The sequence below is a fragment of the Marmota flaviventris genome, chromosome 2 (assembly GCF_047511675.1).
Source record: "Marmota flaviventris isolate mMarFla1 chromosome 2, mMarFla1.hap1, whole genome shotgun sequence".
NCBI classification, from domain to species: Eukaryota; Metazoa; Chordata; class Mammalia; order Rodentia; family Sciuridae; genus Marmota; species Marmota flaviventris.
The window spans coordinates 158,211,231-158,283,319 of record NC_092499.1 but is presented as its reverse complement, the minus strand read 5'-3'; positions in this window follow the sequence as shown (position 1 = coordinate 158,283,319).

Here is a 72,089-nt window from a genome sequence, read left to right as displayed (position 1 = left end):
GATAGAGAAACAATGATGATAAACATCTGGTCTGCTTCCTAGTGCATGTCTGAGGCTCAGACAGGAACCAAAGGAAAGACATTTTGTAAATGGCAAAGCATCACAGGAAGAACAGGAAGCAAAACTCTTTATTGACTATCTTAGTTGTTTCTTCTCTCCCATAGTCTGTGATAGCTTTCCATCACTGAGATAAAATGAACTTGAAGAAGAGAAGGTTTATTTTGATTAGAAATTTCAAAGGTTTCGGTCCATGGTTGGGTGGCTGGGCCTGTGTGAGACAGATCATCACGGTAGAAGGGAAGGGCATGGCAGGGCAGAGCTGCTTACCTCATGGAGGTCAATAAGCAGAGAGAGAAGAAGGGGCTGGGGACAAGATATATCCTTGAAGGGCATGCACCCAGTGACCTACTTTCTCCAGCTAGGCCTCACCTCCCCATAGTGTCACCAGCTAGCAAACAAACCTTTAACATATTGTATTGGGGGAAATTTTAAATCCAAGCCATAATAGTGTAAAAAGGAGTCAACATTGCTTGGAATCATCATAAGCCAAGCACCTCACAAATGGCTATCTTATTTAATAGGAATATTAAATTATATTGCATTCTTTTGAAGAATGGATGACTCTTAGATACAGAGCTGAACAACTCCAGAGTCCCTTGATATAGAATAATTATATGACCAATTTAGAAGAAAAGACTAAGAACTAGCATGTGGTAGTTTCTGGGTGACTTAAATGAGTGGAATATTTTCAAAATTTTCAAGTGGTAAATCTCAGTGCTTAGGTTATACACAGATATAAGTTCAAACCCTCCCGTTTATACCACCTCATCCTTATATCCTTGAAAGGAAGAATGCCCCCCTGGGTGGCCATTCTATCTCTTGAGGGTGGCATGGCACAAAGGGTCTCGGACCAGTCAGACCAGAGCCTGTACCTTTCCTAAGGGTGCAAATTGAGTATTTGTAATATTTTATAAATAGTACTTATGAGATTAAAATAAATGTGTAAGATTAGAGAAATTGTTCTTGGGCTGAGAGTGTAGCTCAATGGTGAAGCACATGCCTAACATTCATTTCCAGCACCAAAAAGAAAGAAAGAAAAAAAAAAAAAAGGTTCTTTAATCACATCTGACCTAGTCATTACTAGTCATTTTTTTTAAATTAAGGATTTACTTCTACAGGTTTAGTTACCCATGGTATACTTCAGTCCAAAAATATTAAATGGAAAATTCCAGAAACAAATAAGTCATAAATTTTTAATTGCATACCATTCTGAGTAAAATGATGAAATCTTTCACTGTCATATTCCATTCCACTCAGGATATGAATCATCCTCTTGTGCAGTGTATCCATGCTGTATATGCTATCCTCCTATAAGTGACTTAGTAACCATCTAAATGTTTGAATTCACTGTCTCCATATCAAAGTGTTCAAGTAATCCTTATACTTAACAGTGGCTCCAAAGTGCAAGTGTAGTGATGCTGGAATTCAGATTTGCTAAAAAGAAGCCATAAGTGCTTCTCAAAATGTGAAAGTTCTTAACGTGATTAGGGAAAAAAATTCTGTGCTAAAACTAAATCTGTCCCTGAAATCATCAAGAAAGAAAAAGAACTTCATGCTAGTTTTGCTGTCATATCTCAAACTGTAAGTTATGACCTGAGTGTGTGATGAGTGAGTGCTTAGTTAAGATAGAAAAGTCATTAAATTATAGGGTTCTGTATAATCCAAGGTTTCAGGCATCCACTGGGGGTCTTGGAATACGCCATCCACAGATAAAGGGGAACTAATGTACATTTTTGGAAAAACAATATATTTTCAACAATTCTGCATTTTGTCAGCCTAACATCTTGGGGGGTGGGGAAGCTATTATATACATTTTACAGGTGAAGAGATTGGAGATCAGAAAGATAATCATTCAAGGTCCCATGGTCAGCTCCTTTGTTTAGAACACAATGCTCTGGAGGCTAGCATTGTAGCTCAGCAATAAAGTGCTTGCTTCATATGTGTGAGGCACTGAATTCTATTCTCAGTACCACATATAAATAAGCAAATAAAATAAAGGTCCCAAAGTCCAGGACACACTTGCTCCATCATACTCTCTGACCCTATAAACTGAGGCTCACTGAGATAAAAGATGAAGACACAAGGCTCTCCTATCCATTTGGATCATCATCAAAAGCCCCAGCAGATGTGTTTGGCTCTTATAGTATAGAGCAGTGGTTCTCAACAGAGAATGATTCTACCCACCTCCCAGGGCACATGTAGAAATGTATGGAGATATCTTAGGTTGTCACACCTGGAGAGCAGCATGTTACTGGCATCTAGTAGGGAGGGCCAGGGATGCTGCTGATGCACAGGATCATCCCCCCCAGTGAAGAATTACCTGGCCCCTGAAAGAACGACCGGACAAGGCTCGTTGTCAGAGAAGTGCCCATTTATTGAGGAACAGCTTTGCATATTTATAGAGGGGAGTGGTTAACAGTTGGCACAGGGCACTTTCTGATTGGTGGGTAAGGATCATGAGGGTCAACAGGGCTCACCATTGGGCAGCTCTTCCTGCCGCTGTCTCGGGGGATGAGGAAGTTAGTACCAGAAGAGAAGCGAGGTCAGCACCATCTTTGGAGCCGGGGTCACTCCCAACAACCCCAAATGCCATTAATGTTGGGGTTGAAAAATTCTCATTTACAGAGACACATGGGCCATACAATGATTGCAACACTAAATGTGAAGCTAGCAGGAATAATAACAGTGATTGTTATCATGCATCCAGTGACTGGCATGTGCCAGGAACTAGACTAAGTGCTTGTATCTGTCAGGCTCATGCAGGGCAGCAGAGCCATGAGGGCCCTAAGGAATGAGGGGTTTATGAGGGGATTAGAACTTTTCCAAATGTGGGGGAAGCCAGTGATGTACAGGGCACAAAGGTAATATAGGAGGATCAGAGAAGCACTAACCACTTGGAGCCCTGAGGGCAGGCAGGTCAGGGCCTAGGAGAATCTGTGAACAAGTATGTCCAGCTGCTGGGGCTGGACAGGAGCCAAACCTGGGCCACTCCTTGTCAGCAGGATGGGTGGTCAGGAAGACAGCCTAGAATGCTGAGCAGAGGAGGTTGAGGCCACCCTGAGGTGAGGCCAGACAACTCGCATCTTCCCTTCAGTTACCTCACTGGGGCCTCCTGGATATCAGGCAAGTTCTCCTTTTGGCCAGCTGTAATCCGGAGCCATTCAGGGAAGGGATATGGGTCATGGAATCTCCAGCTTTGCCAAGTTGATATGCACCATCTAGACTACTGCTTTACATCCATGAAGTGGAAACAGGCATGCTAAAGACACAGAGAGCTCATGATGAGGGGCCTTGGCCTGTGGGACCCGATTCAGGATGGAGTTGAGTGGGAGTGTTATATGGGGCAGTGCCCAGTAATAACAGTAAATACTGGTGCTAGGGACAGACAGATGTGAGTGATGGGAACATGAGATTGAGGGAACAATTCTATATACTGGGCCCAATGTGATGACCCCACATGCTTTCTTTTCTAAAAAGCCGCTTACCTACAACCCTGCCTGGCTTACGTCAACAGGATATATTACATTCCTCAGCAAACTATGTGCAGGGTAGATGCAGGTCCAGAATGCTGATAAGAAGACCACCTTATGATAAAGGTGGGTGGGGTGCTTTTGTGGTTCTAATACAGACCAGGTCCCAGAACTCAGGAAAATAAGATAATTCCCCCATCCGTAAAATTTTTAAGAATAGGTTCCAGTTAGAACCAGTCAGCATGAGCCAAACTGACCCAGAGTTGTCATGGCAGTGGGCGATTAAAGTCTGAAGTGATCCTGCTGTCAGTCAAAAGTCAAGAGGTGGACCTGGGTGGGACTTTCTGGAAATTTCCCTGGGAAGCCCCAATAAAAGAGGGGGGCAAGAGAGATGTGCTGTCCCTCTCCTCTCTGAGAGGCCCATTCTTTCCCTTGAGAGTGTCCCTTTCCCCCCTTTTCTATCTCATCTAATAAACTCATGTCTGAAATCTTTCTGGCATGCTTGCAAGATGTGGGGTTTGAAGGGGGAGTGGGCTTCTCACTGCCTCAGTTTCACAGAAGATCCCAGCTCTGCAACACTGGGTTAATAGGAGAGGGTCTGGTGTGTTGTATGTCGGACCAAAAGAAAACAGGGTTGTATGGAAATGGGGACGATGGGAGAGAAGGCCTGGAAGGCAGAGTGCAGGCAGGTATGGAAAACCACTGAAGGGTTTGAGCCAGGCTTGGAAGTTGAAAAGATGCCATGGACCAGCAAAGCTGGAGGGGCCAGCATGGAGTGATGAGTTAGGAGACAGCACTGCTGACTAACGAGGCCACAATGGGGCTTGGACCAGGGACCAGTGTGGTATTGAGGGAGAGGAATGGATAAAATCTGAAATGATCTAAAGTACAAAATTCAACAGAAGTTGATGGCTTGGATCTGGGTATAAGCGGAGAGATATTTCTGAACCAAGGTGATTTCTAGTTCCAGAGTTTTAGCACATAAAGACGACACAAAGAAACCAGGGCGAGGAAGACAACCATGAATTCCATTTTGGTCATTAAAAGTTGGTGAGGCCTTTAAAATATCCCAGGGGGACATCAAATACACAACTGGTTTCATCAGTGTGAAATGCAAAGGAGGGGTGCAATAGAGATGCACATGTTGCATTTGTAGGCCAGGGGATATACCTTAGTAGTAGTGCTTGCCTAGCATGAGGTCCTGGGTTCAACCCTGAGTACTGTGATAAAAAGAGAGAAAGAAAGAAAAAAAAAGGGAGGAAGGAAGGAAGGGGGAAAGAAGAAAGAGAAAAAAGTCCTTTCACATTTGTGTTTGTTACTGGGAAGATGGTTACCTGAGCTGATATTGGGGAAATGTTCCAAGTGTGGTCCCAGGACCAGCCACTACAGCAGCACCTGGAAACACATTTAAGGTGCAGGATTTCTGATCACATTCCAGACCCACTGAATCATAAACTCTATTTTAACATCCCCCCTGGGAGTACCAGTTGCACAGGAAAGCTGAAAATCTTGGCCAATAGGCCTCAAATTTTGCTTTACACTAGAATTACCTAGAGAGCTTTTAAAATCCCAATGCCCATTCCATACCATTGCAGCAGAACTCCAGGCTGGGATATAGGTCAAGGGATCAATTGGTCCTGGTTTGTTTAAGACTAAGACTTTCCCTCTTTTATCACTGAAAGTCTCACAACCCAGGAAATCCTCCATTCCCAGCCTGAACACTCAGGATTTAGCCATCAGAAGCTGTTAAAGCCTGCAGGTTGTTTCCCTGGGCAGTCAGGTTTGTGAACCAGTGTTCATCCTAGTTGAATGTAAGACTCACTCCGGGAACTTTGAAAAAAATTATTGATTTATTCAGATTTCCTTCTCAGAGATTCTACCTAGAGGTGGAGCCCAGATATAAGTAGAGAATAAAAGCCCTGCAATTATGATTGCCCTTGGGCTTAGGACCTATGGAGAAAGTATCAAGTAGGAAAAAAAAAAAAAAAAAAAAAGAGTTCACCAGATTGTGGCAGGGAGAGAAGGAGGAACCTTTGAAATAAGGATGAAGAGGTAGCTGCAAAAGCAAGAGGAAGCCAGGCATGCAGGGCCTCAGTAGCCAAGAACGTGGAGAGTGCTGCATCCTCAGCTGCACTGTGCTGCATGGAATGGGGAATCGAGGGCCAGAGGCAGCTCTTTGTGAAGGCAAAGAGATGAAGGAGGAAGAAGGATGAGGCTGTCCCTAGAACCACCTAGCTTTTTTAATTGCTACCTATTTTTCCTTTTTTAAATTTTTAAAAAATATTTATTTTTTAATTGTAATTGGACTCAATACCTTTATTTATTTATTTTTTATGTGGTGCTTAGGCTCGAACCCAGGGCCTCGCACGTGCTAGGTGATCACTCTACCGCTGAGCCACAATCCCAGCCCTCCTTTTTTTAATTTTAAAAAATATTTTTCATTAATACATATTAATTGTACATATATCATTGGGGTTCAATGTGATATTGCCTTACACACATACAGTGTGCATTGATAAAATTCAACTTCTTCTCTCCTTTCTTTTTTGATGGTCATGCTTTTTTTTTTTTTAAAAAAAACTAGATATTTAAAAGGTGGTGAAGCTACTTTGGCTATTTTAACCCCTCTGTGTAAGAGCAGAGGATGTAATAATAATCCCAACTGCTCAGCACACAGGATTGGTCCAAAGTCAGTCATTACGCGAAAGTCAGAAACCAAGATAGTAGTAAAATCTAGCATCTTAGAGTCTTACCCATCTCCTGCACCCTGCTATCCTAAAAAGAATGAGTTTGGGACCACAGGACGTAGCCACTGCTTTTTCTTCTTGAGATGAGGTCTCAACTGTGTTGCTCACCCTAGTCTTGATCACTTGAGCTCAAGTGATCCTCCTGCCTCAGTCTCCCAAGTAACTGGGACTACAGGTGTGCACCACCATGCCCAGCTTTACTGCTTATTTCTTAAATGAGTGGCAGCCTATTGACCATCTCAGTGTGGATGGGGAAAGTTCCAGGCTCACTTGGCCAGTCTGGGAAGGCTCCAGTTCCATTAGCAATCATGTCATTGGGCACAGAAAGTTATGGGCAGCTTAGAAAGGACCAGCTGACTCTCTTAAGATCTGATTTCTGCAGACACATCATATCCCTAACCCCTTAGCCTATGCACCCACACTTTGTCTTATGCATGTTATTTATTCCTAAGAGAATTCTGGAAGTCCCTTGTTCATTGGAAATATTTCCTGCATTTTTTAATTTTTCTTAGAAAAAACAAATACGGGATTCTCTAAGCTGCCCCATTCTCTAAGCTGTCAAAATATATTACAGAGCAGCTTAAGGATTTTTACCTAAACTGTGCAATGGTTATCTTTGGGACTGTCATGTTTTTCTTCTTTTCCTTTCTCTCCTCTTCCATCTTCTCATTTCCCCTTATTTTCCTTCCCTTTAATTATAAAGGGGTAATGATGGAAGAGTAAAATTAAGGCTAGATGGGGAGGGCATGAGTGATTATACTTTGAAGGACTTTGCAAACTCTTCCTGTGTGTGACAGCTAATGAGCTTCCTTGTTCTGGAAACCTCTGAAATGACTTTTCAAACACATGTTGACAGTTTCCTGCCTACCGGTGTTAACTGATGTCCCTGAAGTAGTCCATGCTAATAATAAATCGCTGCATCTCATGGACCTGTTGTCTGTCATCTGGAGACATTTCCCTGTTAAATATTTATTTGCATATATAAAAACCCCATAACAGCTCATTAATTACCATGGAGCTCCTGAAGAATGACAAGGGGGATGCTGTCGTTGTTAACCCTGTCCACAAACAAATACATACCCATCAGATTTACCTGTTTAACTTAAACTGTAATTACTGGGCAATCAAACAACCGACAAGTGTAGGTGCTAATTATCCAAATGAGACTTGGAATGTTCAGAGTTACCTAGTTATTTTTAGCTTCTTGACTGTTATTTCCACTTCACATCTGCAGTCAATGTGAGTGACTTGTGTTCACATGAATCAGCTCAGCAAGTGTTTTCCTGAACGTTACTATAAGGATTTCGAGCGCAAAGTGAAAGAACATGTCAGATATATGGATTTTAGAATAAAATAGAAACCATCTACTGGAAGAAAATAACAAATGCTTAATTTGGCTCAGGCCAGCAGATGGCAGTGTGGACCAGAAAATAAAATCTCCCCTTCCCACCCATCAGGCTTTTGCGGTTGAGGCTTTGGCTTCACTTTCTACTCTTGAAGAGATTTGGAAGTTAAAGGTCTTTCCATTGTCCATGCAGAAGGGCTCAAGAGAGTCATGTGGCATATAAGGCTCTTCCGTCAGGACACAGCTGCCCAGCAGAGAAGCTCAGCTACCACACATTGCCAAGGGGGACAAAGACCTGAGTCATCCAGGTGGCCTCTTTGAGTTCCTTAAAGTCCTTAGACTTAGATGACTCTTGGGGCTCAACCACATCATCCTGGTTTTCAGTTCTCTTGCTCCCCTCCTGAAAACCTTGCTGTTCTTTGCTTAAACCCAAAGATTTATGGCAACTTTATGCAACCCCATGGAAATTTTTACAGGGCTGCGGGGTGTAGCTCAGTCATAGAGCTCTTGCCTAGCATGGTGCAGACCCTGGATTCCATCCCAGCACCACAAAACAAAGAAACAAAAGTATTTAAAACAAAACAAAACAAAGAGACAAAACAAAATAACCAACAACAACAACAACAACAAAACCCCAAAACACATGTATTTCTAAATCTTGGTTACCAAGATGGCATAAATGAAAATATTTGTTAAAATAGTCATCTCTGACTCCTTGGATTTTACAAAACAGTTGTCTTAGGTGAAAGGAAAAGACTGTTAAGTGCTCTAAGGAAATGCCCTGAAAGGAATCCCATTGAAACAACCTGGAACAATCATCCTGGTATAAATCCATAAACATAAAATAGCAGAAATTAAAATGAAATGATAGTTGGATATATCAACAGCCTTTTTGGGGGAGGGAGGGCTAGGGAGTGAACCCAGGATGCTCTAAATTGCATATTCCAAACCTTTTAATTTTTAATTTTGAGACAGGGTCTCTCTAAATTGCTGAATAAGTCTGGCCTCCAACTTGTGAACCTCCTGCTTCAGCCTCCTGAGTTGCTGGGATTATGGATGTGAGCTACCACACCTGGTTATTAATGTAAAATGCCATCTCAGCGTCAACTTGCTTTACTTAACTGGGACTGATATATGAAAATACTTGCTCTCTTCCTTCTTCCTTGTATGTATTTTCTGTTTCTTTTTGCTATCAACCTACTAAAGAAGTAGGATTTAACTCAGAGCACTGTAGATGTTGCAGTTTTTAGATACTATTGTTAAACTTCTTGTTTAATCCAGAATCTTGAGTACTGAGATGACACTTGCTCTTTTAGGGAATGTTTGCACCACTGGATTAGTTAGTTTGTCAGAGAAACAGAACCAACAGAGTGTGTGTGTGTGTGTGTGTGTGTGTTGTGTGTGTGTGTGTGTGTGTGTGTGTGGAAAGAGAGAGAGAGATGATTTCTTATTATTTTGTTGTTATTATAAGTATAATTAATCATACTTAATCATAACATAGTATGATCAAGACTGATAATACTATGTTGCCCAGGCTGGCCTCAATTTCTGGGCTCAGGCCTCCTGCCTCAGCCTCCCAAGTAGCTGGGACTACAGGCACAAGAAAGAGGTCTATTTTAAGAAGTTGACTTAAAATCTGCAGGTAGATCTGCAGGCTAGAAACCCAGAGAAGAACTGCAGTTCAAGTTTAATGGCTGACTACTGGCAGAATTTCTTCCTGCAGGGGAGAGTCAGTTTTTCTCTTAGGGACATCAACTGATTGGATGAGGCCCACTCACATCATGGGGAACAATCTGCTTTACTGAAATTCTACTGATTTCAATGTAAATTCCATCTAAACCATACCTCTGTGTAAGTATCTAAGGGGGATGTCTGACCAAGTATATGGATAGTGTGGATAGTGTGGCCTAGCCATGCTAACACATAAAATTAACCATCACGACCCCAAATATTTCTCCCTTGAAAGGATCTGCTGAATGCATAGAGTGACTCTCGGATGGGTAGGCACTTTCTGTATTCTCTCATATTCTGCAAAAAAAAAAAAAAAAAAATCTTTTCACATGAGGCAACAGGGCAGAGGGCAGAGCACAGGGCTGGGAGGAAGTACCTGAGTGCTGATCTTGTCTGCTACTGACACTTGTGTGGTTTTAGGGGGTCTGAAGCCCCTGCAGTCTATGGCTTCCTCCCCTAGTAAAGTGAAATCCCCAGAGAGCCAGAAGATTTCCTATTCATTGAATGTCACAGCAAGGGGTCAGGAATATCACAGGAAGGTAATTGGACCAGCAGGTCCCAACCTAGCTTTTAGAGAATTCAGAGATTAGAAGAGACACTTCTAAGGATTGAGGTGGAGCTCTTCATTAAGGGTTGGAAACCAAGACCAGAAATCTGAACCAGAACTTAGGAAGTGTTCTGTCCTATCTTGTGAACAAGGGTAGCTATGGGCTGAGGCCCTTGTACATTGCTTGCAAAAAATGATTGCAAATTATTCACTTCCCTGCATCCAGGCCCTTTTCAGTATGCCTTTGTTGCTCCCACCATCAAATGGTGGAGTCTGTTTCCCCTTGAATTGATCTTGTGACTTGCTTTGATCCATAGAATGTGGTGGAAGTTCGGCTATGTCAGTTCTGAGTCTAGGTCTTAAGAGGTCTTGCATGACTCCTTGATCTTTCTCAATACCTCACTCAAATGAATAAGGCTGGGTAGCCTGCTAGAGAACAAGGGACATGTGGCTCTTGCTCTAGTCACCAGTCAGACAGCTCTCAGATACAGAGCCATCCAGCTGCTAAGCAGCTGAGTATAAACACATGGTATGAGTCCAGCTGAGACTGGAGGAACCACCCAGTAGAGCTGAATTGCCAATTCAGAGACTAGCAAGCTAAACAAATGGTCATTGTTTAAAGCAACTAAGGTGTGATTTATTAAGCAACAGAAGCGTAAAGTGGACGACCTGCAGTTCTGGCAACAGACCACTTCACCTAGAGACTTGTTGATGGGAACAGCCACAATGGGTGGGTATACAGTCTACTATATACCACTAGCTATAGCCCAACTTCAATTTGTTGCAAGTGAGATAAATGAGAACACTTTCCTTATCCTTAATAGCATCTTTTTTTTTTTTAATTCTAGGAACTCTCAGGATCAAAGTTTATGCAATATAAGGCTGCTGTTCAGTGTGTGTGGTCTAGTGATCTTTAAATCATTGCATACTCTCAGAAAATGCACTCTTTTTTTTTTTAATTTTTTATTGTGGGTTGTTCAAAACATTACAAATTTCTTGACATATCATATTCCACACTTTGATTCAAGTGGGTTATGAACTCCCACCTTCACCCCATACACAGATTGCAGAATCACATCAGTTACACATCCATTGATTTACAAATTGCCATACTAGTGTCTGTTGTGCTCCACTGCCTTTCCCATCCTCCCCCCTCCCCCCTCCCCACCTCTCCCCTCCCCTCCCCTCCCCTCTCTCTACCTCCTCCACTGTATAACCCTGAGGGTCTCCTTCCATTACCATGCAATTTTCCTTCTCTCTCCCTTTCCCTCCCACCTCTCATCCCTGTTAAATGTTAATCTTCTTCTCCTGTTCTTCGTCCCTACACTGTTCTTAGTTACTCTCCTTATATCAAAGAAGACATTTGGCATTTGTTTTTTAGGGATTGGCTAGCTTCACTTAGCATAATCTGCTCTAATGCCATCCATTTCCCTGTAAATTCTATGATTTTGTCATTTTTTAATGCAGAGTAATACTCCATTGTGTATAAATGCCACATTTTTTTTATCCATTCGTCTATTGAAGGGCATCTAGGTTGGTTCCACAGTCTTGCTATTGTGAACTGTGCTGCTATGAACATCGATGTAGCAGTGTCCCTGTAGCATGCTCTTTTTAGGTCTTTAGGGAATAGACCAAGAAGGGGAATAGCTGGGTCAAATGGTGGCTCCATTCCCAGCTTTCCAAGAAATCTCCATACTGCTTTCCAAATTGGCTGCACCAATCTGCAGTCCCACCAGCAATGTACAAGTGTACCCTTTTCCCCACATCCTCGCCAGCACTTGTTGTTGTTTGACTTCCTAATGGCTGCCAATCTTACTGGAGTGAGATGGTATCTTAGGGTGGTTTTGATTTGCATTTCTCTGACAGCTAGAGATGTTGAGCATTTTTTCATGTACTTGTTGATTGACTGTATGTCCTCCTCTGAGAAGTGTCTGTTCAGGTCCTTGGCCCATTTGTTGATTGGGTTGTTTGTTTTCTTATTGTCTAATTTTTTGAGTTCTTTGTATACTCTGGATATTAGGGCTCTATCTGAAGTGTGAGGAGTAAAGATTTGTTCCCAGGGTGTAGGCTCCCTATTTACCTCTCTTATTGTTTCTTTTGCTGAGAAAAAACTTTTTAGTTTGAGTAAGTCCCATTTGTTGATTCTAGTTATTAACTTTTGTGCTATGGGTGTCCTATTGAGGAATTTGGAGCCCGACCCCACCGACTGTAGATCGTAGCCAACTTTTTCTTCTATCAGATGGCGCGTCTCTGATTTGATATCAAGCTCCTTGATCCATTTTGAATTCACTTTTGTGCATGGCGAGAGAAAGGGATTCAGTTTCATTTTGTTGCATATGGATTTCCAGTTTTCCCAGCACCATTTGTTGAAGATGCTATCCTTCCGCCATTGCATGCTTTTAGCCCCTTTATCAAATATAAGATAGTTGTAGTTTTGTGGATTGGTTTCTGTGTCCTCTATTCTGTACCATTGGTCCACCCGCCTGTTTTGGTACCAGTACCATGCTGTTTTTGTTACTATTGCTCTGTAGTATAGTTTGAAGTCTGGTATCGCTATACCGCCTGATTCACACTTCCTGCTTAGCATTGTTTTTGCTATTCTGGGTCTTTTATTTTTCCATATGAATTTCATGATTGTTTTCTCTATTTCTACAAGAAATGCCGTTGGGATTTTGATTGGCATTGCATTAAACCTATAGAGAACTTTTGGTAATATCGCCATTTTGATGATGTTAGTTCTGCCTATCCATGAACAGGGTATATTTTTCCATCTTCTAAGATCTTCTTCTATTTCTCTCTTTAGGGTTCTGTAGTTTTCATTGTATAAGTCTTTCACCTCTTTTGTTAGGTTGATTCCCAAGTATTTTATTTTTTTTGAAGATATTGTGAATGGAGTGGTTGTCCTCATTTCCATTTCAGAGGATTTGTCGCTGATATACAGGAATGCCTTTGATTTATGCGTGTTGATTTTATATCCTGCCACTTTGCTGAATTCATTTATTAGCTCTAATAGTTTCTTTGTAGAGCCTTTTGGGTCTGCTAGGTATAGAATCATATCATCTGCAAATAGTGATAATTTAAGTTCTTCTTTTCTTATTTTTATGCCTTTAATTTCTTTCGTCTGTCTAATTGCTCTGGCCAGTGTTTCGAGAACTATGTTGAACAGAAGTGGAGAGAGAGGGCATCCCTGTCTAGTTCCAGATTTTAGAGGGAATGCCTTCAGTTTTTCTCCATTCAGAATGATGCTAGCCTGAGGCTTAGCATAGATTGCTTTTACAATATTGAGGTATGTTCCTGTTATCCCTAGTTAGAAAATGCACTCTTGATTGCAAATTTGTAGTGAGCCATTTGTGTTAACATCCTTTGTCAGCAGACATGTCTCGAGCTTCTTAAATGCCTTATTTCTCAACCACCCCCAGTCCAAAGCATTCAGCTCTGCCTAGGGTCCTAGACTAAACACTGTAGGAGGTAGTTATAATCAACTGCCTCAGTTCTGGGGCTGGGGATGTAGCTCAATGGTCAAGTGTTCACCTAGCATGTGCAAGGTCCTGGTTTCAATCCCCAGCATCACAAACAAAAACAACAAAAATTAACCTGAGTTCTCTCTTAACCCCTTCTCCCTTCCAGACACTGACCTCAAAGCTTCTACAATTGTAGTTAAACTCAGGAACATGAGTTTCTAAGTGATGCATTCAGGGGATTTGTACTGTCCCCATCACAGGTCTCTTTCTTAATCCCACCATTAGACTAGGCCTACATGGCAGCTTTATATCCAAGTCCTTTCAGTGTCATACTCTGCCTAACTTCCTAACTGCCTAGATTCCTGACAATGAACTTCACCCTCCAGGTGGCACCCTGTTCTCTTCTCCCTGATTGTCCAGTGATTAATGTTCAAGTTATTACATCACTTGGCTACACCGGGGGTCTACTTCATGTATCAGGTAGAGAACAGCTCATTCAATTCTTTCTATGCATCTCTAAAAGCTCAAGGAACTTTATTTGTTCTTAGTAAAATTAAAAATCGGATGGCAATTTGGGTACGAACCCTTGAATGAACTATGCCAACAAAATAGCATGTTGTTTTTCAATATTTCCATAGAAAGATCACTTTTCACATGGATGTATATGAGTTTGGGGCAGTCCTGTGAGGTACATATAACAATTGTCAGTATTCCCATCTTGCAAGTGGAGAAATTCAGACTTGAGATCCCAAAACTTGTAAGATGGTAGATCTGCAAACTGAATTCAGCTCCTGATTCTAAACCCCATCTTCCTTAAGAGTGAGACAGAACCCTTGCCTGGCAGACAGTGTGCATTCCCAAACACTTCCTCCCACTCGACCCTGGAAACCCATCTGCTGGAATGGTATGGCAGGAGAGCTGTTGGATAAGAGAGCTGTTGTCTTTAAATCAAGCAAATCTTAAAGGAACATAGTACCATCAAGGAAAGTGTATTAAAATAGGTGAAAAACAATGTCTGATCCTGCTGATATAAGACAAGACAAAAGATGCCAGGTGTGGTGTATGCTTATAATCCCAGCAGTTTGACTCAGGAGTCTGAGGCAGGAGAATTGCGAATTCAAAGCCAGCCTTCGCAAAAGCAAGGTGCTAAGCAACTCAGAGAGACCCTGTCTCTAAATAAAATACAAAATAGGGCAGGGGATGTGGCTCAGTGGCCGAGTGCCCCTGAGTTCAATCCCTGGTACCCAAGGGGGGAAAAAGACAAAAGAAATCCTTCATATTCTTACACGTTGGAAATAACCAGGTAATTAGCAAGGAAACACACTGAAGGTCTATGTTTCCACAGTGGAGGGTGGTACCATATGTTAGCGGAGAGATGGGTAAGGGAGGATTTGTCATGGATATTATTTCCTGGTGGAATTGGGGCTACAGAAGACATGTGTGTTACAACTTAGATTTCATGTAAAATTTTGTGCATTAAAGAAATGATTTAAGCTGGGCATGGTAGCATGTACCTGTAGTTGCTCAGGAGACTGAGGCAGGAGAATCTCTTAAGGATAACCTGGACAAGATTCAGAAAAACAGCCAATTATCATTTCTATTTTATGACAGCAAAGCATCACTCTCCCCTGCCATTGTTTGTTCAGGTGCTTTAACTTAATTAGACAGTTGGTTTGTATTTAAATTCATATTTAGACATACTATTTCTTTTAACTTTCCCTCACTCCCCCCACCTAAACCACAAAACAAAAACAAAACGTATCCTTTATAAGTATTTGTGTCATTTTATTAAAATTTTCAGACCATCTGGGAATTAAGAACAAAGTCTGGAACATGAGAAATCTTCAGTTCTGATGATTGTGGATGGAAAACTTCCAGCACATTCCCCAGTGAGGATGGCTGGATGGGGCAGCCCTGTCCTGGCACCCCTAGAGCAGATCCGGGTGTTGTCCTCCAGCTGGCCATAACACTTTAGTTCTGACTTGATCCTTAGCCATCATTTTATTGTCATAGTCACAGACCTCAAAAGATTCAACAGTAAGGAATTAAAATGATACTCTATCAGTATTAATTCTGAAATTCAGCATGAATTTAGCCTGCTTGTAGACATTTCTCCAAGATAGAGTTGAACTGGGAATAATTTGCTTGTTTAAACTACAAAAATGTTTTGTGCCTTCTGGTCTTGAAATGGTGTGTGCAAAGGGCCTCTTGAATGAACTCCACTAAGCTTTGCACTGACCAGTTTGGAAATGCTTGGATCTTCTCCCTTCACTTGAACTTGGCTGTTTCTTTGAAGAGGTCAAAAGGCAGGTGGTGGTTGGACAGAACCCTGGTTCAGTCCTTGGCTACCATCAGCTCAGACTTTCCTTTCTACATTTACCCCCTTCCCACAGCAGGCCTGCCCTGTAGTGGACACTTGCTAAGCAGTAGGTGTTATGTCAGTCATTAATACCATTCCCTGACAAGTCCTGGGAACCTCCTGTGGTCCCCATCTCCTGCAGCCAGGAGCCTCACCCAGGATGCTTCTTTCTTCCCCAGACTCCATATCCAATGCTCCATGAGTGAAAATCAAAGAGGGAAAGAGGGAGCAGAGAGTCATAACTGCTGTGTATTTTATGGAAAGGTTTTAAGAACTCTCACTCCTCAAAGAGCTTCCCTTGAAAAACATTGCTGTGCACTAATGTTAGATGATTTTCAAGTTGAGTTTATAACATTATTTGTTTCTGTGCTTAACTTTTGTTGCTGCTAGAGTTGTTAAGTTGTTGTATTGGAAGGAATGACTCCTCTGCCCAAAAGATATCAGTGAAATGATTGTATAATGTGGCAGCCGGCTGCGCTGTGGACCCTGGAGATACTAACGCTTCACAGGAGGGTCTGAGAGCTTTCCTCTCTGAAACTTCTTCTTGCCCCAGGTGGCCACATAGAATCACATTTGTATTTCCCCTCTCCATTCAAGCACTGTATTTACTACAATCAGCAAGGGCTGGCATTGCAGATGATACAGCGTTATGTGCCTCCAAGGAGCCTTCTTTAGACCAGGCCAACAGAGGCATGGTGTTTCCCAAGAGAATGACAAAGAGCAGGAGTTCTTCACCTCCAGCCCTATAGGATTTGAGGCTGAGTGTCTTGGACATATCTGATGTAGATTTTCCAGGCACAATCTATGGGAGAAGATTTGTGACAAAAAAAAAATTAGGAACCACTGTGAAAAATAGGAGGAGGATTAAAGTGGGGGAGGAGAGAAGAAAGGGGAGGTGAGAAGGAGAAAAAGGAGAGATGAGGAAGAGAAGAGGAAAAGGAAGAAAGAGGAGAAAGAGGGAGAGAGAGTAGTATGCCTGGCATGGTGGTGCATTCCTGCAATCCCAGTGACTCAGGAAGCTGAGGCAGAAGGATTGCAAGTTCAAGGCCAGCCTCAGCAACTTAGTGAGACGCTGTCTCAAACAAAACAAACAACAACAGCAATTGAAAAAAAAAAAGAAGAGTTTTGGGGATGTGGCTCTGTGGTTAAGTGTCCTGGGTTCAATCCCTGGTACCCCAAATACATACATACATACATACATATCCTCAAATTTCAGAGCTTGCCTCTACCACCTAGATATATGGTCTAACCATCTAATATTTCAAGTCAAATGTATTTGTATAATTTATTTTAAATGCAAAATATCTTGACAGAGGAGGTCTTGCTCCCTCAGGAGTGATATTCTTTGACATGTGCAGCCGACAGATACACACAGTGACCTCTCCAACATTGGAAGGAAGGAAGGAGTTGGGTTGGAAAAGTGCCCAACCTCATTCACTGGAGGGTCCCTTCCCACCTCTCTCTGCTCCCTCCGTCCTGCAGTCTTTTCCTCTCTCCTCCACTTCCCCGCTATCTAGACCTGTTGACCGTTACCTGGCTTCCTTCCTTCTTGCCACATAAACCACTTTCTTTCTGATGCAGGTGTCCTAATCATCTGCACACCTTGCTAGAGACCTGAACCTGTCATTTTCACAGTAAAGGTCCAAGTGTGGATTCAAAAGGCTTATATAGAAACTGTCATATAATCAGCTCCAGAAAATGGCTCAGATTATAGAAACAGATCAACAAACCAAAAACCTTCTAACAGAAGCTACTGTTGGCTTTGTGATTTTTATTTTGCACACTTTATATATAGACTTTTCTTCAATGAATAGTTTATTTTTAGTAGCTAGTTTTTATTTTGTGCTGAGACATAATTTTATTATCGAATATAACTTTTTTGAACATTATTAGATTAATTTTAAATTTTTCTGAACTTGCCTAATCAAGAATTTAGAGTTCTTTTTATTTTATTAGCAATGCTTTTTGTAACATCCAGTTGGTCCTGGGAACCCTATTGGTTCTGCTGTAGTAGCAGGTTTGGAAGATGAAGCAAATTTATAAAAGGACATTTAGGGGCAGTTTTGTGATACATTTCTTGGTAGGTGGCATCACTTGGTTGAAATAATACAGCAGTTATTTTACACATATCCCAGCAGGTTGTTAGAATGGATTATCTCATTGTTATTTATCTAAGAATTTTATCTCCTGACATAGAAGGATGCAGGATTAGGGGCTGGGGTAGCCTGGGAGATGGAACTTAGTGGTCCAGGTGTTGAAGAGTAGAAATAGATCCAGGATGGCCAATGACAGGATACCCATCTGGCTGGTGAAACATGGTGCTAGGCAACTAGCGGTCACCCAGGCAACCATTAGGGTTGGGAGGAGTCCAGCAAGAGGTGACAGTGGGTCCAGATGATAGGACTGACGTGTACACAGAGGCAAGCCATAGAGACAGGCACTATACAGAGACCCAGGCAGGTGGTCGGCCTTGGGGACATCTGTCAGTTGCAGGGGCAGGACACAAGGCCATGAGAGAGCAAGAGCCCATGTTCCAAGGCCAGGAAGATAGGAGACCATAGAAGTTATGAGGCAAGCACATGGGAAAAGAGATGGGGCTGCAGGTGGGTAAACTAGTGTTCAAGGAGTGGCAGGATTCAGAGAGCAAGTAGAACCTAACAGAGCCTAAGATCAAAGAACTACGGAGTTAAGTGTTTTGTTTGAGACTTCATAATTTCCCATCACAGGAAGTCCTATCTGTGAAAACAGCAGACCATGTAAGTGGGAAATAGATAGGACATTTTTAAGTTGGGGGTCCTAGATATTATAGGATTTAAAATCATAGAGGGATTTTCACCGGGGGCGGGAGTTGTTATTCCATAATCTATGTGCGTTCACAGGATGTATGTGACCGCGTGTGTGGAAGGGTGTGCAGGTGTGCATGGGTGTGAGCGTATGTGGATTAGTGAGTCTATGCAGGGTTGTGAGAGCACACAAGTCTGTATGTGAAGGCTGGGATGTCCCTTCTGTGGCCAGAAGATGGAGAGCTATCTCAGAGCATAACCTCATGTGTGACCTCTATTGGTGGACCATGTTTGGTGAGACAAATATTGGAGTCCCACTTTCATTTTCTCAGATATCCTCCAGTGTTTAATTTCTTCCTGTCAGATGGGCAAACCAATAGGTGAGCTCTGACACAATAATGTCCCTCGCCCTGAACACACAGCTCCAGAGAGGCCCTGCTGGGGCCTCTGCCTGGGTTTTTATGACACTAGAGAGGTGGGGAGTCTAGATTGGGGAGAAAAGTAGAGTTACGGCCAGCTGAAGACTGCAAAACAAGCCAGAACTTGGAGTGACCTTGGTACTCAGGATTGTCCCTTTTCTAGCTTTTCCAAGGATGAACCTCCCTGAAGGGACCAAAATACTCTCCTTCTGTTTGAATTTCTCCTGCTGGAACCCATGCAGCAGGGGGGAAACAACCCTCAGCAGTCCGGGTGACTTTGGAATAAATAGCTGGGCTGGGCGTGGAAGTCAGCGGGTCCTTCCCAATGAATGGAGCCCTCAGTGTCCCTGTTGCAGAACTGTTCTTCTTTTGTTCCTCTGTCTTTAGCTCTCTGTTATATAAACATCTGGAGGGCTGAGTATCATTTTCGCCCTAGTAAAGGAAGAATACATCTTATATTCCCCCCACAAAGAGACAAAATGGTGCGTGGGCCACATCAGCGTAGGAACTGGAAAATCTGTGTGGAGTGGCTTGAAGGAGTCACTCTTGGTCTATGAATCACTTTTCTTTTCTCTTCCAAACATCTGTGAAGCAATGAAATAATATGTGTGAAGACTCAAGATTCCCTTCCGGATCAATCTGAGTGTATTTGTTTTACATCAGTGGCCATAAAGAAATCGGTTACAGCATCTAAAGGGAATGAAATTGCTTCCATATAATTTTACAAATCTAATTTTTTCCCCTCAATGTATTAACCACCAAACTGCCCAAACTGCTTATTTCCATATTTGGAATATTTTCTGTTGTGATTATCTGTTTGTGTACTTTCTGGGGTTGGACATTCAGCAAAAAACAAAAACACAGTCAACATTGTTATTTTATTAGTGCTCTGTCTTTAAGATGAAATGAGGGATTAAATTATTTTAAACACACTTTGGCTGTGTATAGACTCACTACTCCAAATGTGGTCCCCAGACCAGCCGCATGGACATGATATTACCAATACATTTGTTAGCAAGGCAGACTCAGGGCATTCACTCCCCACCATACACCCTGAGTCAGAATCACAAGATTCCCCTAGAAGGTTTCAGAAAGAATTAAAGTTTAGGAAGCCCTCGGTCTGAGTGAATAAGTTTGTCACAGATTGACTTTGCTTATGGTACTCAGGATTGTCCCTTCTCTAGCTTTGCCAAGGATGAACCTCATGGCTAGATCATTCTCTTGTCCTCGTGTATTCTTCCAGCCTATCTATTTTTGACCATATTTTTATTTAATTCAGCCATTTTGCACAGATCCATATCTTATGTGAAAATATCAAGAAAAACTTGATTCTTTGTTAATATATCCTTACTTTGACCACAATACATTGACAAATAACGATTGAGCACCTACTGTGTCCTGGGTACTATTTTAAATGCTGGGACAAAGCAGTAACTCAGACAAAGTCCTACTTTTCTGTAACTTCAGTGCCAGGAGATGGTGACAACTATACAAGTTAGTGAATAAGATTTTATTTGGCCTTTGGTCAAGAAAACAAAACAGAGCTCTGTGATATCTTTTTAGATTTGAGAAATCAGAAATAAAATCAACCAAACTAGACGGTGGGGAGTTCTAGGGGGTGTTTATGAAGAGTTTTTATAGTAGCTCATAGAATCACCTGTGAAATCAACTGGCTTAAGAGTGAAGAGGCTGAGAGACAAGAAATGAACTAAGCGATCTCCAAGTTTTCATCTTGTTAGACTTTTAAAAGTAATAGAAATCCTAATTAAGCTTCCTATAACAGTAAAATCCAGGGAGAAGGTGAAAGATGGGAGATGCAAGAACTCATTCTTTAGGCTTGATCTAAATGTTCATGAACTTCAGATGGGGGAGGGGCTAGGGAGAGCAGGCAGAGATGATTTGCCCACAGAAATGGCTTCTGCACCAATGCTGACCCTTCAGAGTGGTTCTCTTCCCTTTCCAGGATATTATAAATCAAAATGGCAGAATAATCATCTTTATGGAGATTTTTAGAGCCACCTTTACAGTGGCTATGGATTCAAGCACCATATTTAAGTCAGGTTCTGTTGAAACCAGCTAAATGTCCTCCAGCTGATGAAAGAGTTGCTGGAAGTCAGTGTCAACAGCTGCAGAAATGGGAACCCAGAGTCAAGGCAAAGACTGCTATACACACAGAGATTCTGTTGTGGGTCACTTATAAGAAGTCAATGGAACTCTCTATGTTAGGAAATAAGGTTTTCTGCTGCCCGAGTATCTGCTTTGAATTATAATTTCTGGTTCACTTTTTTTTTTTTAACCAAAGACTTGAGTGAAAGAGAAATAAAAGTCAAGCATTTATTTGAAATAAAAGCAGGGTACTATTCACAAGAGCCATTTTGAATAAGAACTTTCTAAAATAGGGGCAATAATTCTTACAGGAAGATAATCAACATTCCCCACCCCCACCCTGAACTTCTCATTGGCTCTAAGCACAGCAATCTACAACTCTTCTTCCTCATGAGCTTAGAAGACTATGTGTTCTTATCCTTGGCCTGTGTCACTTAATCTCTTGAATGGGGAAAAATAATAAAAAATGTATCTTTTCAATTTTCCAGTGAGGTCATTTTAGCTCAGTGCAGGAAGGTGTTTATAGATAGGAATATTCACCCTGCCTTTGGGTGGATGGTATGGCTAAGTTAACTTGGTGGTTTTGTGCTATCAAATTGCAAAGGGGGGAAGAACCCACCAGGGTATGTTTTAATGGATTGGGCTTTAAATCCACCTCCTGCTTTGCATTTCTATTTGCACTAAAGATGAAAAACTCTGTAAGAAAATGGAATGGGTTTCATGTGAAGCAATGGAGTACAATTGACTCTTCTAAAGCTACTTGGGTCTTATATGACTTACCTCTGCCTCCACAATATATTTGACAAGATCCCCCAAGTCCCTGTGAGGTTGATTTGGTATTTAAATTACAAAAGATCTCTAAGAAAATGTATTTAAAACATTTTACAATCTCCTAGAATTTGGGTTTATGAAGAGGGTTGAGATACATTTAAATGATATTTTCAAACGGTGAACATTGTTGTACCTCTAGCATTAGATTAGAGGAAATGCAATTAGATGAGACTGTATCTCAACAACTAAAAGAGCAGGCCTTCATGCTAAGATCCTATGGATCAACACCTTTAAAACCCATTGACTTCTTGTTGTTCATTCTTTGAACTTCTGTACTCTTTTTCCAATGTTCTATGATCAGAAAGATGTCTTTTGCTAGGTAATTTGATATTACTACTCCTAAAACCTTGGCAAGTGATAATGAGAAGAGAAAACATATTTCTTTGAGCTGTATCCTTGGAGGTCCAGTGCTTTCAACATTTCTCAAAACCTGAGCAGGTGGTGTCTCAGCTCTGCTCGCCAGTAAGTCCTTCCAGTTAAAGAATGATGCCTACTATCTTCTGGCCCCACCTGATGATGTCGGTAGTTGGTTAATATGCTACCAATGAAGCCATATACATAGGAAAGTTGACGACTGTCACCAAGTCACAAATGTTCCTGTCAAGGGAGCTCTCTTTCCTGCTAATGCCCAAAGGGCTGATCCTCATTATTGGCATTGCTTCCCACTGCTGCTGGAGATATCCATGCTACCACCTAAGTTATTCATGTATGTATCTATTGAATTGCTATAATAATTGATAACTTACTTTATACCAGGATTATTACTAGCACATGGATATAGTGATTGATTCCCACTCTGTTCTTATGGAGTTCAAAATGCAGTGTTGGATGCACTTGGAAAATGTACAATGCAAGAGGGGATCCTTCAGATTTAAGGTTGAGTGGAAAGATAGATCATTCTCACTGGCTTTTTTGACTATGTTGAGGAATTTAGTCTTATAGTAAAAGCAATGAAAACCTTTGAAAATTTTCAATCCAAAGGATGAGATAGACCAGCTTAGAGTTTTGAGGAACACTGCTTCAGAGTAAAAGAGCAGTTTGTAAGAAGGTTAATGGAAATGGGGAGAGCAGTTGGGAGACTGAGTTTAGGGAGCAGGAGAGATGGTGGCAGCACAGACTGGGATACGACTATGGCAAAGATGCATAAGACCCCCACAGCCTATGCCCTGGAACACGAGGCCCTTCATACCAGTACAGTGGTCACTGCTGCAAGAATGTGAAGCTATATTTGTTCTGCATCAATGTGAAGAGATCTCTCTCTCTCTCTCTCTCTCTCTCTCTCTCTCTCTCTCTCCTATTGGGACAATCCAAAGCCTCAGTCTTAAAGGAGAGTTGACTTATACTACCTGTGCTACCTGGGTTAGTCAGCTTTTTTGTCACTATGACCAAAATATCTGACAAGAACAACTTAAGAGGAGGAAGTTGGCTCATGGTTTCAGAGGTTCAGTCTATGGTCAGCTGATTCCATTGCTCTTGGGCCTGAGTTGAGGCAGAACATCATGGAAGAAGGGGTGGAAGAGGAAAATTGCTCAGTTTGTGTCAGCCAGGAAACAGAGAGATAGAAGGAGTAAGGGGAACACAAAACAATCCCTAAGGGCAGAGCCCCAATGACCTTCAGCTATGCCCAACCTGCCTACAGTTACCATCTAAGACAATAGTCCTTTTGAATTATCTTGATTAGGTTTTAGCTGCCACAATCTGATCATTTTACCTCTGAGCATTCCTGCATTAACACAAGAAATTTGGGGGGACATCTCATATCCAAACCACCATACCACAGATGTCTCATTCTATTACATTCCTGGGGTGGGGATGGGTGTCTGCTTCATCCTTCTCAATGTATCCAGGAATGTTGGGACACAGAGATGAACACAGCTTAGGTTTCTGCTGGCTACCTAAACTGGAATGTTCCTACTTAGGGAATTGACCAGTTACCAGAGTGTGGCTGTTGTGGAAAGTAAGCTATGTTTTAGAGACACAATAAAATTTTGGACTCAACCATTTGAGAAGTTGCCATTGTATACAAGCTGGCAATTAAACGGAGACATTTTAATGCATTGTAAGTGGAGTAGGTATCCCAGAGTTTCAGTACAGAGGCAGTTTGCATCTGGAAGTGGCAGTAGTGGAGGTGGAGTCTTGGAGCTGCATTTATATAACATCTTAATTAAGATAGAGAAAAATATCAGTTGCCCATATTTTTTAAAATGGAGGAGGTTTTGATAGACATGAGGCAGGAGGACTAAATCTCTCTTTCTCTCTGTTTCTCTCTCTCTCTCTCTCTCTCTCACACACACACACACACACACACACACACACACACACCTCTGCTATGCCCAAGCATTCTATGTGGAACCTTCATTTTTGAAAGATACAAATTAAAACTGTGTTGTGAACAAGTATTTTAAAAGCATGTGAAATAAACTTTCTGGACAGTCACGGAGAAAAGAAAAAAATTCTAAAAATCTGTATTCTTGCCCATCTGGATGAGGATCTATGTTCCTTAAAGCTTCGATAGTAGAAGACATTTCAGTCGTCTTCATTCTCTTCTACTTGTGTCTACCCAAGTACCTGTTTCCTCTTGTATCTAGTTCCTCAACAGCTGTGACCATGGACTAAGCCAGCAGGGGGCACACAAGTACAGAATCATCTAAGAAGAGAGATACTGTGTGCATTTCTATCATTGGCCACAATTCTCTTCCTGCCTCTGCAAGACACAAATTCAGGAAAGAATGACCGTGGCCTTGGGCTGCACATGGAATTTAAGAGGCATATAGAATCCTAAAGAATGAGTTCTTTTTACCGTTGGAATTGAAGACAATCATACAGCATCTCTTAATTGTATTATATAGCATCTTTTAATTGAAATCAGCCAAAACTTCCATTACTGTTATTTTAAAAATTGACTACAGCAATATTAATAATTTGTTTATTAATAAAACAAAACCGAAGTTTTTATGGCTGTCAGCAGACTCAAATACCACACATCTTGAAGAAATGGTGAAATAATCGGAAATACCATATTTCCTTCTGAAAGTGCGAAAAGGCAATGAAAGAGAGAGGCAGAAATGATACTTAAGCAACAAACACATTCAAGTAAGCATCAGTTTCTGTACACACTCCATTTCTGTTGGCATCTGAGCATGGATCTTAATTCAAGAGGTTTAACCTGCTCTAGGGAAAATGAATGAGAAAGAATGCAGCACAATGCTTGAAGATCTTTACATTTATAGACTAGTGAACTCTCTTCCCCCACGCACTGCAATTTGGGTGGCTTTCCTTCAAAACTATTAAGGCATCTTCATTGGAACTGGGGTAATTCTAAGCAACACTAATGGTGTGCTCGATGTTACTGTAAGTGAGATAAATGATAGCAAACTTGTCTGAGCAGATGCACCTAATAACAGAGGCTTGGAAGCATAATATGGCAAGAGCAGAAATGTTCAAAGCAGAAAATAAGAGCCCACAGAATCACTATGAGCATGTTAGTGTGGAGTCACTGAGTGAATGATGTGTGATTCTGGCTATAGTATCCACATCTCCATCACCAATGCACCCCCTATCTTCGAAAGGTTAGAGTCACAATCAGGGAAAGGGAAGCCCTTTAGGGTTTCAGGTCTCCACTTTCAGAAAACCCCAAGAAAATTCTAGTGGGGAAATAAGGAGAAAGTCCTTGAATTACAGTGCACTCAATGGAACCAAGAGATTGAGTCTCTAATATCCACCCACATTGAAAGGAAATGACACATTTATCAATTCAGGCTCAATTCCTATAGATGGAAGAAAATTCGAAACAGGTAGATGTGGCTTACAGCATTTTCCCATTGAATTAGTTTCCCTTCCACCCTTTCTCTCCAATGTGATTAATGTTATGCATTTCTTCCTTATCCACATGCATAACAGAAAGTTCTGGAAAACCTGGTTCACCACCCCAGAAAAAGTAATTAGAAAGGTGAGAAAAGATGGAGACAGCATTGTTTGGGTTAATAGTTTTGGTCTTTGGCATAGAAATGTAATGGGAAGGATAGGAAAGAAACATAAAAATGGTATCACCTTGTAGCCTCTAGTTATAAAAATTTTAACATTGTACTTTTAAATGACCCAGTAGAAGTGAGCCTCGGTGAGGTGAGGTATCATTCTATATTGGAAGCTGTTTGCCTGGTTTGCTCCAAACACTATAAGCCTGACCATAATGATGGGGCATGGTTCATTCAACCCTGGAGCCACACACAGCACCATTTTGCAACGTTTCCTCTATATCCACCATTTCCTGATGTTTCCTCCCACCTCCATCATTATTTTGTGTGTGTGTATGTGTGCACTCATGAAAGAACACTTAACATAAGATCTAAAAGATTTTGATACAGACCATTAGTTCCTACTTTCAAAGGAATTGGTAAAATTGCAATAGTGTCATGGATTGGATTCTCTTCTTTTGATGGCCTCTGAGGGCCTGTGCAGTTCCATCCTGCCATGTCCTCTATCCCTTATGTACAGTTAGTTTACTGCTACACTTGAAATTCTAGGCTTGGCTGCCCAATATGGCAGCTGATGAACTTACATCTTCTAATTTGGGCACTGAGCATCTGTCAGTGTTCACTCGTTGACTCTGCAGCATCTTCTGTCACACCTCAATGGCAGAATGGACATTTTGAATTTCCTAGGGGCAAGAATTCTTCCTGATATGAGTTATATAAGCTTAGAATGATTTCCTCCCAGAAACCACAAATTTTCTATTTTAATACTATCAAAATTCCCTTCATTTCAGTTTTCCACTAGACCAGCTCTGGAGATGGAATAGGGAAGTCACCCCTATTGATAATGTCGTGCTCAGGCTAAGACAGGCCAGACTTCCCATGAGTTGGCACAAATGTTAGTGTCTGGTTAGCACTGGAAAGCTTATGAAATATAAAGTCTGGATGGGAAGTCTGTCTCTGGTTCAACAGATTTAGGAGTGGCCCTGGAAATTTCATTTAAGGAGGAGACAGGTAATTCTAGCCATAAACATCTAGAAAACCCACAGCCGAATCTGTTAGAGTCTGTAAACAAGTCAAAATAACACCTGGCATTTTGCCAGGGGAATGTTAAAGTTCGTAAACAAGTCTGGATGGTGCCTGGCAAAATGCCAGAGGGAGTGGTTTGAGAAGTAACAAAACCGAGCCATTAAGTGTAGAGATTCCTGATTGGTTGACTGATGTATCTAGTTTATGCTAATTAGATAAGCTGTGTGGAATGTATAAATACTGCTCCTGTCCTGCAATAAACGGCTTCCACTCCTGCTGTATCAAGTACACAAGTTATTCGTCACCCCCCGGTTATTTTGCCCAGCCAGCCGGGCTGCGGCACGAATCCTATGCTAATGTCCCCTTGGAAGGTGGAACACCAGGCTGCAGAAGTACTGGCAATCTTCCCAGCTGGAAAGTGGAGGCAAAATGATAAATAATAACTGTCTCTTGGTATATGCAGGGATTGGTTCCAGAATCTCCACAGATACCAAAGTGTACAAATGTTCAGTTTTCTTAAATATTTGCGTATAATCTCAGCACATCCTCCTATGTACCTTCAGTCATCTCTAGATTACTTATAATGCCTAATACAGAATGCTGAATTGCTTAAAGACTAGTGACAAGAAATAAAATCTGCACATGGACAGTACAGAGGCAACTTTTTCCCCCCAAAGAGTTTCAATCTGTGGTTAGTTGAATCCGCACATGCAGAATGCTTGGATATGCAGGTACAATGCATTCAGTGTTTAGGTAGCCTGATTCTAGTTAGGTAATATATAATATGTGGCTTCTGCACACAAAAGCTACAAAATGTTGCTTCTGCAAAAAAAAAAAAAAAAAAAAAAAAAAAAAAATCCTTTAATTGCAAATCCTGAATATCTCTCTGAGATGTTTGCCCACTTTCTGCTGAAATTGCATATTTTTGGAGAGTGCCATTTTTAGAGTATGGAGGTATAATAAAATGAAGAACAGAAATGCACTGTGGGAAGCAGAGAGATGGCAGGGGAGAGCAGTTTTGTTAATAAATATAGCTGATAAAATGTGAGTACAATCTGTGTACTCACAAACTCCTGACTCTGTGACTTTGTTACACACTGTGTTGTCCTTGGCAGTAATCACTAGTCTCCTGAGACTACTGAAATTGAAACTAATTAAAAGGAAAGAAAACAAATTCTGTTGTTCCGTCCCACTAGCCACATTTCAAGTGTTCAGAGTCACATGTCACTGGTAGCTACTGCATTGGGTAGTAACAAATGAAGGATATCTGTACCATTCCAAAAAATTCCACAGGGTGTGCTGGTCTAGAAATAACTACTGGTAGGAAATATGAGGCATGAAAAACTATCTAACCATCACTGATGTGAATGTATTTCTCTGATGCTGGTGGAACTTATTGAATAGAGTGTCAGGATAGAATCACTCACTGGCTTAAGATGAATCCAATAGATGGCCATAAAGAGACAAAATAAAAAATGTTCAGAGAAGAAAGCATTGTTGGAATACCTCAGTGCTGGCCTGAGCTCTTCTGAGATCGTTCAATTGTTAACTTCATAACTCTCTGAGACTCTCACCAGTTCTTTATATGTGGGCAGAAAAATGTGTGAAATTCTCAAATCTTTACTTTTGTTCTTTTTACTCCAGAATTATAGTCAGAAGTCTCGGGTGTTGAATCTGCCATGCTGTCCGAATGGACCTTGAAAGATGGCTGCTCTTCAGCAGAGGTGGAGAACAGGATGCTAGCCTTCTTTCCATCTTCTTATGATGATTTGAAAGCAGATGGCTTGAGACTGGCCTTCAGCCCTTGGTGTTTTTGTTGCGGGAGAGAGTTGGAAGGTTGGTATGGACAAAAAGAAAAAAGAAAATCCAGATGAGGTTGCTCCAGGGTGTGCTACTGAATCCTCTATCAAAAATGTCCTTGGTACTGAGGCGAGTTTTGCATTATTTCCTGAAGGTGGGGATGTTGGAGCTTGGATGGGCTCAGTAGCTCATGTACAGGAAAGGCCCAGCCTTTTGATAAGTTCAATTGCCAAGTAAAGATAGAAGTAGCCTGTGTTGATGCCTGGATCATGAGATAGCAATGACTAGCCCTTTCTTTAATAATAATAATGGGAAAAAAATCTCGTTCACATTCTTAGGAAAAACTGGATTCAAAAGGGACTGTGTAGCTATTGCTCTGAGGGGAAGAGTTGTGGAAGACAAAACAACTTGGCAAAAATATTTTTCATCCACAGTTTGAACCTCTCAACACATTGCATCAGAACACCATGAGTAATTTATGGCGAAAATTTCCCTTGGCATCTATTTAAATCATCTAGGTCTTCCAACGTACCTCATTGACTCCAGTTCAGCTTGCCAACTAATCAACAGTCATTTACTGAATGACTGGTACATGCAAAAATAGGTCAGTATGCATATAAGTATTAATATTTGATATCCCAAATTCTCATTTTTGCTAGCAGTGAGAAAAGCTGCTAGTTTCTGTTTCCTCTCCCTTTTCTTATTGTATCCTCTGGCTCCCAGTTCAAGGGCACAATGTCTGGCATATGAGTATTTGCTTAAAAGTTAATGAATTAAAAGATCACATTTAAAGTAGGATGTCCTAGGTTAAAGTCAGGAAATTTTACTTGAATGTGACAGTCAAAAAGTTATGGAATGTCAGCGTTTCTTTATAATAATGCCTTATATTTGGATAGCACTCTTTACTCTTACAGAGCTATTTCACACTTATAATTTCATTTGATTTGCTATTAAGGCTTAGATAACATTATTAGCCTTTATGGGCCTTCCTTTTTCACTCATGGCAAAGAAAAGAGACCACATGAAAATACGGTTATCTTTTCAACAAGATGTGGTCAGAGTTATTATTGAGAAATTCCCTACAATATCATTAGAAGTCAATCTGAATGTAAAAGGGAGTGTCGTCACTCTTGAGATTTTCAAAGCCTATTTGTTATGGCCTAAATGCGGAAAGCCATTCCAATAAATTAGCACAATTCAAATATGAATGTCAAGTTACTTCTGACTGGAACTTGGCAGAATGTGAGAAATTTAGGTTTTAAAATCTTGCTGAGATGATTCTGGAAGGCAAGCCATATGACAGATTTGAACATTTCATGGTCAATTTGTTTTCTATTCCTCCAGACCTTCATCTCAGTGTTTTCCCAGGTAAGTTATACCGATAATCTGTGTGTGTGAGAGTCTTATTCTACTGGTCACATGAGGATCAGTGGTCAAGGGCATGAATTCAAATCCCAGCGCTACCACTTACCAACTGTGAGAGCCTGGAAATTTGCTCACCTCTCTGAACTAAAGCTTCCTAATGTGTAAAATAGAAATTAGTAAACTGTTGTAACACCCTTGGTTGCCATGAGAACATTTTAAGAACATCGATTCCAGGAACCCTCCTGGATACCTCAGGTCCCTTGTATTAGTCAGCTTGTCATCATTGTAACAAATACCTGAGGTAATCAACTTAAAAAGAGTCAAGGTTTGTTTTAGCCCACAGTTTTGGAGAATTCAGTCCATGATTGCTTGGCCACATTACTTTTGGGTCTATGGAACACATCATAGCAAGTAGCACATGGCAGAGCAAAGCCATGGCTGGGAACAAAAAAGGCAGAGAGAAAGGGGCTGGGGTTCCACTGTCCTCTTCAAGGTCATGCCCTCAATAACCAGCAAACTTCCCACTAGGTTCACTTAACATTTCCATCACCTCCCAATGGTGCCACTGGCTGGTGACCAAGCCTACCACACATGGGCCTTTGAGGGTCATTTAATATCCAAACTATAGCATCCTGTATATAAAATGGTATAGTATTTGCATATGACCTATAGACATCTTTCCATATACTTTAAATCATCTCTAGATGACTTATAATACCTAATACAATGCAAATGTTGTGAAAATAGTTGTTATACTGCATTGTTTGGGGAATAATGACAAGAAAAACTCTATATGTTCTGGAGAGATGCAATTTTTTTTCCCAAAATGTCTTTTTTCATACATGGTTGATTGAATCCACAGATACAGAACCCCTCTATATGTGGGGCCAACCCTACTTACCTCCTAAAAGAGACATAAAGATCAAATCAATGTCTGCACAGCATGAATGGTGAAGTGCCTAGCATGTAATAATTACTCAGTAAATGGTAGCCATGATTAAATTCTTATTGAATTCTCTTTCTTACTCATTCCTTAGTGTCTGTGGGAATAGTAGGAACCTGGAATGCAAGTGGTGTTTACCAAATTTAGTAGCATAGTCCTCATATGATATTAATGACCTTGGTCTTTTTTTCAGTCATCTTGAGTTCATTTCTATTTATGGGTCATTTCTATTTATATAAGTTTACTGGTAAAAAATAAGATAATGTATAATGAAAACATGTAGTTTTCTTTAGTAGGTTTGGAGGGTTCTTGGTGAATTAAATATCAAAATTTGCTTTGTTATGAACACTTGCTAACATCACAAAGTAAAAATAAAAGCAATTAGAATGGAATGTTGATTTAGAATTCCCAAATTTATTGACTTGTTTTATATAGTCAAGATTAATTTAACCAATAGAAAGAAAAAATGGAGAGAGGGAAGGTAATGCTCCATTGCAGCAAAGATAGACAGTGTTAAAATGCAACTCTTACTCTGAAACCCTAGATGGGCAACTTCTTCATATCATTGCAGGACAGGTGCTTTGCCTCTTGGGGAGGATTCTAGTCTTCCAAAGCTAGATTTTTTTTTCACCTGGCATGAGCCTTCCTTGGAAAAAAATGCAGGGATGATCACATTTTGAGGGGAGGCAGAGTAGATAGCTCCAGAAACTGTAGGCTTCCACATTGCCAAGGTTAACTCTCCAATGACAATGGTTCTTATATTGCATCTTTCCAAGAAGCTCCCTCTTCCATCACAATTGTAAATTATTTGAAGATTAAAAATTGCTTACCCTTCTTTTGATGTTGTTAAGGATGAAGGTAAGTGTCCATTTGTTCACCTGTTGGTGGGATTGTCTACCTCTGGGTTTTCATTTCCAGTGCTCTGTCTCTTGGGTGATTAACACTCACTCAAGTAGCCACTGACAAGGCCACAACTTGGGCTCTCATTGAGCCCCTATGTCTTGAGTCTGGGTTCATTCAGTTTTGCTGCCAATGCTTCTTGCATTCAGACTGAGGTTTACTGGACCAGGACCTTTAGGGATGGTGGAAGCACATGGACTACTATGTTATGAGCTGTGAATAGCTAGCTGGTGATAATGCAAGAATAGAGGTTGATTGAATGGTCTTTGCCCCACAGATACCTTAATCAATACCTTTACTTCACCATCTACTTTCTGTTCCACATCCACTGCATCTCTGTCACTCAGTTTCCACCTTGGTAAAGTGGGCATAATAATAGTGTTTTTTCTGGTAGGGTTTAGGGAAAGAATAAATGAAATAATTCATGTGACCAGCATATAATAAATGTTCAAGAAATGTTGGGTGTTGTTATGAGTATTAACTATTTAAAAATGTTTGATACTGAAATACAGTAAGAGGGAAGAAGTCTGAGCGAGGTGGCCTCTGGTGACTTACATTATAGGTGATCTCTTCATATTTAAATCCTCAACATTTGACCCAAGTTTCCTAAACAGACACAGGAAACAGCAAGAGTTATCTATGACATAATGAAACTCCTTGGCTATCTCATCTGCATCAATTATTTAGGCTATGAGTTAATCATTGGCTAAAAAATAAATTTTAAAAAATCCAGGGAGTTTAAAATAATGAGTTACATTTAATGGATTGCTTCTGTAGTTTTGAGGCAATATTTAAGGGAATCAATTTTGCCAGATTAAAAATAAAAAAAGGAGAAGCCTGGTGCGGTGGTGCATGCCTGTAATCCCAGCAGCTTGGGAGGATGAGATAGGAAGATCATGAGTTCAGTGCCAGCCTCAGCAAAAGCAAGGTGATAAGCAACTCAGTGAAACCAGTGGTTGACTGCCCATGAGTTCAATCCCCAGTATCCCCCGCCAAATAAATAAAAATAAAAAAGGAGAACACAGCAATTTATATAGTGTTGTTATTTAAATTAATAACACTCTCCCCAGGAAGAGCTGAATCATCACCTTTGTGATTGGTGTTAGAAACTCTGATTCTTCCCTTTGTGAGTTTGTTATTTGGACCATCATTAGAATTTCTTTGTTTCTTAGCAGTTTCTGGTTCTGATTCTCCCCCTCCCTTTCTATTTGGAATTTTTTTCTCTGTGTCAGAAACGTAGCATTTATTCCTTGCAGGAGACCTGGCATGTGCTACAAAAATATGTTTTTCAAATTAACATTTTCCTGAGAAATCTCAAGAGTTGGGCACAGCATTTTTCTGATGAGGAAATTGGCATGTGTAGCATTTCTGGAAGGACTTACATACCAAAAAGGAGGTGGCAGGAATGACTGAGTTTGGAGAGAACAGGAGGAGCATTTATTTTATCGGCCCTGTGTCTAAGGTACTGTTAAAAGTGTCTGCAGACAACTCACCACTTTTGTTATTCCTCCCAATGCTGCTCTGAATTACAAGCTCTATCTACATTTTACCTCCAGGGAAACTGAGGCTCCAGGAGATTAAATACTGACTCAAGCTCATATTTAGTAAATAGCTGGCTGGAATTAGAATCCACATCTAGTTGGTCCTTAAGATCTTTACATTACCTCTCATGATAGTTCCATTTCTGTTTGCTTCCTTCATCAGATCAATTTGGATAAAAAATGTTTATGTAAAAAAGAATTTGGGGGAACAAAAAATCTATATTTCCCCCAGAAATATAACAGTCCAAGAAGAGTTTTCTGTCAGAGTTTCTGATGAAGAGTCGGGAAGTTTTGGGGATTTTGAGGCTCAATGGTTATTTCACAAGGAATTATACATATGAGCAATGTTTCTTTACCCTGTTGTCACTTTCAGAGTTTGTAGTTGGTGGGGTTAGTATGATGTAGAGAAATGGTCTCAACACTTGTGAGTTGGCCACTATTGTCTCCCCGTTCCTAGATAAAGACTGGGAACGCCAGTGATTACCAGAGTCTTGGTAATCACTTCCTGAAGGTGCTGAGGCTTGTGCTGTGGTACAGCAGGTGGGCAGTGCTTTCTTTATAAAGAAACAGGCAGGCCATCAAAGCAGTAAATTTTTGGTTTACAATAACTATGTTGGTCCTTCATCTGGGGGTTTATGGATTCCCAAGAAGCCTATGGTTGGAATTCAGAAGGCCTGTAAACATAAATGAGAAAAAATGCATATATCATTATTGTCATAACCTTCTGATTGAACTTTGGCATTTCCTTTAATTATGAATGCAGAGAAAAAATCACAGTGGTATCAGTATCACCTGAGACTTTGTCACCAATAGAAAGCAGATATTTTCACTGTTGCAGAGATAGCAAACTACTGTTTATGTTAAATTATGGGTGTTATTTGAGTCATCACTGGATCCTGTGGTTTAATGCACTAATAAAGAAGCATACATATGATTTTATTGCACTTAAAAAAACACTTTGATAATTGTATGTCAAGGTATTGGTTCCTTTGTGTAATTCTATGTGTTTTATTTTATGCATTTTAATCCTTACTCTGAGTCTGTTCTCAACAAAAAGAGGTTGAGACCTCTACAAATAACAAAAGAACAAATTCAGAATTATCACTCCCTCACTGCAATTTGTTTAGTGCTGTATAGACTTCATTCTTTAATGAATGTGCCTTATTCCTGTGCCTATTTTAACTAAAATCTGCAATTTTTTTAAAAAAATCCATATTCATTAAATTTTTTTATTAACCAGTTTTGTATTGAGATGATTAAATAAATCACATTTTGAAATTTACTTTTATCTTACAGACAAAAATAAGTACATCAGAGTCAGTTTTCCATATCTCAGGTATTCTGGGTTTGGGAGTAGGGTGAAAGATAAAACTAAAAGGCCAAAGTCCTCCTAAATCAGAGACTCTCTGCACTTGTTTTCAAGTGCTCATTGCAAGAGCTAGCAACCTTCTTTAGTGTGCCTTAAAATTCCCCCTTTGTCCCCACCAGCCGGACACAGGGCCTGAAATCTTCAATATTTAATCTGATTTTAGATTAAGGGTTGTGGTATTAGCACCAGTGCTCTAAAAAAAGATGCAGAAAAGCCACAGCATCTCATATCTTCATGCATTATAAAACACTTCATTGATCTTCTTTTCCCATGTAAACTCCTTCTTCACTTTTCCCACAGAATAAATACAGATTTCCTGTGGAAAAGGTCAACCGACTTTATTGTGAAAAGCAAGACAAAGGAGGTCTCGTTAGCGTGAAAACATCATGATAGGCTTGTTTTTGCTTTTGCTGAAATTGCGATTATGTGGGTCCATCCAGGCACTGACTTAGAAACTGCTGGTGGTGGTGGCAGTTGCTGTCATGGATCAGTCTAGTCGTGGATTTTAATTTCTTTCATTGTGTGAGTGTCAGTGTCACTCTGATAATAAAAGGTGGGTGTTGGTTTGCTTTGCAGCATTTCCCATCCCAGCAAAAAAAAAACCCTGAGCTCAAGTGTAATTTCCAGGAAGCCCGTATTATAATGAAAATATCGTTCCCAAGAGGGGCAAAGACACTGACAATGCTGACCCCTCACTGATAGGGTGACCATACATCCCTGTGAGTCTGGTAGCATCCCAGACCACCCTACCATCCCAGAGTAATATTCATAGCATCCCTTTCACTCTCAAAAGTGTCTTAGTTAGAAGATAGATTGTATGGTCACCCTGCTCATTGGGAATAGCTGTCATGTAGGCAGGGCTTATCAGGAAAGGATAGGAATAGAGTCAAAGGAATAGAAAGTGATGGAAATTTCATTTTCCCCATGGAGGAAAGGGATGCAAAAGGCTACAATAAGGAATATCATCAATTAGAAGACAGTGTTGGAAACACTGAGTGCTCTCAGTGAAGGCAATTTGAATGAGAGAGAATAAGCAAAAAAGTAGAAGGAGTCCAAAGACAAATTTTATCCCTTAGTAGGTCCCCTGACTGTGGGCTCTGTCTTGATATGCAAATGTGCATACCATACCAAAACCTGATTTGAAAACCTTCATTCGTAAGTGATTTTTTATGTGACTTTTTAACCACAACATTTTAACTATGGGAGGGAGCTGGTAATAGAATTTTTAATTGAAAGTTTTTTCCTTTCTCTTCCTGACTTCAGTGTCCAATCCTGAAATCCACTTGTGTGTGGTTTATGGAAACCTAGGCATGCCGGGTGGTGTTTACCCATTCAAGAGAAGCCCCCAGACCAGGAATCACCATGGAGAAGGAAGAACTGAAGCCATCGGTGGTTCGGTAATCCACACTTATTGTTACTTTGTATTTTGAGCATCACCTTTTCCACTTACAAACAGTTATATTATTAAAAAGATATTTTCCGAAGATAGTAACCTTGGCAGTAGTTGTCAAGGCTAATAGTTTGACATTTCAGATCACCCACAACTAATCAACTGAACATGGCAACACATTTGAAAAACCCATTACAGGCGGAAGGCCCTGAAGTAATATGTCAACGCTCACACTAACAGCTGTTATGTAAACGGGCTGATTTTTCTCTGCTGAATGGTCACATGGTTGGAGGAAGAGTGCCTTTGAAGGACACGTGCGTGTAGCTGGGAAAGGAGATTGTGTTATTGAATGCCATATATTTATGGGGGGAAAGTCCCTATCACTGATGATAAAAACACTCAGTCATCTCTCACAAATGCTTTTAGGGATGTTTTTCTCATCTAAACATAACACTCCCTGAAGGGTGTGGAGAGCTGTTACACCATTATTGCCTTCATATTGGGGAAATGATCTTTAGGGCTGAGCATCCCAGAGCTGTGGTCTAAGATGTCCCTGAAAGATAAGAGAGAAATAAGCCAGCAGCTCGGGGTTTCAAAAACTCCCAAGTCCAGATGGTCAGATAAAGAAAGGAACTAATTTTATTTCTGCAACTCCTATGGATTTTCAAATTGTTTAAAGTATTTGAAGATCCTCATTCTGAAGACAGTTTTTGTTTTTGTTTTTTTAAAATCTCAGCCTTAGGCAAGTTTTATTACTGCATGCTTTGTTTGGGGGTGTGTGTGTGTGTGTGTGTTTTGTAAAACTAAAGTCAAATCCTTACAAATGAATTTATTCCAAATGACATAGAAAGGTTTAAAATAAAGCATTGGGGAAAGATATCCTTGGTAAAAACTAAGCAAAGAACATTGTAAGCTGTGTCCATAGCAGATAAAATAGACTTTAGAATAAACGTGTTAATATGACAAGAGACATACTTGACAGATTTTTAAAAGTGAGATAACTGTAAATATGGTAAAACAATCATAGACCTAAGAATGGGAGTGGATGGGTAAAGGTTAGTCAATAGGCATGAAGTATGGTTAGATAGGCGAAATAAACTCTGGTGTTCAATCATGCAGAAGAGTAATGATAGATAATGATAATGTACTATATATATATATATATATATATATATATATATATATATATATATATAACTTAATATATTAAATATACATATATATGTATATTTAAAAAGCTAGACAAAAAGAATTTGGAATGTTTTTACCACAAAGAAATCATAAATATCTAAGGAGATAGACATGTGCATTTGTTACTTTCTGTTTTTATAACTAGTGCCTGAGAAAATCAATTTATAAAGAGAAAAAGTCATTTTTCTTCTGTCTTGTTGTTCACAGTTTCAGAGGTTTCAGTGAATGGTGGCTGGGCCCCCTTGTTTCTGGGCCCGTGGTGAGGCAGCACATGACGTCCAGGAGTGCATGGTGGAGTGAAAACCTTAACTCATGACCAAGAAACAAAAGAGCAGGAGAAAAAGGGACAGGGTCCCACTACCCACTTCAGGTGCACACGTGCAATGACCAAAAGACATCCCACTAAGCTCCACCTCCTCAAGTCTCCCTCACTTCCCAGAAGTGCCAAGCTGGGGATGGAGTCTTTAACACATGCGTCTTGGGGGGATATTTAGAATCCAAACCACAGAAATATGCTCACCGAGTTGAACATTTTACAATGTATACATGTACCCAAGCACCACATGGTACCCCACAAATGTATACAATTATCAGGTGCCTAGTTGTTTTTTTTTAAGAAAAATCATGAACCTAATCATTTCATCTTGAAGTGTATAAAGCAAAGGCTGATCAAGAAGCTTTAGATATTAAATATATCTATAAGCATAATGGAACATTATAACCCAACTCTCAAAAGCAGAGGGATTAAAGTAAACTGGAGATTGTTCAGGATAACACAACTACAAAATTGTTCAGGAAAAATCAACAAATTAGTGTGCTTTAAAAGATGTAGACATCCCCACCTTGTGCTGAATGCTTTTTCTTTTTCTGTTTTTTTTTTTTTTTTTTGGATACTGGGAGTGAACCCAGGGGCACTTTACCACTGAGCTACATGCTCAGCCCTTTTTGTTTCTTATTTTGAGGCAGGTCTTATCAAGTTTCCAGGGCCTCACTAAATTCTGAGGTTGGCCTCAAACTTGCAATTCTCCTGCCTCAGCCTCCTGAGTTGCTGGGATTACAGGTGTGTGCCACCATCCTAAGCTTACTTTTTCTTTTTTGAATATACATGCAATATTTTGACAAATTCTCCATAAATCTCAAAGAATTAGTAGATTAGAGACATGATCTCTGATGGAAAGGAATCTCAATTAGAAATCAATAATAAATAAAAAGATATACAAAACTTCCTCAAATTTTTGGAGACTAAGAATGTCCACCTAAAAATTTATGGATTTTGGGGTCCAAGAAGAAATCACAGTGAAGAAATTTAAAAAAATTTAGAACTAAAAATCCTGCAGATCAAAGTATATGCAGAAGAGTTAAGATCATACTTAGAAGAAAACTCTTACTCTTCAGTGCAACCGTTGAAAAATCAGGGAGGTTTCGGTACTCACCTTAAGTAGTAAGCGGAAGAACAACTAGATAAATCGAAAGCCAGAAGACAAGAATCTTGCTAGAAAGAGGAATTAACAAAATAGAAAAGGGGTCATCCATATTTCTCCATGGAAATGTTGGTTTCTGACTAATGGTTTATAATAAGTAGTTGATTAAAAATCACAGGTTCAAATCACTACTTGGTGAATCTTTTAAAAATGGACAGCATTTCAGTTTGTTTAAGCAGAAAGACTGTGTTCTGTAGGACAGTTTGCATTGGGTCCTTTTGGGATGATTGGAGACACTAAAAGGCCTTTCAGCTGGAGGTGGAGGGAGGAGAGGATTGGGCAGCTCCTTCATTTTCTGCTCATTTGGGTTGAGTGAGGGATGCATCCTTGACCTGCATTTGGTGGCCTGGAATGTGGCATCCCTCTCAACAGTTCCTTGTTGAGAAAGTTTCTTGTTGATTCTTTGACATTATTCCCTGTCAGCAGAGCACTTAGCCCAATCAAGGCAATTTATCACAATTTTCTTGTCATTAAAAATATGCTTTAAACCCATAGACTTCACTTGGGGACTTCCTTGGTGCTGTGAGTCAAAGTTGGAAGTCTCACTCCACTCCACTCATTGTACCGCTGGTTTGATTATTCTGCCCAGCACCTACATGAAATCTGAGAGCCTGGATTTTGTGCCCAATTAAACACAGAATTAAAAGCTCAGAGAGGCACATCCATTATCAAAATTGGGCCTTTTCACACCATACGCTCACTCAGAAAACATTTCCTAGCAAGCTAATAAACCTCAGCCAGTTGTCATTCCAACAGTGTGCTGTGACTCTGTTTGCAGCAAAAGGTTTACAAGTCTGAACAGAATCCAAATTAGCTCAGTGCCTGTGGATTAATTGAAAAACAGGTAAGTCAGGACTAATTTTCTGAATTAATAGCATTTCTCACAGCTTTGAAAATCTGCTTAACTTTAAGTCAGGTCAAAAGTGGGCTCTTGGGTGGGAAGAAGGGAATAATCCAGAACACAAAGGTGGAGTAGAATCTTGTTCTAATGCCACCATTTTTTTCTTTGTTGCAGTTTTTCCATTTATATAACATATAAAACAGAGCAAACTGTCTCAAACTTTCATAGAGTGATAGAGTAGTAAAGCTCACAGATGGGATAAAACTAACAAAATCAGCTTCTATTTTTGCAAAAATTATAAAGTAGATCTGACTACATTAGAGGGCATTTCATCCAAATTAGAAGAATAAGAAATGTTTGTATTTTGATATAGAGACACTAAAAAAAAGAGACTCATATTTATGCAGGAAGTTCTGATTCACTTGAGGTGAACATTTATATTGCCTCCTTTCAAATTCATTTACACACAAAACATTATTAAATGTCTGTGACTTACTGTTCCAGTGTTGTGATGGAGGTCAAATGGTGATTGGTAAGAAATAGTATAGAAAAATCCTATTCCCTGCCCTCTAGACAGGACAAACTGAAGGAACCCCAGTGAATTTAGTCACCGATCCCTTGGTTGATTAGCACTCACCACTTTCTAAACTTTTAACAAGGAAATCCAAGCTCAACACCATGTTGGAAAGCAGAAGTCCAGGTGTCCCCCAGTCAATTACATGTGTAAGGAATGATCCTGAGGAATTGTGGCCTGTCTATGTTATCTTTTTTTAACATTTATTTTTTTGTTTAGTTTAAACATTTTTTTTTTGTGGTGCTAAAGATGGAACCAAGTGCCTCACGCATGCTAGTCAAGCACTCTACCTCTGAGCCAAAATCCCAGACCCTTTATGTTATCTTTTCTTAGTCATTCCAGAAGTATCTTGAAGGTAGTTCATATTAAGATCCAGCATAGAACAGTACTGGAAAAGGCAACCTGTTTTGTGTCTAGTATGGAGCTGCATACCATTCTAAAAGTCTGCTCTAAGAATTACTTTGAACAATACAATTACTTTTTAATCTGTTGGTCTTGTGACTCCTTTGGGTAAGACATTGGTTTTGGAAAGCCTGGGAGTCAGGGACTACAGGTGCCAGGTTTTTACCTCAAAAACTGGATATTTTTGGATGTTAATTTTCTCATCTGTAAAGTAGCAAGATTAAGTGGCTGTCTTCCCAAAGTTCCTTTACTCTCTAACAAGTCCGATGTTGTTCTCTGAAATGCACTCTGTTTTATGTTGAGATTATAATCCACTTTAAAGCCTAATTTTGAGAAGGGAATATTACATGATAACAGAGAAAAATCTGAACTGAACCAGACATAAATTGGAATTCCTACTCTGCTATGTGACTTCAAACAAATTATTTTCCCAGTTTTGAGCTTCAGGTGTTTTTTTTTTTTTTTTCAAGAAAAAGATAAGAATATCTATCTTGCGTTTTAAAAACAAAAGTGGTTCAACGTATGTAGGGACCGATGCCCGGTATATACAGCACTCAGAAAATCATAGTTCTTATTGTTATGTTTTCTTTGCTAACACTTTAAATATTGCTTTTTGCTGTAAGTGGTACATTGCTGAGGCTGACTCTAAGCTCACGATACCAGTTTCATCTTCTTTCTGGATGCAGGTGTACTGCAGTTCCCAGCATCCTTTGCAGTTATGTTGTGCTCGTGTGACTGAATTCTGCCAACGGGGTGTGAGTGGAAAACCCCCACCACCCTTTATCTAACTGATTTAGACGATTTTACAAGCCACCTGGGCAAGACATGGCCAAGAGATGGAAGGACCATGGGCCATAGAATTACTTCTAGGCCAAGTACTTGATGGCCAAAGCATTCTTTTTAAACTTTGTGCATGAAGGGAAAAAATTTTCTATCATTTTTGAACCATTTTGTACCTTTCAGTTTATTTATTACAGAAGCTAGCTTTAACTAATTTTCCCAGAGAGAAAAGCTTTTAATGTTAAAAGTTAACATTAAAAAGGAATATGGAAAAAACCCTAATTCTTCTTTTTATTGACCTAGGATTCAAAGGGAACTTTGCTCTTTTAAAGTCAATTTAATTAACATTTACTGATCACTTCTGATACACCAGACTATGGAGGGGATTTACAAGCAGTGTGAAGAATGAGGCCTATCACATGCAGGAGGTCAGTATAGGCGTCCTAAGAACTTGTTGGGCTAAAGTCCCAATTTACTAGGCTTTGGATTTAGCTTTGTCATGTTACCTCCAAATGAGGCTATAAATGTCACTACAGAAGTAATCCAACGAGATTAAAAGGAGTCATTCACCATATAATATCCAACACAATTTGAAAACTCATATTGGCATTTCTTAATTTTTTTCAACATCCCAGGAATGCCCTGAAATGGACAGTACTAGTTCTTTTATAGGCCCCTGTCCCCAGAAGTATCCAGAAATGGTCGTACGTAATTGCACTAAGTGCCACAATGAACATGGTTAGCAGATACAAGAAGAGCACAGATAGATGAAGAGAGCAACTTATTCCCTTGGAGATTTAATGAACCTGGCTTCCCAGAAGAGGTAGGGTCTGAAGAGCTGATACATGATGATCAGAGATGTCCACGTGGAAAAGTTTAAGCGGAAGGAAGGTAAATTGGGAGTGACATTACTAACGAAAAATGATACTTGCATGAAAAAGTGTCTGAGAGTCTTTGAAGGCTTTTAAGCTAGAGAAGAGCCTAACCAAGTTTTCAATGGACAGCCACCATTTGCACAATAGTGATAAGAATAAATGCGGAGGGAATATATCATTGGCAAAGAAGGCTGTTGGAGAAGGACCATGATGATCTGGAAGAAAGAGTGATGTGCTGATCCAAGAAATTGGCTATGGGGGCATTGTTGATGGGGCATAATTAAGATCTCTAGGAGATTCAGGACATGGCAGCCATTCAGCTTTGGGGATGAGGGGAAGGGCATCTTGGATCACTCTGAGATTCTAGCTTCAGTGGCTGGTTAGCCAATAATGCTTGTGATACTAAGGTCAGTACTACTACATCTATCTCCTGACCAATAGAGGCAAAAGTCAGAACTTCTCAAGTCATCTCCCACTTGTTCCTATTCCACTACAATTTTTGTTCAAACCTGGGCACTTCACTTCATGTTGAGACCTATTTTGGTCCTATATTCTACTAGACTAACAGAAACCCCTTGGATTATAAGGAAATGGTTAGTTAGACTAAATCATGGATCAGTTGTATTTGTGTGTGTGTGTGTGTGTGTGTATGTGTATGTGTGTGTGTGTTCCTAGCAGGCTTAATTGCAATAACATTTATATCACATAATATAGTGCACTGAGGTTGTAATTTTCCTATCATCTAAATTGCAGGCTGAAAAATTGTGTTAAGGAAGGACCGTAGAGAATGAATTACTGCTTTCAAAATGACTACTTTTAACAGACAATGTGACTAGCAAATGAATGCTAGAGATGGAAGGACATTTAGTATTTAATGTTAGACTGCTGCACCCCAGGACTTTTTAAGTGTAGCTAGCTCACACTGCATTTTAAATGTATAACTGGCACCTAGTCTACCTAGAAAATATTTTTTTTCCCATTTAATATTGCATTACCTTTATAAAACACATGGCAGTGATTTCTGAAGACCTGATCAAGACAGTGCACCCAGTCCATTTATTTTAGGCTCTCTTATTTGGTGAACCTGGTATTGGTTGTAATGATCCCAGAGCTAGGGCACAAATCAGAAGTGTCCCAGTTGACATTTTGCAAGTTGAGCAAGGAGCAAGTAAAAATTTAACAATTTAAATTGCCCATCAGCTATTTCTTGCTTATCAAACACAGTCATAGTAGTCATAAAGGTGAGTGCTAGGTTCAAATGCTGCCTTGCCATTAACCCCCGCATCCACCACGTGGTTTCTGCATGTAAGGCAGCCTACCTGAGTGAACCTCATGGGACTGTGGAAGGGTAAAGGAGGCAGAGTTTAAGAAGGGTCTGTACAGGTTGAGGCCTCAGAGAAGTGAGGTCCTTTCACTGTTCTTGTTCTGGATGAAGTTTGGAGGAGACCATGGAAGAGGATATGACCTGTGAGAAACATTCAGATAACAGAATGAACCCCAAATGATAACACTTCAGGAAGCCCCTAATATTAATGCTTGCATGGACTGCATGCCAAAGTGAGAAATGTGAGGCCCCAGAAAGGACAGAGACACCCAGAGCCAGAAATGTGTGCAGCTCTCTTCACAGTCCACAGTCCATTTGCAATCCTTCTGCCCAGAGCCTGTGGGCCATGCTGATTTTCTGACTCCTCCAGCTGTACAGTTAGAGTGGCTGTGATCAGCTGGGGCCAGAAAACAATAAATGTCACTGTGACTAACTGAACACAACTCATTTTTCAGATGACTGTTATTCCAGAGCCACTGACCCCAGATCTATTGAGTCCATTAATAGAGGGTCACCTGAGCTTGACCTTTAATCACAAGGCCTCAGATACAAGCTCAGACCTGAGAAGGAAAAGCTGCTGTGGAGTGTGGGCAAAGTCCACAGGACCCTTGGGAATCACTACATCTGCTATGGTTTGTTCCCTACAGGGCCATGTGCTGGAAACTTTGTCCCCCAATGTGTGTGTTGAAGTGGGGGAGAATTTTGTGGGAGGTGATTAGGTCATGAGGACTCTGCCCCCATGAGTGGACTTATGCTCTCCCAGGAGTGGTCAGGTCTCATGGGACTAGATTAGTTCCCATGAGAATGAGCGATTATGAGTGAGCCTGGTACTTCCTTTGAATCCCTCTTCCACATGCACTGCTTGCCAATCTTGTATGTGTTGCTGCCATTGTGATGATGTACCATGAAGCCCTCACCAGAGCCAAGCAGATATTGACACTGTGCTCTTGGATCTCCAGAATGGTGAGTTTCATGGTCCTTTTTTCTTCATAAAGTACTCAGCCTCAGGTCCCTTACTATAGCAACAGAAAATGGACTAAGACAACATCCTTCCTGGGCATGCTCACCATTTGTGCTTTGACTGGCACAAGGGAGATACCAATGAATTATGCAAAGGTTTGTTTTCCTTCCTCTCCTCACCTGCTTTTTCTTTACTTTTCCTTGCTCCAAATGGTCCTTTTGAAAATGGGACTTTCAATTAATGGCACTGGGATGATCAAGTAGTCTTTGAATAATAATACTACTAAAGGCATAACTCACATCATACACATCAATAATATGCAAAAGAATTAGAATTCAGAATTAAAAACTAAAGACATAAAAATATATGCAGAAAATTCAGTGAATTCCTCTATAACCTGGCATCAAGGACAATCATTCTAAATGTGCCTCACAATCCACAGGCAATAGAGAAAAAAATGGATAAATGTGACCATTTAAATTTTTCTAAAAGTTTGTCTGATGGAATACATCATAACCAAAGTCAAAAGACGAGTAACAAACTAGGAGAAAATATTTTCAACATGTATCACTCACAAAGGGTAATGTCTCTAATATAGACCTAACAATTAAAGAGAAAAAAGTGAAATAGGAAAATGGAGAAGAGACATGAATGGAGTATTCTCAGTAAGACGATATTAAATTGGCCCTTAAATATTTGAAAAGATGTTTAAACTTATTAAAACAAATGCAAGTTAAAACTATACTGAGATACTATTTCTAATCTATCATATTAGAAAACATTATGAAGCTGTTAGGGAAATAGGCACTTTTCATACACACCGGTGAGAATTCAAGTCACTCCAATTCTTGAAAAAAGGAACTTGGCAGTATTTTAAAAAAACTACAAATGCATTTGGCTTTGACCCAACAACACCAGTTCTAGGAAGATACTCTAAAGACACAGCTTTAATACAAAAACACACATACACAAGGCAATTCAGTATGGCATTGCTTATAATTACAAAATTCTTAAAACCACTTACAGACTCAATCATTGAGAGTATTTGAATGAAGTATGGTATATTCACACAAACGAGTACTAGGCAGCTCTGAAAAATACCAAGGAATATTACTGTGAACTGCTACAGAGTGATTTTTCAGTGTTCAGTGAAAAAAAAGAAAGAAAAGTGCACAAGAGATAGTATGTCTTATCTGTGTAAGAAAAAGTGGAAAATAGAATGCATATGTATTTGCTAAGTTTTTTTCATAAAAGGTAGATAAATCAGGAATTAACAAGAATAGCTCTCTCCAGAGAATGAATTGGTTCAGGATGAAAGAGATTGTCAGATGTGATTGGGGCAGACTTTTGAACCATGTTAATTTTTACACAGAAAAAAAAATCAATGAACAGTTTATAAAAACCATAAAATGAAATGTAAACACAAAACAAACTTAACTGTACTTTGAACAATAGCACCATCACGGTAAAGAGAGAAATGGTTGCTTAGTCCAAACCTATTGTGGCCTGGAGTGTTTTATTTCCCTGGAAGCCTACTTCAGCATGGGAGGTTGTGCTTTTGTACAAAAAGAACCCTGGAGGAGAGGAGGGAAAACTTGGTAGAATGGATTTTTAAAATGGTTCTTCAAAGCTCTTACAGCACATGTTTTCAGGGGTTCTTAGTGCAGGAGCAATTTTAAGTAGATTTAGTCTTATGGATAATAAATATGAGGGTAGAGTTCACAACAGACATTTGGTTGCTAAAATGAGTGAGTGCATATAATTTCTAATATGTAAAATCCATGTCAGTAAATTCAACATACTACATGCCAAATGCCATCATAAAAATAAAATCTTGAAAGAATAAAATTTTGGCATTTGCAGGTAAATGAATGTAGCTGGAGAATATCATGCTAAATCAAATAAGCCAATCCCCCAAACCAAAGGCCGAATGTTTTCTCTGATATGCAGATGCTAATTCATAATAGGGGGGCCAGCTAGGAAAAAATAGAAGCACTTTGGATTAGGCAGAGGGGAGTGAAGGGGAGGGAAGGGGTTGGTAGTAGGAAGGATAGTAGAATGAATCGGACATTATTACCCTATGGGCATATATGACTTCATGACCAGTGGGATTCTATATCACATATAACCAAAAGAATGAGAATTTATACTGCACTTATGTATAATGTGTCAAATGCATTCTACTGTCATTTATAACTAATTAAAATAAATAAGAGAGAGAGAGAGAGAGAGAGAGAGAGAGAGAGAGAGAGAGTCTTTAAAACTGAAGCAAGAAATATCCAAATAGGCTCAAAACAACAATATTAAGTGGCTTTTCTTAACTTCCAAGTGGAGTTTGGCCAACAAATATTTATTGAGAGCCTACTATGTGCCAGGCATTTTTGTTCCAGGAGAATAAGAGACAAGGATCAGGTGGAGAAAGACAATGAACAAGAAGATGAATAATTTGATAAGAGACACAGCAGGAAACGTCTCTGAGTCAACCAAGGGGAGTGGGGCAGGAGCTATTTATGATGAGTTATTGAAAAAAAAAATCCTCATTGAGTAGGAAACATCTAGGCCAAGATCTAAGTGACAGAAATTTGTACCATATGGAGATCTGGGGGAAAGAGAGCCAGGCAAAGGGAACAGCGAATGCGAAGGTTCTAGGGTAAAATCAGCCATGGAGTGTTTAAGGAACAGAGAGAAGGCCAGTATGGCTAGATTAAAAGGAACAAAGAGGAGTCTGGCACAGGATTAAGCAGAAGTACATTACAAAATAATAAACCCACTCAGAGAAAGCCAGATTCTTAAAAAGACTGACCAAAATTATATTCCAGTTCCCTGAACCTGAAAATTGTGTTTCTTACTTCATGAAAATTCTTATGCCTGAGATAAAACTTGAAAAGGATTTAATGAAAAACCTTTACTCTTCCCCTTATCTGTTCTGGTTTAGCTATTTCCTCAGAGGTTGTCGGGCACAGAGAGGAAGAAATGCAATGTTTTTAAAACGCCGTCGTTCTCTGAAGAGTGATGCTGCTTTGCTAAGTCATGGCGGTGAAATCTACTCTGGTTGATGAAAAATCTCAATACTTATTTATTAAATAATTGTTTAAATAGGACTTTCTGCTGGAAAACTTTCCCCCAACATCATATAATCAAGTGAAGAAGCACAGACCAAGAGAGCAATTTCATGGTTCATGCCACCATTAATGCTCTGTTGTACCTTTTGAGAGCAAGACTCTTCTGTTCAAGTCTGGGGAAGGAAGGGTTTAAATTTTAGGGTCTGTCACATTTGGTCATCCAAGTGAAAACAGTGGGACTTAAGTGGCTTGCTGTGATGGTAAATAATTGGGTAGTGCTGGGGATTCTTCTCTGGCAATAAGGGAGAGAAGTTCTATTACCCACCATCCAATGCATTAAGTCAGAAGACCCAGTCCTTTGCTGATCTCCTTGCAAGAGCTTGGTCCCAAGCAATCAAATCATAGGTCATTTTCTGCAAGACTCACCTTTGTATGCCATAACTGGCCAGAGGAGCACACCAACAATGAAATGCTCAGAGGAAACATTAAGTTAACATTGCCTATGCATGGCTGTAAATTTACAGAAGGGCTCAGGAGAGTTTGGGAGACCAAACATTCTACAACTTCTGCTTCACTTAACTTGACAGACCCTCTCACTTGGTAGAGAGGAGGTATCCATCGCTCAGGCAGACATGACTTTAACCAGCCCCCTGAGGATGCCCTGAGTTATGCCCAGGCCAAGCCCTGTGCCTCAAGAGATGGGAGCCCTGGGAACAGCACTTCAGACATCTCCTTCCAGAACCATGGATGCTGGCACAGGGCTGGCTGTGGTACCCAGGAGGCAGAGGCACAACACTGTTGCTATTTGCGAATCTCAAATCCAGGTATCAGTGAAGGAGGTGTTGGTTTTAGGTGGGTTTTAGAGGCTTTTCATCACTGAGCATCAACATACCCCAGATGGAAAGAAAACTGATAAATGGAATGATCTGTTCTCTGCAGCCAGGAGTGGCCTGCTGCTTTCTGTGAGAGCTCCTGAGTTCCTACCCCTGCCCTACTTTAGGTGAAGTGAACCATTAGGGATGGATGAACAGGGCCCCAAAGGCTGTTTTATTCAGCAGAGGAAGGAGCCCATCTGCATTCAAACCCACGGGGACTTGAGAATTTTGTGGTGCCTTTCTCAAACAGGAAAGAAAAGAAACAATCCAAACAGAAGGCTGTTTGCCTTCAATTTTTGAAAAGAGTGTTTTCCATAATTTGCTGCAAACAAAGCCTGGATCCCAGATCTTGTGGCTGGTCTGGGTCCAAGTATTCTGTTTGTGGTGGGGTCATTTACAAGAGATATCACCAGCTCTGTCTATGTTTTGTGCTTTTAAAAAAAATCTATGGGCTATCTCCTTCTACCCCACATCCATCTTTTCTCTTGATTATGGAACTTTCTTAGGTGATTTCTATTCAAATTCAACAGAGTTTAAATGCAGCTTTAAGTGTCCAGGGGTCCTGTAGGATTGGTAGCGACAATGAAAATACAGGAGTGCTCAAGACTTAAAAATTTCTTTAGAAAAGCAAAGTCCTTAAGTCACAGTGGGCGTGTGTCCTTCAAAAGAAAAAGAAAACCAAAATGAACATACTAAGAAGGATCAATTCTACGTGATTAGGATTTAAATAGGCATAGCCATAGTATACAGCAGTCCTTATATTCCCAAGGAATATAATGTGGAATTTTGGTATTCTATTAGGACTTAATTTTGTTGTCCACTGGAATAAATGGATTGTTCTAAACATAATGCAAACAGGTAAATGTACTTCTTTGTAATTAATATTTCTTTGCTTTGGTATATTTTTATTTTATTTTTTACCATTTCTTTTGAGAAGGGACAGAAAGGAAAAGTATAGCTAATAAGAAACAATTCATCACAAAGCCCTTCCCATCCCTCAAAAATGGTGGTTCTCACATCACACTGGGCTCATCAGAATCAACCAGGCAGGCAGAATGGCTGTGTGGAAACCCCATTACTGTCGATCAGCCAACAACCCAGGTAAACTTTCCCTGCTTCACACACATACATAAACACACACACTCACAAGTACACATTCTCATGCACACACACTTTGATACACAGGCTCATACATGCTCACACACATAGGCTCACACACATACACTTGCACGCTTCCTACACACACACTCATATGTATGCTTCTCAGGTGAAAATGCATACCTACAAGCACATTTTCATATTTGTGCTTATGCACATACTCTCACAAACATTCACTCATACACACATCATACATACATATGCACTCACTCTACACATTCACACACACATATTCACATGTTTGACACATCCACAAATATATTCACACCCAGACATACATGTGAACACACACTGTTGCACACACACATTCACACATGCTCACTTTTATGCACAAATACACACACATATATTGAAATGTATATGATCCCATACACACATTTTTACCCACATACTTATATACACACCCATTCATACACATATATACGCACTTACCCATATACATTTATACTCACTCATACAGTACACATGCACCCATGTTCACATGCTCACACTCATTGACACAGCAACACAAACTATCACATACATACACACATATGCACAAAGGAACCTGCCTTTGGTTATGAGGGTGAATCCAAGTGGCCGTCTTCATGGCTAAAGTAGTGAAGGAACCTCACTCTTGATTTAGGCACAGTGAGATCTGAATAATGCACCAGACTACCCCAAGGAAACTCGTGGTCATCGTCTTCAAATTGTCAGCTGATTGTAAATAGCAATACCCAAATCCTCATCCGCTGGCTCATCTCCTCCACTTCACAGTCAGGCACAGTGTCGCATTTATATCTGGGACAAAGGGTTGCTCAGCTCATCTCCGGACTCCTCAGAGAACTGTGGGAAGGCTGGATGGTGTCATCTCAAGGCCTGCCTCCCAGGTGGTCCCAGGGGGAGACAGTGTCCAGTTAGCTAGCTGAAGAGCTGGCAAATCCAGACCACCCGGGGACATCTACCAGGGTTGTCACTCAGGTGCATGAGGCTTAGGGCTAGAGACCTTTTGATCCCAGGTTTAGCTTCCAGTGCTGGAAGGCAGCTGAGTGGGAGTTTGAAGTACTATTGATGTCCCACAGGGGCCTCCCTGAGTCCCCAGAGGGTCGCAAGGCCAGGCTCGTATTTAGTTAGCAGTAATGATCTCGTTAGGGGTGTGAATGGGCCACCTCCCAAGACATTCAGCCCTGCCAGCATGCCTCCCCACCCAGCTCTGCGTCCCCTGTGTGGCCTTACATGGGACATGAACTGCGATTAACAGACTCCCAGTGCTTCATAATTTGCAAAACAGCATTACACAAGGGAAGTTGAGGACAATTGGAATAGGACACTGGCCGGGCAGGAGGTGGTTGTCAACAGAGTCAGGACAATCCCGGGAGCAGGGCTTAACAAAGCTGGCAGGGTACAATGTCACAGCTGGCTGCTGGCGGGGCGCCGGTTGGACAGTGCCTCCCGTCCATCCAGGTGGTCAGGCTGAGCTGGCCTTTTAACTTTGTGAGTTGCTTTAAAAGGAAAGAGAGGGGGAAACCCCTCCTCTTGCTTCAGTAGGAAAGAAAGTAAGAGGAGGCTATTGAGCAAGAGAAAGAAAGAGATTAAGTAGCAAAGAAAGTGACAAGCTGATAATAGAGAACGATTTCAATGGTGGTAATCCTTGACATACAAGGAAAAATATGAATACTTTTGTTCTTGAGTTTAGATTAACTTTGCATCAGGAGGGATCCCCAAATGAAAGTTGGTGGGTTGTGCCTGCCCTGAAGTTCAGTGAAGGCCAGTTGCCTGGGGACTGACAAAGCCCTTGGGAAACTTCTGCTTTAAGGAATATTTACGCGAACAACTGTGGCTGGGCAGGCTCTGTATGAAAAGACCACACCGGTTGAAGGCTGAACAGGCAAATTATTAAAGATGTTAGATGTGAGGGCATTTGCCCTGTCTTTCTTCTTCTCACCGTATTACACACTGCAAGGTCATCTCTGCCCCGTGGACGCTGCTTAACATTCAAATATCATAAAAGTTTGGTATTTTTAATATCCATCGCATGCAGAAAATCTGATTTTTATCAGTGTGTATTCAAACTTCCATGTATCAGGGGCCATTATCCACAGTTCTCAGAGCAACAGGAAGTTGGTTTTACGGGAACATCATAATGAGGAGACTTGTTTGACTCTGAAGAAACTTAATGACTTATTGAGACCCAAGGAAAGGACGAAATAAACCAAGAATTGTCTGGGTGGGATTTATTTTTAGATTCTTGCATGCTCTATTTTTTTTCACCCTGCTAGAAAGTCTAGCCTTCTGCTTAGGTGACACTGAGGTGACACTGACTTATTTCCTGTCTACTAATTAGAGTGACTACCCTAGCCACCCCTTTCTCAGTAGTTCTTCTCATTGTTGCACTTATGCCACCACCAGAATAGTCAATAGTGCTGCTTCCAACCCACACAGCATGCTGTGTTTCCTCTGGCAAATATCTTTATCAATTTAAAAACAGCTGCAGCTGGTAGCTTGGACTTGCCTGCAGAATTCATCATGGTGGTTTGAAAACGTGTCTGGTTTCATGGGGTACGGATGTTCTGACAATTGGGAACTGAAAGGCCATGCAATTCAGGGGTGTATAATCCTATGAGACATTTAGTTATGAGGTACCTATAGCAATAGTCACTTGTAACCCCAAATTCTTGCTTACGATGAAGGAAAAGAGAACTTTTCTTTAAAAGAATTGCAAGGAACAGCTGGCACTGATATGAGGGTGGTGTAGGTGACAGAGGTGTCAAAAGAGGTGGTGGAGGACCGAGCAGGGGAACGCGGTGGATGTTATCGGGCAGTGACATGGTGACATGTGGTGCTTTTGGGGCCACGTCTCATCCAGTCAGGATGACTGACAGACTTATTTTATGATTGACTTAGCAGCTGGGATTTGTCTTGACAGCTGTGTGTACGTGTCCCCTTCCAGGATTGGCAGGCTAAGGAGAAATGAGTGCTTGGGGGTCTTCCGCGTGCAGGACTGGTGCAGCTATGTGTCGCCGACTCTGCTCAAGTACAGACTCACACAGGCTACCATGCCCTCTGCCGCTTCTTCACAGGGTCACCATGGTGTCCTTAGAACCTCCTAACACAGGCTTTCCCTTTGGCTTGTATCATCTCTTCCTGGTTAAAACAGAAAACTGAACACCTCTCCTCCCGCTATTGCTGGTAGAGTTGTCATAAAGTGACGCTTTCTTGCCAAGTGTCTATTCTGGCAATTCTGGAAAAATTAAGGGTAGTCTCTTCAATCAAAACAATTGATTCCTTGACTTTTTTTTTCATTGCTGTTAAAATATCTCTTTAAAAAATTTTCTAATTGGCACATGATAATGGTACATATTTATGGGGTACACTGCAATAATTTAATACATATATACACACGTAATGATCAAATCAAGGTAACTAGTATTTCTATTCACTTAAATATTTATCATTTCTTTGTGTTGGGAAACTTCAAGCTGATTTCTTCCTTGACAAATAAGAACTGGATTTGTATTTGGCTTTCAAACTTCATGGGGTCCTGGTGCACAAATTGCATGAAATGCTAAAAATAGCAGGTTTGGGTTTGTTTTGTTGCAGTGCTGGGATTGAACCCAGGGCCTCATGCATACTAGACAAGCCTAGCATGAATGTCCTCAGCCCAAAATAACAATTTTTAAAAAGCACTGCAATTTTTTATGGTACAGTAATGATAGACACATGTCATTATACATTTGTCAAGACCCACAGAAGGTATAATACACAGAGTGAACCCTAATGTTAAAAATGTGGACTTTAGTGAATAATGTACCAATAGTGGGTAATCAGTTGTAACAAATAAGCCACACTAACAATTACTAAATGGGGTTTGGACTTGCCTGCAGAATTCATCATTCATGTAGAAGAGGGAAAGGGGTGGGTATTAGGAATTTTCTGATCAAATTTTCTATAAACCTGCTAGGATTCTATTAAGATTCTGCAATCATTTCTGTAAAACTTCTCTTAAAAAAACAGCCTACTAATTTTAAAACAAGCAAAAGATTGAATTGTAGCCAAGATGAAGAATGTTTTTAATTTGTGGATATCAGACTACAGTACATGAGGACTTGGAAGAATTTTTTTCCAGAGGAGAGTACTTCACAGTGAAACTGAAGGAAAACCTGAATAAACCCTCTGGTTTCACTTGCTTCTAGTTACTTGTGTTCATCACTGAGTTTATAAGTTGCTCAACTAAACAAAAAAGTAATAGACCCCTGCTAGTTTTGCCATAGACAATACCTCCAATTTATGGTTGTCTAGCTCAAACCTCTTCACTTGGGCCTGCCCAAGTGTTCGATGGGTAACTTTTTGATATTATCAAGTCAAAAACCCCACCCACAGATCACATTAATACCACCATTTTCTGAATGTGCATCCTATGAAGAGCCATGAAGTTTGTGCAGCCCACTGAATACTTACTTTATTCTTCTTCACTTCCAATGCCTTTCCCTGTGTCTTAAGCTACCCTGCTTCTTTAACCCATAAGTACCCCTAAACCCTATCCTTGGGGAAGTATAATTGAGGCTCAGCTCTCATCTCCACACAAATGGTGCCTCAAGAATAAACCCTTTTTTTTTTTTCAAAACTTGTTGTGTCAGTGATTGGCATACTGTAAGGCAGGCAAAAAAGAACTGGGTCAGTAATACTATCTGTGAAACTTCCTTCCTGGCCTGCCCAGGGAAGGTGCTTACCAGGCTCAGACAGACATCCATCTGGAAAGGCCAGGGTCAGGGCCATGCATTGAGCCTGCAGTAATACCTCCAGGAAAGACTATTGTGCATTTTTGTCTCCTCTATTCTTATTTTTGTTAATGGAATCATTTGAATAGGTAATATACAAATATGCTAAAATCATCGAAACAGGGCCAAAGACATAGAAACATTCAGTTTCTTCCTAATCTTCTGTCTGGTTCTGCTCTCTAGAGACAAAACTTGTTTTAGCTCCTCCTATATTCATGCAGATATACTTTATGTATAAACAGCATATGTTCATCCTATTTGTTGAAAAGAAACAGTAGTGTGTACTGCCAACTTCTATGATGGCCCCCGAGGCTCCTGTTCACTAGTGCATGTGCCCTATATAATCCTCTCTTGATGTGGGAAGGACCAAGGGAAATGATGAGCTATCATTATCCTGATTAGGTTGGGCTACATACGTCTCCACCATAGCCACTGGCTCTGAAGATATAAGATGCCATGTTGTCAGAGAGCCCCATGCTGGGACCTGAGGGTAGTCCATATGAGCTGAGAGGGACCCCTGGCTTATAGTCAGCAAGGAATTGACTTCTGCCAATAACTTGGAAGAGAAACCTGAATGTCAGATGAGACTATAGTCCAAGTGGGCATCTTGAAATCTGACTGGTGAGATACTAAGTGGATCCATATCCAGAGTCTTGACTTAAGAAAACTTTGAAATAATACGTTTATGTGGTTTTAAGCAGCTATATGTGTGGTAATTTTTTATGCAGCAATTGAAAACTAATACAAGTACAGTCATATGCTTGCATAACAATTGTTCATCAATGATGAACCACATATATGATGGTAGTCCCATGAGACTGTGTTGCCTAGTGACATCACAGCCATCTTAGTTTGTGTAAATACATCCTATGATGTTTGCATAATGACAAAATCACCTAATAACTCATTTCTCAGGATGCATCTCCATTGTTAAGTGACACATGATTGTAGTACTAGAAAAGTACTTATTTTTCTGTTTTGTTTGTAAATTTTCCTCCACTTGAAATGTCTGTTTAGTTCTTTTGCCCATTTATTAATTGGGTTATCTGGGGTCTTTTGTTTGGTTGGCATTAAGCTTTTTGAGTTCTTTTTTTTATTAGTTGCTCAAGACAATACAATGATCTTGACATATCATACATTTGATTCAAATAGGGTACGAATTCTCATTTTTCCACGTGTAAAAATTGCAGGATCACATTGGTTATACATCCATGTGTATGCATTTTGAGTTCTTTATATATTCTGGATATTAATCTCCTGTCAGAGAAGTGGCTGGCAAAGATTTTCTCCCATTCTGTAGGCTCTCTTGTTATGCCATCTTTATGTATATGTATAAAGCACCAATAAAAATAAACAAATAAATGAGTAAAAGGAAGATCAATAGAGAAGGAGAATAGGGGGAGGAAGGAAAAGAGGGGGGGGTACCATGAACTGAAAAGAGGAAATCAAATTGCATGCATGTATGACTTTGTCAAAATAAAACCAACTACTATATATAACTATAATGCTGTAATAAAAAAATAATAAAAATACTATCTTGGAGATGGTTCCAGTAAATCCTTTAACCCTACTTAGACCAGCTATTTGTTTATCATTTGATCCACTGAATTTTTTTTTTCTAAAGAAGCTTGTGTTTTACAAATCAAAGTTCTGTAGTAGCAGTGTTTGGTAATGGACTTGGGCCATGTTCTCATAAATAAGTAATGAAGTGACAAGAAGATATGAAAGTAATTTGGTCAGAGTTAGACAAGAAGATATGAAAGTAATTTGGTCAGAGTTAGACAAGAAGATATGAAAGTAATTTGGTTAGAGTTATTTTCCAATCTTTCTGGTTTTTTGTTTGGTTTATTGTTTTGAAGATTAAATCAAGGAAGACTCTTAAAGAGCAAGACAATTTCCAATGGGATACTTAATAAACTAATTTTCCTGTTATGATTAGAGTATGCATTTTTTTCTCTTATGAAAACAATACCAGAGATGTTCAGGACTTTGGGCACAGACTAGTGACTCAGTTTCTCTTTCCTTTAGCAAATAACTGGACCACCCATCCTAGCTTTCCTTGAAATTCAGTTGATCATAAATTTTAGCCAATGAAATATGGCCGAAGAAATGTCTGCCCCTTGGGGTTGTGGCTCAGTGGTAGATCACTTGCCTAGTAAGTGTGAGGCATTGGGTTCAGTCCTCAGCACCACATAGAAATAAATAAATTAAATAAATTGTTGTGCCTATCTTCAACCAAAAATTTTAATTTTCTTTTTTAAAGAAATGTCTGCCCTTCCAGGGCTGCCCCCAAAGCAAACACCAGCTGAATTCTCCAGTCTCTCCCTCCTCCAACCTGCCAGCTCGAAACAGGATTTAAAAGAGAACTTAAAGTTCTAGGGGATAGTGGAAACCAAAACTGAAAGAAGACATGTCTCAGAACCACCTCATGAACCATTGTGTGAGTGGGAAATAAACTCTGTATTAAGATGATGAAATTTGAGGATTGTTTGTTTTGTCAGAGAGCTTTCTCTCACTGATGTAGGATTAAGTACTTGCTTCAAAAAGGTTTCTTTATGTTGCACGAAGAATCACATCAGGATCTCTTTCAATTGCAAGGTTCTTTACACAGGGAACGTGATGCCATTATTACAGGCCTATTTTAGGGGCACTTTGTGCAAGATGCTGGCACATTCAGAGCCATACTCAAGGTGGGCGTTCAGCAAAATGTATGTGCTGAGCTCTGGGGTCAAAAAACACACAATGATATTTGTTCTTACTTCTGATTAACATCATGATCTCCCTGTAATTTAGTAGCAAATAAATTCTAGGTTTGTATCTGTTTTCTTATTTTTTTTAATACATCTGGTTCTTTTAGCTGATTTATGGTTTTCCTTTTTTTCAACTTTTCATTTGAATTTCCCCATAAGCAACACACTGCAAGAAAAGGAATTCCTTTCCAACTCTACCTGTTGTTTTTTACTGCAATAAATGTGCTTTGGTAAAGTCAGTGTTTGGGTAGCTTCCATTGAGTTCAGAGAAATTGTCCTTTGACCATCAATATATTTTTGGCATTAGTTGCTTTAATGGGTGACTAGTTTATTCAGCAGGATTCTTGAGATTTATGTGTACTTTCCTGCTAGTTTGAGAGCTTTAGATAGTCAGGGACTATGGACCCCCCCTGCTTTAGCCCTAACTTGTGGCTCAGAGCCTTCTATAACTGATGATCAGTAATTTCCCACTGAATATAAGAATAATTCGATAAAAGAATCCTTTGCCCTTTATGGACACATATATGCTATTTTAGCCTACATGCAAAAATATGACTTTAAGCCAAGTTAACTGGAGATAATAAAGATTCAATTAAGCATCTTTCTTTGTTAGAGTTATGATTTTGGTTCATTGTTTCATCTTTAGGTCTTGGGTCATGGAATAAGGATTAGATGTACAGAACTTTGCTTTACATCTTGCAGAAATAAGTCAGCTACCCACTTTTTTTCAAGAAAACTTGAAGCTTTGGGAAAAATGGGAATATTCTACTTAAGGTCAGGAAATATATAGCTTGAAAAATAAGGCAACAGAAGATATTGTCTGAGACCAGTTTTTCTGAAATGATGTTTATTGGCAGCTATGAGAATCCACTTGACTAGGCAATTCCTGTGAAAAGGAAAGAAAAATTCCAAGAGTAAGCCCAGGGAATCTGGGAGTGCTGTCTGTTGCTTCCTCTTTAGAAGCAGCAAATTCTATGGGCTTGTCATGAAAAGAAGTGAGAACAGTCACCCACCCTTTGGGAAGTTGTTGAAGCAGCAGCACTGGAGCTGCCAAGAGCACTAGCAAGACCTTCTTTATCATGTCAGTTCCATTTGGGGTTTGTGGATATGGCAGCAGAGAGCTTCAGCCTTGTGGGTCACACATCCAGGCACATGGGAAATCCCAAGGATGGGCCTGTTGGGTTAATTAGGTTTTGACGACAGTACACATGATTTACAGACTTCAAGAAGAAAAGAGAAGAAGAGCAAAAGATTGTGATGCAGGTAAGAGAGCACTTAAGGATGCCCACATTCCTGGTTGAGTTCTCATTCTGCTGAATTGAGCATCATTTCCATGTGAGCTAAACTTAAAAAAATAAATAAAAGTGGAATAAATGAGCTTAGGTTTCCTTACCACAAATACTTCTTTATGCTAGAAAATCTAGAAGAATACTTGGTCAATCCAAAGATTGATTTTAAATATTCCAAAAGAGCCAGAGTAGGCAGGATTTTTTTTAAGGCACTACAAGTCAAGAAGTATGTGCTATAGTTTAGAGGTGAGGGGGTCCCCCAAAAGCTCCTGTGTTAATGAAGGGATATTCGGAGGCAAAATGTTTGGATTCTGAGAGCTATAACCTAATCAGTTCATCCTGGTTTGAATGAACTAACTGGGTGGTAATGGCAGGCAGGTGGGGTATGGCTGGAGGAGGTGGGTCATGGGGTGGGGGTGCCTTGGAATGGATCATCTTTCCCGAAGCCCTGCTCCCTTTCTTTCTCAGCTTCCTGGCACCACAAGCAGAGCAGTACTTCTCTGCCACACCATTCGATCATGATGTTCTGCCTCACCTTGGCCCTGTTAATGGAGTTGGCCCTGATCAATGGAGTTGGCCCTGATCAATGGAGTTGGCCCATCATGAACTAAACTTCTGAAACTATCAGCCAAAGTAAACTTTTCTTTAGGTTGTTTTTGTCAAGTATTTTGGTCACAGCAATGAAAAGTTGACTAACAGAGGGAACTATTCCTCTGCACATGAAAGAACTTTACCCATATCTACAGTCAGAAATTCACTTGAGGGACCCAATTTCTCTCCCTCACTTTACTTTGTAAATTTGGTGATGGCCTAGGCTCTCAATCCACATTAATTTCTCTTGAAAACAGAAAATTTTCTTGCTGTATTTGAAGACATTATGAGATGGCAGGGATTCCTACGGGGAACAGTTGTGACCAAGAGAGACACAAGTAACTAAGAAAGTCAGTTACAAAGAAATACTGTTGTTCAAGCTGAAGAAAAGAAAGTGCATAGGGATAGAGAGGTGAATTTTGCAGACAGAAAAATTGGGCAGACCCATGAGATCTGTTTCTATTTTGAACATTTGCTGTGGGCTGTTTTTTTGACTATTTCCTCTGTTTTCCTTATATATGAGTGGGTCTAAATGACTTCTGATGTTTTCAAAATAGAAAAACATGATGGAAAAGGTAAAGTGATTGCAAAAAAGAAATAAAGCACAGAAAATAAATTGTCAATTTAGAACCTAAGATCCCCTTCTCAGCAGGATTATTAATGTGTGTGCAAGTGTCCACTTTTATTTTGGAAGAGAGTAGGTGGTTATTAGAGAGGTGTTAAAACTTAGTTCAACAAGTCTACTTATTAATTATTAGATATTAATTCTTCTAAGCATTCTGTGCCAGAAAAGAGCAATTTATTTTTGATAGGAAAATTATTTTAATAAATAACTACAATATTTCTCCCTCTTGAATCTCATGAATTAAAAAATGTTGAACATCAGATAGCACAGCTCTGAATTTCAATGGCTTTCAATTCATGAATGTAACCACAATAGGAAATAAATTCATCACTAGGTCTCAATTTATTTACAAAAGATCCCAGCTGTTGCCCACTGCCAAAAATGGGTGGAGACAGTTTTGTTCACAGGAGTGGATTTCTGGCTATTGAAAAAGCATTTATAGGCATTATTAATGAGAAGAATCAGCTCAGTGAATAATACAATTATGAACTATGGTTCAGATATTCAAGTGCAAGTATTCAGAGGGTGATGTGGCAGCTAATCTGTAAGGATAGTTTTGAAAATAATGACATTTAAACTATCATAGTAATTGTTCTTATAAAGAAACATGACCTGCTGTAATGAATAGTAAAATCCTATACAAAAATTAGGTCTGGTATTAGAAATCATGAAACCAAACACAGTAAGTCTTACCATAGTAAGTCACCTCTGTGGGAGAAAAATAAATGCATTTATTAAAAATGTTGAAGAAACTTCTTTAAAGAGGAAAAATACTAACAAGCCAACATTTCTTCCATGAATCTCTAGGAAGAATACTTGCCAAGTTCACAAGTATGAAGAAGAACTTTAATGATTATTCAAAGCATAATATGAAGGACAGCAGTTAATCTGATTAGAGTAATGACATTCCTAATGTATTTATTTGGAGTAGCGATTGCTGAATTGCACTGTTATTAGCAAGCTTGCCCTGTTTACTGGAATGCTGATACATATTTAAAAATCTGTCTTTGAATAATGCAGACTGTGCATGTGGACAATAGAAGGGGGTCTTTTGCTTTCCTATCCTCCTTTATGTATTATCTGATCTGCCTGCCTTGTTGGAATGGGTCCCAGGGCTTTGTTATTGTTGATGCTCTGCTCTCTCCCACCCCTCCTGGGTTTGGCCTCCTTGGGTGCTGATGTCTGATACACTCGTGACACCTCAGAGGAATGCAGCTGAGAATTTATCATTCCTGAGCTATTTAAATATCCCTGTAAACTCTTCTCTTTTTACTTAGTTAGAAATCATTTCTCATGCTTGATTAATTGGTTTACCAACCTTAAAACAATTCCATTTGTAATTTGTGAATAGGATCAATTTCCTAAAACATTCAAACTTACAGGACCATTGCCTGCATGTGAGATGAACTAGAACTGAGACCCTCCTATCCTGTTTCCAAAACTACGCTCTTTGATGAGAGGGAGAAGAAATATATGTATCAAATTGCCATCCTGGCTCCATACCTTTCAGAAATTGTAAACTCAGCTGCATTATTTCCTTGCATTCTGCGTGTCCAGAACCTTCATTGGAATCTGAACATTTTAATCCATCAATATGTAAGACTGGAATCAATGTGTTCTTCAAAGGGAGGAGTAGAAATCCAAAAATAAAAAATAAAAAGAAGTCACTATGTTCTGAAATTTTATGTTCCCCTCTCAAATTCTTATATTAAAGCCTAATCACCAGTATAATGGTTAGGAGATGAAGATTTGGGGACGGGATTAGGTTATTGAGTCAGTGCCTTTATGAATTGGATTATACCCTCATAGAAGAGATCCTAGAGAACTGCATTGTCCCCCCCATCAAGAAAGGACATGGTAAGAAGTCACCATTTATGAACTAGAAAGCTCTCACCCTCCAGACAGTGAATCTGCCAGTGCCTTCATCTTTGACTTCCCACCCTCCAGAACTGTGAGACATTTCTATTGTTGATAAGCCCCCTAGTCTATGGCATATTTTTTATTAGAACAAAAATGAACTGAGACAGAAGTATGAACCAAACCATTGAGTACTGGCAGCTTTTTTGGCACCTGTAGTCAGCTTTTGGGTCAGCTGGTGGCTGGAAGATGCAGCATGGCTTCTCTCACCTATCTAGAGTGGACAAGCTGGTTATTGGGACAATGGGACCCACTGGATCACATGTCTCTCATCCTCCAACAGGCTGGTCTTAGCTTCTCCACATGTAATATTCAGAGGGTTCCAGAGCAACAAAAATGTAAGCCCTCATGTGCAAGTACATTCTGAACCTTTGTTGCTGTCCCACCTACCAAAGCAATTCACATGGCCAACCCAAATTGATGCAGCATTGTTGGATAAAATACAGATGTCTAGTTAAGTTTGAGTTTCAGATATACAAGCAGCAATTGTTTTGGTACTAGAATATCTCATTGAAAGATGAGTCAGTCAGGGTTCACAAGAGAAATAGAACTAGCAGAATATCTAGAGATATACATATGTAATAAGAAATTTATCATAGGCATTGGCTCACATAGTTATTGAGGCTGATAAGTCCCATGATCTGTTGTCTACAAACTAGAGAATTAGGAAAGACAGTGGTGTAATTCAGTACAAGGTAGGAAGACCTGAGAATCAGGGCTAGTGACTACTGCTGATATACATCCTAGTCTGAATCTGAAAGCCTGGGGTGTCCAAGATAGAGAGCAGACGGATGGTTCAGATATAGGGGGGGGGAGGGAGAGAGAGAGAGAGAGAGAGAGAGAGAAGAATTTACCCTTTGTCCATCTTTTTGTTCTATCCTGTCCCTCAAAGATTGGATAATGCTCACTCATATTGGGGAGGGCTTTCTACTTTATTCTGCCTATCAATTCAAATGCTTCTATATTTTAGAAACACTCTCCCAGGCATATGCAGAAATAATGGCTGAGCAGCTATGTGGGCATCCCTTAGCCCAGTCAAGCTGACATAAAATAGCCATCAAAAATGTCTTCCCTGACCACCTTTCCATTCCATTTTTCTGGCCCTCAGAGAGTTAATATGTATCACAGTCAGTAATCAGGTAGTCATGTGTTTATTAGTTTATTTTTTGTCTTCTCTTCGAAACCATAAGTAACCTAAGACTGGGATCACTGGCATGCTAGGCCAGCACCACATGTAAGGCCTGACATTCACTGAACACATTTTGAATAATGAATGAATGAGCTAAAAAGTGAGCAAGTAAAATCATGATTGCACATGTCCAGCCATCCTATATCACTGTTTAGATTGGAATGCCTCCACTGAGACTCTTTGTCCTTTAGGTCCTACCCTTGAAAGCTTTGTTTAAAGATATAAACACCCTTTGGCATCTAGGTGACATCATGAGTACCCAAACTTCCCTCTTGTGGTTGATTAAAAGGCTGGCTGAACCCTTTAATGCACTTAATTCACCATTACTTACTTGTTCTTTATTTCTTCCATATGTATCATGTGAGTTTGTGAATGTATATTTATATAAATTCTTGTTATCCAGGTTCATTAAAATATCCTTTATGAGAGGAACTACCCATGGCTGACCCAGATGCATATGAGGAAATATTTCATTTCTGAAGGAGAGCCTTCTGTGCATCCTGCCTCCTCCTTGCCATGTGCTTTACTCGTGGGACCTAATTGTTCTAAAAGTTGAAGCAGCTGCTTGCCTCATAATTTATTGACCTACTGTGTGCATAACAAGTGGGACTTAAATATAACTAGCTGGGGCTATTTTTGTCAAAACCAGATTTCAAATTCTGTATTTGATGAAAGCTTCTGGGATGTGTTTCTGGTACTTATGGTTGTGTATGTCTGTGTATCTACTTGTCTGCCTGTCTGTTAATCTGTATACAAAAAAGAGAACAGAAAGAAATTCAAGTAAGTGGATTTCATAGTCTTCATTAATCAGAGTCCAAACACATTATCTTCTTTAGTTAAGCCTGACTGGTTTACCCAATATCTGCCTAAAAAAAAAAAAAGAAAATGAAAAATGCAGTTTATATTCAACCCTCACAGAAAAGTTTGAAAGAGTGAACCTACAACCGGATGCAGTGGCACATGCCTCTAATCCCAGTGGCTCAGGAGGCTGAGGTAGGATTGCAAGTTCAAAGCCAGTCTCAGCAACTTAGTGAGGTTCCAAGCAACTTAAAGAGACCCTGTCTCCAAATGAAATATAAAAAAGGGTGGGATGTGGCACAGTGGTTAAGTGCCCCTGCGTTCAATTCCCGGTACCAAAATAAAAATAAAAGGAAAAAAAAAAAGGTGAACCTACAAAAGACCAAGTTTATAAGAAAAAAATCTCAGACTAAGCAAGAAGGATTGTGTGTAGCTCTGTTGGGAAACTACCATCAGGACCTACTTCTTTCTGTTATTTGAAAAGAAATATGAAGTGGTTTTAATCAAATCATTATTAATTTCAAAAGATTCATGTTAGGATTTGTGACAATATTCTCATAAACAGTCTGAAATCTATAAACAAGCTATAAAGAGTGGTTGCTAACTTTAGTGGAGAGTTATAAACTCCTCCAAAATCTAATAAAAGCTATGGGCATTCTCCTCAAAAATTATATTCACAATTTTACATAAAATTCCTGAGGCTTCACTGATCATGAAAAGCCATGCAAGAATTCCAGGTTCAGAAGCTCCTCTTTAAAGGAAGTATAACATGTGCTGTGATTTAGATATGGTTTGTGTCTGCCCCTCAAAGTTTCACGTGCTGGAAACTGGGTCTCTAGGATAGCAGTATTGAGTGGGTAGAACATTTGAGAGGTTGAGGTCTAATGGAAGGTCATGCAGGTTCCACCCTTGGAAGATTTTGACACAGGTCTTGTGAAATGTGATAAGTTTCTGCAATAATCCATTTTGTAAAAGAGCCTGGCATCCCCCTAAATCTATTTCATACATGAACCACTCACCACTCTCATGCCTTCCTGACATTGTGATGTCATCTTCCATAAGACCTTCACCAGGGCTATGCCATTGCATCTTCAAAGCTGTGAGCTAAATAAACCGTTTTTTCTTTACAAATTACCCAGCCTAAGGTATTTTGTTCCAATGACACAAAATGGACTGAGACAATATGTAACCACAATTCAAATGAAATAATGGAGTTCTGACTCTTTAAAAGACCTTAGAAATAATTGTGTCCATAATTTTATTTTTCTAGTTGTGGATACTGGTCTGGAGGAGGTAGGACCTGCCCAAGTCCCATAACAAATTTGTGATAGTGTTAGGAATTTAGATACTATTTTAAATTGGTTTCCTTAGAAACAGAACCTGAAACAGTGACTGATATGTCAGAGATTTATTAAGGAGGTACTCTCAAGGGAGACTACTAAGGAGTGGGACAAGCAGGACAGAGCAAAGGAGTAAGCCAATCCAGGTACCCTCTTGGGCACAACCTACAGAGAGTTCAGGAAGGAAGGGGACCCAAGGTGAATTAATTAGCAGTTCCCTGTCTGGTCAGGAGTTGCTTCTTTAACAATTATTTAGGATGGGCAGCATAGGCCAGGCTTTGGGAACATCCACATTTCAATCTCCCACGAGTAGTTTCCAACCTTTGGACCCAAACCAGTTTGATCTGTTTTCTTCCATCTGACCCGATTTATCTATCTATGCTCATTATCTGTTTTTAAATTCTGGCTTCACATGGACTTTATTTTATTGTATGTGATCTCTTCCAAGATTAAAAATTTATGAGTTTTTAATATTCTAAATTCTTGTCTTAAACATGATGAGGGTTTGCTGACCGCTAAATGTAAGTTTTGTGCAGAGTACCACATGACTGGTACAAAGAACAGCCATGTGGATCTTCCTTCTGGAGAATTCATGATGTGTGGCATCCACAAGATATGATTCTTCTCCACTCGGTAAAGCCTCATCAACTCCGCCCCCAAATCCTACCACATAACCCTCAATTGTCAATGTCTCATACAAGAGCAAAACTATTTTGCTTTAAGCATTGTTTTAGGAGGTTAAAATCCTCTTTACTAAAGTGTGCAATACAACTGCATTGTAGGAAAGATGTGCACATGTGAGTGAGTCCATTTAATTATGTAACAAAATATCAAAAATGGAAACCCCAACATTGGTGCATCTGTTTCAGGTTTAGAAACTAGGGGGAAAAAAGATCAAGAGTCTAACAGAAATCAAGAAGCAGTTGAGAGTGAATATATCCTTGCTTTCCAATTTTACAATGAGGGAAATGTGCCAATACATTCATCACAAGTCAAAAATGCATTGAACACACCTAACCTATTGAGAATCCTCACTTAGCAACAGAGAATGCTGTACAATGTCAATATTTCTCCTCATTGCTGAAAGTGATGGCGCTCCACTGCCCAAGATCTTGAGAGAGGATTGCACTGAATATGGCTAGTCTGAAAAGGATCCAAATTCAAAATTCCAAGTACAGTTTTTACTGAGTGCCTATTGCTTTCACACCATTGTAAAGTGGAAAAACCCATAAATTGAACCACTGTAAATTGGGGAGTATCTATGCTAATGGACAAATGGCTGGACCGTATATAACAAAAGAACACTAATCCACAATCTGTGACTACAAGCTCAGAAAGCCAAACCACCACCTTTGTAGCAATGGCCCAAACAGCCAGGACTTAATCAATAACTAACAGCTTTGCTTATTTTTTCCCCCCAGGGTTCTATGCAGGACCATTTTAAAAAAGCCAAATATGTCTTCTCTAACCACTCACATAGGATGGCTTGCTCTGGTGAGTTTACTTCTAGCTTCTTCATGCCAATGGCCTCCTGTCAGGACATTCCTAACTGAAGGATCCTTTTCTTTCATTAGAAAGCTTTCCAACTCCCCTACATACCTTTGGGTTTCTACCAAATGCAAGTGATGGTAACCAACTCCCTTGCTATCACAAGTTCTGAATAAGTATCCGTTTCTTATTATCATCTGGGTAATCTATTTCCACACAATTCATAGAAAAATATAGAAGTAGTCGATAAACATAGGGAAAATAAAGCTCAACTACAAGTAATTTTAAAAGAAATGCAAATTAAAGCAACAATGAAATACATTTGGGGGCCTGATTTAGAGGGTACTTTGTAGGTTTTAAAAGGTTAAAAAAAAGTGTTTGCCCTTAAACTTGGTAATTCCAAATCTAGTCATTCTTTTTCAGAAATTGTCTCATAAGTGAACAAGGTACACAGATGTTCACAGACTAATTATTTGTACAGATTAAATGTTCACAAGGGGAATGAGTAAAATATAGGACATCCATGCTGTGAAATTCTGCATTATTCAAGAACAAAATATTGGTGATAGAGATGGCTAGAATACATGGGAGTGGAAAAGACATAATAACAGGTAGGAGTGCCACTTTGCAAACACGTGCATGTGCTTGAGTGTTTTACACAACACCCATGGTGTTCACCCCAGCAGTGGGGCTGGAGAAGAAGAGAGAGGCTTTCACTTTATACATTTCTTCTTGTTCATGTTTTTAGGATGATCATATACTACCTTGGTAATAAAAAATTAAAATAAAAAGAATCAACTGGGAAATGCAGTCCCAAGAACATGTTATTCACTCTATCACCTATTTTCTCACTTCTCCTCATACTGTGGCTGAGTTATGTGGAATACACCATATGCATTGATGATAGCTTTGGTTCCTGGAACAATAGCCCAGATAATGAGGAGCCTACTTCATACACAATGCCCAGCCACACCTTGTCAGAGACAAGACAAACAGTGGTGCAGGTGTTGGAACAATCAAGGCTCATTTATCTGCCATTATCCAGGAATGAGCTGATCTCACTAGTGAATTTTCCAAAATAATAGCATCTTATCATTCTTGGAAAATGCAACATTTTTTAATTTAACCATTTTTAAAGAAAATGTGTCTTAAATGCATTATACTGCTTCTGTCTTTTACAAGAGACTCTAGTGATCATAACAGAATCATACCTGATGATCTGGATTGTGGTTATGCCTATAGATCCCTGACCTGTACCTTATTTTGGTCCCCTGTCTGGGAGAGGCTGAAGCAGATGGGGAAGTTTGCTTCTACTTTGAATCACTGCCAATCACTGCAATTTTGAATTTATTTCTGATTTTAGGATTTCTATTGCCTCTCTCACTTTCTGCCCATCCTTTGAAGATAACACACCCGCTGGATTGCACCTTAACAGAAGGAGCCCCTAACTATTGCACATGCCTTAATCATTTAATGCTTCATTTAGTTTGTGTCCCCCAAGGGGGGGCCAGAGTAAAGATTTGGGTGAGCGTGGTTCCCTGGGAGGTGACTCCATGAAGCACGGTGAGGGTGTCTGAAAGGAGGAAAAAAGGGAATGAAACCAATGAAAAATGCTTGACGGGTGGTTACTGCCATGAGAACAAATGCACTATTTCACTGGGGACCCTCTGCAGGACAGTGTTATTGTACTACCAAGGAGTGAGGAAACGGGAGTATTTATCCACTAACTCTTATCTTTCTTTTTGTATTTGTTCTTTATAGTTACACATGACAGTAGAATGTATTTTGACATATTATACATACATAGTGTATAACCTCCCATTCTTGTGATTGTACATGATGTGGAGTTACACTAGTTGTGTATTCACATATGAATGCAGGAAAGTTATGTCTGATTCATTCTACTGTCTTTCTTATTCCCATCCTCCCTCCCCTCTTCATTCCCCTATGTCTAATCCAATGAACTTCTGTTTTCTCTACCCCTCCTTATTGCATCAACATATCAGAGGGAACATCTGGCTTTTAGTTTTTGGGATTGGCTTATTTCAACTAGCATGATAGTCTTCAGTTCCATTCATTTACCTGCAAATGCCATAATTTCTTTCTTCTTTATGGCTGAATAATATTCCATTATATATATATATATGTACCACATTGTCTTTATTCATCTGTTGAAAGGCACCTAAGTTTGTTCCCCAGCTTAGCTACTACTGCGAATTGAGCTGCTATACATTGATGTGGCTGGGTCACTACAGCATGCTGATTTTAAGTCCTTTGGGTATATGCCAAGGAGTGGGGTAACTGGGTCAAATGGTGGTTCCATTCCAAGTTTCCTGAAGACTCTTTATACCTTCTTTCCAGAGTGGTTGCACCGACTTGCAGTCCCATCAGCAATGTATGAGTGTACCTTTTGCCCCACCAACATTTACTGTTACTTGTATTCTTGATAATTGCCATTCTGACTAGAGTGAGATTAAATCTCAGTGTAGTTTTAATTTGCATTTCTCTGATTACTAGAAATCAGAGAAATACAGAAATACAATTTCTGTTGTAATCAGAAAATACTCTGATTACAACAAATATATTGTTCATATATTTGTTGACTGATTGTATTTCTTCTGTGAAGTGCCTATTCAGTTCCTTTGCCCATTTACTGGATTATTTGTTGTTGGGGTTTGTGTGTGTGTGTGTGTGTGTGTGTGTGTGTGTGTGTGTAATTCTTACCTCTCTTAATTCCTCTGTTTGAGGATTGTTGTGGGGACTGGGGCAGGGGATCAGATCTTCAGCACTTTAGGTCTGCCATCTTAGCTGGGCCAGAAGACGCTCTCAGACAAAAAGACGTGGGAATAGGTAAGATGATATAAGCAGAGCACAATAAGAGTTGACCACACCCTCACACAACCCCATGAAGCCAGCGATACTATACTATTGTATAGATTAGGTAATTGAGGATTTAACTACCAGAGGCACACAATTAGCCAACAATGGAGCAAGGATCCCAAATTAAATGAATGAATCCCAAAGTCTCCCTTGGCTGGCTCAAATGGCAGCTATGCATCCTGGGGCTTCATGGGACCCTTCTATATTGTTGTCATCAAGGAAATCAACTGGTCCACATTATTGGGATGGCACAGGTGTGACTCTACCTTGTTTACCAATATATCCATATGCCTAGGACAGTGCCTTGCATGTGTCAGGTACTCAGTGAATCAATGAATGAGACTGCAGTAAACTCTGAAAATACCTTCTGTGCTCTAAGTGTAGGAACACTATTAATCAGGCCTGGGACATCTGAGTTAATTGTCTAGAGGTTGTAGTGGATTACTCCTGGGTTGGGTTGGGTTCATAGTTCCTATGTGTCTATGCTCATCCATACATCCATTCATTCAGCTAATACTTATTGAGTGTCTGTCATATACAATATTCCATGCCAAATGCTAGATTTTCCATTGAGAGAAAAGTATTCATGAGCCCTACCTTCACAAAGTCCACAGTCTGGAGAAGAGGATAGACATTACTTGAAGGAATGGCACAAGATACATCTGAAATATAATTTGGCTAGTGTCTCTCAAAGGTCCAGGTGTAGAAGACTTGGTCCTTAGGGTGGCACTATTGATAGATGCTGTATAACTTTTGGAGATAGGTCCTTTGGTCATTGCTGGTATGCCCCTAAAGGGGATTGTGAAACACTAATCTCTTCCTGGCTCATGATATGAGTGGTTTTCTCCTACACATTCTCCAACCATGATGTGTCATCATTAACAGAGGCCCGACCTAGTGGGGCTGCTCATTCTTGGATTTGGATCACTAGAATCATGAACCAAAATAAGGCTCCCTTCAATTCATAAGTTGCCATGGTGGGAATTGTGTTATAGTGATAGAAAACTGACAAATACAAGTCTCCTATTCACCTCTGAATTTATAGGAAAAACAAAGATCATGCCACACAAAAGTGGCTAGCAAAATCCAGTAAGAATTCTATGAGACAAACTACTCCAACAAACAAATTGCAATTGGAGAAAATAAAAAGAGATGAAAAGTGAAACCTGTAGGTTACAAAAGATTTAAAAGATATATAAACTAATTATAATATATGATTTATAGATCCTGACTCAAACTATAAAAATGAAAACATTTATGAAGTAACTGGAAATTTGGGACTGAATATTTGCCTTTGAATAATTATTGTTCTTATTCTAGATGTGATAGTGGTATCGTGGTTATGTTTTTAAAAGAGGCTTTCTTGTTTAGAAATACCTCCAGAAATATTTACAGATGAAATGTTATAATATCTTAGATTTTCTTCAAAAGAGAGGAAGTGAATGAGGGCTATGGATAAAACAAGATTTCTCAGGCGTTAATAAAATGCTGAGGCTGCTGGTGATGGCTTGGAGTTCATGATACTATATTATCTAATTTTGCGTGTTTTAAATTACCCAAATAAAAAAGTTTATAGAAAACTTTGTGAAAATATTTATTATAGACTGAGATTCATGCTATGACAACCAAGTACAGAGTTCTCATTGTACCATAAGAAACTACAATAGGTTAACCCAATAGATGGGGATCCCAAGGAATTTGTCCTCTAACTAGGACATTTACTTTTTGTATTGATTCCTTTTTATTAAAATATTCTTTTGGTGATATATTAAAACCATTTTCTTTTTTCTTCTTATTTCTTTCTTTCTTACTTTGATAGAAAAACTCTTCAAAGTATATAATGCTAAGCAGTTATATTCTTCACACCTATATTTTTGTTAAGTGCCTATCTTCATTTCTAACTTGAAACGTTGGATTACTAAATAGAGGTAAGCACAGTATATCATTATTCTACTGAAAATTGAGTATCTAAATATTCTACCCACTATTAAACTATTTCAGAGATACCTGTGAAAAAACAGTTAAAAAGTTTTTAATCATGCCATTAAACTTTTTGATGCCTCTCCCACCTAGAGATGTAGCTGTGTTCCTTCTCCTTGAATCACCTGTAGAATACAATGGAATGTAGCAAGGCAAGATTTTCAAGGTCAGAAAAGATCAAGCAGCTTCACCTGTGCCTCTTGAGATATTCAGTGTGGAACCCTTGAGCTGTCATTAAGTCTGATTTCTCCAAGGTGACCTTGTGAGGAATCCCAGGCTGTGTGAGGAAGCCACAGATACATATTCTGCCTGGCAACCATCACAGCTGAAGTCCCAGCCTCTAGAATCAACTACCAAGCCTATGAGTAAAGATGCCTCTAAGTTATTCTAGACTTCATCTCCTAAGTCACCCTTAGTCAATAAGTCCTTGCACAGGATGTCCCAGAGCCTACAGAGTGAAGATACAAGCCATATCCATAATGCCTTGTTTGTGAACATAATAAAATTAATATTTCATGCCACTAAGTTTTGGACTGGTTTGTTGTATACCAGTGGCAACCAGAACAGGTAAGCAGGTATTATTTATAAGTGCTGAGAAGGGTAAGGTTGACCTTATACCACTAAACTAATTTCACCTTATACCACAAAACTAATTTCACCCAGAAACATACTGATTTTGTTATTCAGTGACAACTTCCTTCCTTCTCTAACCCACTTTCAGTGCTACACTAAATCCTATGTTATGGTTTGGATCTGGAATATCCCCCAAGGTCTCAGATGCTCAGAGGTGGGGA